The sequence below is a fragment of the Somniosus microcephalus genome, chromosome 1, assembly GCF_052327205.1.
Source record: "Somniosus microcephalus isolate GS21.2 chromosome 1, FLI_Smic_1.0, whole genome shotgun sequence".
Classification (NCBI taxonomy): Eukaryota; Metazoa; Chordata; class Chondrichthyes; order Squaliformes; family Somniosidae; genus Somniosus; species Somniosus microcephalus.
This window is the reverse complement of record NC_140987.1, coordinates 245,673,940-245,746,028: the sequence shown is the minus strand read 5'-3', so window position 1 is coordinate 245,746,028 and position 72,089 is coordinate 245,673,940.

Sequence of the window (72,089 nt, the reverse complement as noted above, 5' to 3'; positions counted from 1 at the left end):
TGCCTGGCTAAGGCTAACACAATTTTTGTCCCCAGAAACAGCTATTAAACTTAAAATGGCTGCATCCCATTAAATGTATCTCTCATGTTTCATCAGATACTCTTTATGGTCACTTCTTACACTCCTCTGGCAAGCTCCAAACATCTGGCCAGTCAGTGGCCATATTAAAATGATGAGGCAGATTCAGGAAATTCCTCTGGGGTCAGCCCTATTCTGATTGGATAGGCACAAATCCCAGTGCATCCACTTCCGAGTGGGTACACACAAACACACCTGAAAATCTACGCTTATATCTATATACCAACTACCCACTATAAAATAAATGAAGCATACTAGTTAATGCAACTACGCAAATTTACTTTGAATAAACCAGTCTCTAAAATACTTTGCTGTAATATAAATGCAGCATTTTAAACAGTCTTATGTTTTATTTTGGTTTCAATTTGTACTTCAAAATTTATTGCAATTATTTTATCACACAAAATAACCTACATCAATTAAACAGAATAACAGATGTCCCAAAAACCATATATTAAAATGCACTCTGCAACCGTGTCAAGCTTACCTTCAGTAGTTACAAATTGAGCGACTCCAGCAGACATAATCAATGCCACAATATCATCTTTTCGAGGTGACGGCTCACCTGACAGTTACCGCCTTCAGGCAGCAGCTGGACTTCATCAGTTCTGATAAATTAAGATCTGAACTCAGGTCACATTCATTAAATGTGATGATTTAACCTCACAAAACCTTGAAGTGCAGAATCCCACTAAAGGGTAGAATTTCCTGTGGAGGCGTAATCGGGCAGTTGCACCTGAAATGTGCGTGAATAATAGTCAGATAGCTTCAAACGTTAATTGTCATACTTTTAAACGGAATATATGGCGTGCATTTGATGCTTTCTCCTGGGCCCCAATTGTTTAGGCTGATTTTTATGTTTGTATGTTAATGAAAATGTCAGGATATTTGGGTGTATATAGAAATCAACAAAATGGGCGCACGAATGGATGTCATTCGGCACCGCATATTTAAGAACATGTAATCGTGGAAGCTTTTCAATTTTTAAAGTGACTTATACTGATGCAATAAAAATGCATTCTAAGAAACAGAACATACGGAGCAGGTCTCAGTGAGGAAAAGACAAAATATCGCTCAAAATACAGCAAATAAAACCCCCAGAAAAACGACTTCGTTTTCTGCTGTCCCTAAAATGCTGGGCTTAATTTTAGGCCCGTTTTGAAAGAGTGTAATTGCAGGAGATTGGCGTGTACTTTAGCCTGGGGGCGGAGTCAGTATACTGAGCCGCGATACATTCGGGGGAATAATTACGCACGGGACACGTCAGGTATTTGCTGTCTCTGGGTGCAAATTCACAGGAATTCCACCCCTCAGCATTGGGCAATGATGGGAAGTGACTTTAGCCACTAGGTAACATTAGATACTTAAGATTATGTACACAAAAGCTGTATGGGTTACATATTTTAAGAAACTTCAATCTGATTGCTTGACTTGGTTAGAGATCAGATTCACCAGCTATCTCTGAGCTAGCTGCTAGGTAGGATGTGAAATCTGCTTAATGGAACCCCCACTCCAATATTCCCTTCCCCGTATTCCGCGCATAAGAACATCTGTCTTCTATTTAGAACATTCTATGCTACCCCTTTAAAACCAGGAACTTGACATTTGGAGAATCACCCACACAGATCAGGGTCCTACCATTTTGTGGCAAACAACATATTTGCGGGTAAGTAACTCCAACAACATATTCATTAGCTGTAGCTCCGGGACCTCATACAGACCAGGAAGGCCACAGGTTTGATCCCCAGCCTTCCAATAGTGGCCGTGGGATGCTTTACTTCACCTGAAAGGGCAGATGGGGCCTTGGTTTAATGTCTCACCCAAAAGATGACACATCTGACAGTGCAGCGCTCCCTCTACTGCCCCTCCGACAGTGCAGCACTCCCTCAGTACTGCCCCTCCGACAGTGCAGCGTTCTCTCAGTACTGCCCCTCCAACAATGCAGCGCTCCCTCAGTACTGCCCCTCCGACAGTGCAGCGCTCGCTCAGTACTGTCCCTCCGACAGTGCAGCGCTCTCTCAGTACTGCCACTCCGACAGTGCAGCGCTCTCTCAGTACTGCCCCTCCGACAGTGCAGCGCTCCCTCAGTACTGCCCCTCCGACAGTGCAGCGCTCCCTCAGTGCTGCCCCTCCGACAGTGCAGCGCTCCCTCAGTATTGACCCTCCGACAGTGCTGCGCTCCCTCAGTACTGCCCCTCCGACAGTGCAGCGCTCCCTCAGTACTGCCCCTCCGACAGTGCAGCGCTCCCTCAGTAATGCCCCTCCGACAGTGCAGTACTCCCTCAGTACTGTCCCTGACAGTGCAGCACCCCCTCAGTACTGCCCATCCGACAGTGCAGCACTCCCTCAGTACTGCCCATCCGACAGTGCAGCACTTCCTCAGTACTGCCTCTCCAACAGTGCAGCCCTCCCTCAGTACTGCCTCTCCCTCAGTACTGCCCCTCCGACAGTGCAGTGCTCCCTCAGTTCTGCCCTGGCATGGACAGGTTGGGCTGAAAGGCCTGTTTCTGTGCCGTATATCCTATGTAGTGCTGCACTCCCTCAGTACAGCCCCTCCGACTACCACTCCCTCAGTTCTGCACTGGGAATGTCAGCCTTGATTTTATGCTCAAGTCTCTGGAGTGGGACTTGAACCCACGACTTCCATGATTCACAGGTGAGAGTGCAACCCACTGAGCCATAAATGGCTCAAACTGCAGTCAGTTGTCGTGCCTTGCTTCCTAGCAGCTGCTTGCACATAGTGGGAACGCCTGGGATACATGGGCTGCTGGCCTGAGCTGGGAGTTCCCAGCGGGCCCTGTAAGCGGCAGAGCCTGCTCCTGTGAAAGCAGGTTCCCCATTCCAGCTGGGATTCCCAGCCTCGTGTGGGGCAGTCAGGCGGCCGAGGGTTGTCCTTTGCGGATCAGGTGCCTGATGGCCCCGTGCAAATATAGCGACCTGCCACTAACCCCACAAACTTCACTGGGGTCAGTGTTAGAGGTTACCGCCTCGCACAGCTCAGCCCTTACAACAGGATGTCAGCCCCAATGTGGCGCTGTAACTCAAAAAAACTAAATGGAGGGAAAAGGGAATGTCTCACGGCATTTTTCTGAAATTGGTTGTGGTGGGGCAGCTGAGATGCTGGGGGAGAAATTCGGTGGGCTGCGCCACCAGTTAGCGCCTAAAGAGGGCACTCAGTGCCTTTAGCGCCACTGGCACGCCTCCCGCGATATTTAGCTGGGGCGCTAATGGCAGCGTTAGCCTGTTGCGCTGCGCCGCCACCGATGACGTCATCGGTGTGCGCAGTGCCCAGCTACCGCCCCAATCATGATATTTGGCAGCGACCGCCTCTGTAGCACCGCTCGCTAATCGCGCCCGGTTCACGGGGCCTACCTGTGGCGGCAGTGGCGCAAAATAAGGTGGAGGTGCGGGGCGGCCATTTATTTCAGCGGCCGCCTGCCAGCACCTCCGTCCCCGGCCTCCTGTTCTCCCCCCGTGGCATTGCCGGCTGTTTTCCGAGAGCCCAGCACTTCTCCTCAGTGCCGGGCTCTTTTGCCGGCACTCGCGATCGCTCATCGCGCTGGTGCAGGCCCCTCCCCCTTAAGAATGGGAGGAAGGCCTGTAGTACCGCAGCGCGCTGTGCCGCAGCGTGTGGCGCTGCGATATTCAGTTTCAGCGCCCTAAGAGGGACGCGGAGCGCCTCGAGCCTCGCCCCGTGTCCCTCTTGGGGCACTCAAGCTGAATTTCCAGCGATCGCTGCTGCTCCGATCGCAGCTCAAAATCTGGCGCCCAGGCGAGCTTGGCGCCCCGTTTGCGGCTCAACCCAATTTCTCCCCCGCTGTGTTCTAGCTGAACTAGAGTGCTTAATGCTGATAGTGGGTAATAAAAGACCAAAATATTCCATTTCCTGATATAGAACATCCTTCATTTTGATGAGCGCAAGGGAAACAGAAACAATTTGGATGAAGTATTGGGCTATAAGTGCATTGGGTTATCAGACTACATACAACAGACACAGTTTGTTGCCCTATTAACTTTTCCATTAGAAACCATTTATATAATTTAAATGAAAAGAAAGAGCAAGCTTGAAGGTTTTCCAGGCAGCAGGGTGTTTCACCAGCCCTGAATGTCAATGGGGGTCAGCTCAGTCCTCTAACATCCTGGGAAGGTACAACAGATTCACATCAGAATAGCTAACAAAATATACTGAAGAAATACTAAAGAAACAAATATTTCTCAGCCAACCCTAGCCCTGCCCAGATAACCCAGTGAGATTGGTGAGACAATCAGAAAGGTCAGACAGCAGGCTCACCAAAGGTCACTGACCACTAGAAGGCATGATGCTGATCCAAGTCACAGAAATAACAAACGCCCTCCCCCCTTTCCTGGAGCTGAACGCTCGGACCAGGTGCTGCTGGTTAATCTGCTACGAATGTGACAAGATTCTCAAAGAAAGCAAATTGGTCTGCCAAACCGGACTGAGGGAAACACGTCACCAAACAAAACAGCAAGAAGCTCACTGGAGACTGGGATTGCATCTCTCCTTCCCTTTACACTCAATGCTTTTTCAACCCATTTATATTCATTAAAAGTCCTTGATATCAAATGGTGCTACCTGTGTGACGGTTTCTCCTACATTGCAACAGTGACTACACTTCAAAAGTACTTCATTGGCTGTAAAGTGCTTTGGGGTGTCCTGAGATCGTGAAAGGTGTGATATAAATGCAAGTCTTTCTTTTTATTTGAGATGTTGGTGGTAGTGGTAGGGAGTCAATGAAAAGGAAAGCCCGAAGAGATTAATATTACAGCCACATAGTGCTTTCAAATCTATTTAGTATGTTATATCACTTTTGTAGTTTATGTACCAATTATATATGTACATATATGTACACATATATAAGAAACATAGGGGGGAATTATCCCAGCCCTGGGGAGGCAGGTATGGAGGCGGGACTGCCGGGAAAATGGCAGAAACTGGGAGCGGGTGCTGACCCCGCTCCCAACCCGCCTTCGTGCCATCTTCCCGGGAGGCGGGTCCCCGAGTCAGGCAGGGACCTGTCTCCTCGAGGCATAGAAACACAGAAGATAGGAGCAGGAGTAGACCATTCAGCCCCTCAAGCCTGCTCCGCCATTCAATGCGATCATGGCTGATCATCCAAATTCAGTACCCGGTACCTGCTTTCTCCCCATACCCCTTGATCCCTTTAGTCTTAAGAAATATATCTAACTCCTTCTTGAATATATTTAATGAATTGGCCTCTACTGCCTTCTGTGGTAGAGAATTCCACAGGTTCACTACTCTCTGGGTGAAGAAATTCCTCCTCATTTCTGTCCAAAATGGCTTACCCCTTATCCTTAGATTGTGACCCCTGGTTCTGGACTCCCCGACCATCGGGAACATCCTTCCTGCATCTAGTCTGTCCAGTCCTGTCAGAATTTTATAAGTTTCAATGAGATCCCCTCTCATTCTTCTAAACTCCAACGAGTACAAGCCCAATCGACCCAATCTCTCCTCATACGTCATTCCTGCCATCCCAGGTATCAGCCTGGTGAATCTTCGCTGAACTCCTTCCATGGCAAGAATATCCTTCCTCAGATAAGGCGACCAAAACTACACACAATACTCAAGATGTGGTCTCACCAAGGCCCTGTACAACTGCAGCAAGACACCCTTGTTCCTGTACTCAAACCCTCTCACTACGAAGGCCAACATGCCATTTGCCTTCTTAACCGCCTGCTGCACCTGCATGCTTACCTTCAGCGACTGGTGCACAAGGACACCCAGGTCTCGTTGCACTTCCCCTTCTCCCAATCTATTGCCATTCAGATAATAATCTGCCTTCCTGTTTTTGCCACCAAAGTGGATAACCTCACATTTATCCACGTTATATTGCATCTGCCATGCTTTTTCCCAATCACCCAACCTGTCCAAATCATCCTGGAGTTTCTTGGCATCCTCCTCACAGCACACATGCCCACCCAGCTTTGTGACGTCTGCAAATTTGGAGTTATTACATCTAGTTCCCTTGTCTAGATCATTAATATATATTGTGAATAGCTGTGGCCCAAGGACCGATCCCTGCGGTACCCCACTAGTCACTGCTTGCCATTCAGAAAAAGACCCGTTTATTCCAACTCTTTGCTTTCTGTCTGCCAACCAGTTCTCTAGCCAAGTCAATACCTTGCCCCCAATCCCATGTGCCTTAACTTTACACGTTAATCTCTTATGCGGGACCTTATCAAAAGCCTTCTGAAAGTCCAAATACAATACACCAGGCAGGAAGGGGATTAGAGCCAATTAACTGCCTGTTAACAGGTAGTTAACCAGCAGTTTTGGGGTTTTTCCCCATTTTACGCCTGCAATTGTGGGCTTCCCAACGGCTGCGAACCTCGCCTGGGTCAGCGAGGCGAGCAGTGGGTCTGTGCGGGTGAGAGGGGTCGAAATGTCAGCTGTAGAGGTGAGTGATGGGTGCAAGTGTGGACAGGCAAGTATGAGAGGTGAGTGTAAAGTGTTGGAAAAAGTTTCCTTACCTTTGCTTCTTTCTGCAGGCTTCAACCTTTGAGGATCCGGAGGTGCCTCATCTCAACGGCAGAGATGACAGAATGGCTGCTGCAATCTCAGATACTGCAGCCATCTGCTTTCTGCTGATGAGAGAGGTCTTGTTGAGCCTCCTGTGCAAGGGCTCACCTTAGAACAGAGATTGTCAGTGTTTGACAGCTTCTCAAAGCTGTCAAACACTGACAATTCATCTGTCAAAATTTTTTCGACAGATGGAGTGTCATACGCTGATGTTATCTGTCACCGGCTTTCCCTTAATTGGCTGGTAAGCCTGCAGGGCTTAACAAGCTCAATCAAGTGAAAATAGAATGGGTTGGTCAGACGTCGCTGGAGGTGGGACTGAAACCCGGAAACCAGAAGTCCCACCTCCAGCACGTCTCCATTGTTAAAAACCAGCCCATAGAATCATAGAAATTTACGGCACAGAAGGACCCCATTCGACCCGTTGTGTCTGTGCTGGCCGTAAAATTGCTATCCAGACTAATCCCACTTTCCAGCACTTGGTCTGTAGACTTGTAGGTTACGGCACTTCAAGTGCATATCCAAGTACTTTTAAAGGTGATGAGCGTTTCTACCTCTACCACCCTTTAAGGCAGTGAGTTCCAAACCCCCACCACCCTCTGGGTGAAAAAAGTTCTCCTCAACTCCCCTCTAATCCTTCTACCAATTACTTTAACTCTATGCCCCCGGTTATTGACCTCTCTGCTAGGGGAAATAGGTTCTTCCTATCCACTCTATCTAGGCCCCTCATAATTTTATACACCTCAATTAGGTCCCCTCTCAGTCTCCTCTGTTCCAAAGAAAACAACCCCAGCCTATCCAATCTTCCCTCATAGCTAAAATTCTCTAGTCTTGGCACCATCCTCGAAAATCTCCTCTGTACCCTCTCTTGTCTAATCACATCTTTCCTGTAATGTAACCAGAACTGTACACCGTACTCTAGCTGTGGCCTAACTAGTGTTTTATACAGTTCAAGCATAACCTCCCTGCTCTTATATTCTATTGCTCTGCTAATAAAGAAAAGTATCCCGTATGCCTTCTTAACCGCCTTATCTACCTGTCCTGCTACCTTCAGGGATCTGTGGACATGCACTCCAAGGTCCCTCTTTTCCTCTACACTTCTCAGTATCCTATCATTTATTGTGTATTCCCTTGCCTTGTTAGCCCTCCCCAAATGCCTTACCTCACACTTCTCTGGAGTGAATTCCACCTGCCACTTTTCTGCCCACCTGACCAGTCCATTAATATCTTCCTGCCGTCTATAGCTTTCTTCCTCACTATCAAACACACGGCCAATTTTTGTATCATCTGCAAACTTCATAATCATGCCCTCTACACTAAAGTCTAAATCATCGATTTATACCACAAAAAGCAAGAGACCTAGTACTGAGCCCTGCGGGACCCCACTGGAAACAGTCACAAAAACATCTGTCAACTATTATCCTTTGCTTCCTGCCACTGAGCCAATTTTGGATCCAACGTGCCACTTTCCCTTGGATCCCATGGGCTTTTACTTTTCTGACCAGTCTGCCATGTGGGACCTTGTCAAAAGCCTTGATAAAATCCATGTAGACTATCAAATGCACTACCCTCATCAACCCTCCTTGTTAGCTCCTCAAAAAATTAAATCAAGTTAGTCAGACACGACCTTCCCTTAACAAATTCCTGCTGACTGTTCTTGATTAATTCATGCCTTTCTAAATGACAATTAATACTGTCCCTCAGAATTTTTTCCAACAATTTGCCAACCACTGAGGTTAGGCTGACTGGCCTGTAATTACTCGGTCTATCCCTTTCTCCGTTTTTAAACAACAGTACAACATTAGCAGTCCTCCGCCACCACATCTGTAGCCAGAGAGGATTGGAAAATGATGATCAGAGCCTCTGCTATTTCCTCCCTTGCTTCTCTTAACAGCCGGGGATACATTTCATCCAGGCGTGGTGATTTATCTACTTTCAAAGATGCTAAACCCGTTAATACTTTCTCTCTCACTATGTTTATCTCATCTAATATTTCACACTCCTCCTCCTCAACTACAATGTTTGCATCGTCTCTCTTTTTTGTGAAGACAGGTGCAAAGTATTCATTAAGAACCATACCCACATCTTCCGCCTGCACACAAAAGCTTCCTTTTTCATCTCTAATAGGCCCTACTCTTTCTTTAGTTATCCTCTTGCTCTTAATGTATTTATAAAACATCTTTGGGTTTTCCTTGATTTTACTTGCCAATATTTTTTCATGCCCTCTCTTTGCTTTCCTTATTTCATTTTTAATTTCATCCCTGCACTTTCTATACTCCTCTAGGCTTTCTGCAGTATTTAGCTCTCGGCATCTGACATAAGCTTCCCTTTTTTGCCTTATCTTACCCTGTATGCTTCTTAACATCCAGGAGGCTCTAGATTTGGGAGTTCTGCCCTTTTCCTTTGTGGGAACATGTTTGCTCTGAACCCTCACTATTTCCCCCCTGAATGCCTCCCACTGCTCTGACACTGATTTACCTTCAAGTAGCTTTTTCCAGTCCACTTTTGCTAAATCACATCTCAACTCAGTAAAATTGCCCTTTCCCCAATTGAGAACTTTTACTCCTGGTCTATCTTTGTCCTTTTCCATAACTACGTTAAATCTAACTGAATTATGTTCACTACCACCAACATCCTCTCCCACTGAAACCCTTTTCACCTGCCCAGCTTCATTCCCTAAAACTAAGTCCAGAACCACCCCATCTTTTGTTGGGCTTGTTACGTACTGGCTAAAAAAAGTTTTCCTGGATGCATTTTAAGAATTCTGTGCCCTCTACACCTTTTACACTGATTCTGCCCCAGTTAGAAACATAGAAACATAGAAGATAGGAGCAGGAGTAGGCCATTCGGCCCCTCGAGCCTGCTCCGCCATTCAATGAGATCATGGCTGATCATCCAAATTCAGTACCCCATTCCTGCCTTCTCCCATATCCCTGGATCCCTTTAGCCTTAAGAAATATATCCAACTCCTTCTTGAATATATTTAATATATCACAATGCACCACCTAACACTTACCTATATGAAAATTAATTTACCATTTACACACCCATTCTGCAAGTTTATTAATGCCTTCTAATATTTTGTTGCAATCTTCCTCAGTATTAACTATAGTCCCCAGATTGGTGTCCTCCATTTATTTAAAATCGTACTTCCGAATCCCAAGTCTAAATCGTTTATGTAAGTGATGAAAAGCAGGAGCCCAGCGCCGATCCCTGTGGAACACCAGTTCTGACTTTCCATCTGTCTGAGTAAGAACCTTTAACCCCAACTCTCAATTTTCTGTTTTTTTAGCCAGCTGGCTATCTATTCTGCTACTTGTCCTCTGACTCCACATCGTCTGACGTCAGTCATTATTCTCCAATGTGCTAACTTATAAGAACATAATAAGAACATAAGCAGTAGGAGCAGGAGTAGGCCATACGGCCCCTCGGGCCTGCTCCGCCATTCAATAGGATCATGGCCGATCCGAATCTAGACTCACGTCCACTTCCCTGCCCTCTCCCCATAACCCCTAATTCCCTTATCTGCTAGGAAACTGTCTATCTCCGTTTTAAATTTATTTAATGTTGCAGCTTCCACAGCTCTCTGAGGTAGCAAATTCCATAGATTTACTACCCTCTGAGTGAAGAAGTTTCTCCTCATCTCAGTTTTGAAAGGGCAGCTCCTTATTCTAAGATTATGCCCCCTAGTTCTAGTCTCACCCATCAGTGGAAACATCCTCCCCGCATCCACCCGATCAAGCCCCCTCACAATCTTATATGTTTCGATAAGATCGCCTCTCATTCTTCTGAACTCCAATGAGTAGAGGCCCAACCTACTCAACCTTTCCTCATACGTCAACTCCCTCATCTCCGGAATCAACCGAGTGAACCTTCTCTGAACCACCTCGAGAGCAAGTATATCTTTTCTTAAAAATGGAAACCAAAACTGCATGCAGTATTCCAGGTGTGGCCTCACCAATACGCTATATAACTGCAGCAAGACTTCCCTGTTTTTATACTCCATCCCCCTTGCAATAAAAGCCAAGATTCCATTGGCCTTCCTGATCACCTGCTGCACCTGCATACTAACTTTTTGAGTTTCATGCACCAGGACCCCCAGATCCCTTTGTACTGTAGCATTTTGCAGTTTCTCTCCATTTAGATAATAACTTGCTCTTTGATTTTTTCCGCCAAAGTGCATAACCTCACACTTTCCAATATTATATTCCATCTGCCAAATCTCTGCCCACTCACTTAGCCTGTCTATGTCCTTTTGCAGGTTTTTTATGTCCTCCTCACTCACTGCTTTCCCTCCCATCTTTGTATCGTCGGCAAACTTGGATATGTTGCACTCGGTCCCTTCCTCCAAATCGTTAATATAGATTGTAAAGAGTTGGGGTCCCAGCACTGACCCCTGCGGAACACCACTAGTTACTGATTGCCAGCCCGAGAACGAACCATTTATCCCAACTCTTTGTTTTCTGTTAGATAGCCAATCTTCCACCCACGCCAGTATATTACCCCCAATCCCGTGATTTTTTATCTTGATCAGTAATCTTTTGTGTGGAACCTTGTCAAATGCCTTTTGGAATTCCAAATACACTACATCCACTGGTTCCCCTTTATCCACCCTGTATGTTACGTCCTCAAAGAATTCGAGCAAATTTGTCAAACATGACTTCCCCTTCATAAAACCATGCTGACTCTGTCCTATTAAATTATGTTTATCCAAATGCTCTGTTACTGTTTCCTTAATAATGGACTCCAACATTTTGCCAACCACAGATGTTAGGCTAATTGGTCTATAGTTTCCAGCTTTTTGTCTACTTCCCTTCTTAAATAAGGGTGTTACATTAGCAGTTTTCCAATCTGCTGGAACCTTTCCTGAGTCCAGGGAGTTTTGGAAAATAATCACCAATACATCCACAATCCCTACCGCCACTTCTCTCAAGACCCTAGGATGGAGGCCATCAGGTCCGGGGGATTTATCCGCCTTAAGTCCCATTATTTTACCGAGTACCATCTCCTTAGTGATTTTAATCGTGTTTAGCTCCTCCACCCGCCCCCCCCCCATTGCCCCCTGTTTGTCCAGTGTTGGGATATTTTTAGTGTCCTCTACTGTAAAGACTGATACAAAATATTTGTTCGGCGTCTTTGCCATCTCCATGTTCCCTACCACTAGTTTCTCAGTCTCATCCTCTGAGGGACCAACGTTCACTTTAGCCACCCTTTTTCTTTTTATATAGCTGTAGAAACTCTTGCTATCTGTTTTTATATTTTTTGCTAGTTTAACATTCATAATCTATCTTCCCTTTCTTAATTAATCTTTTAGTTATTGTTTGCTGGCTTTTAAATGCTTCCCAATCTTCTATCCTCCCACGAGATTTGGCTACTTTATATGCCCTTGTTTTCAGTCGGATCCTATCCTTTATTACTTTACTAAGCCACGGATGGCTGTCTTTTCTTTGACTCCCCTTTTTCCTCAGTGCAATATATTTATCTTGAAAGATGTGAAATATCTCCTTGAATGTAGGCCACTGCTCTAGTTGAAATCCCCTACTATTATTGCCTTATTGTTTTTGCACTTCCCAGAAATTTGCCTACATATTTGCTCTTCTATCTCCCTCTGACTGTTTGGGGGTCTATAGTACACTCCCAGCAGTGTAAAAACATACTTTATTGAGTCCCCTTGACCTATTGCACTTGTTGCTGGCATTGCCAGTGCAGTTTCTGAAGAAAATAACTTGAATTCTGCAACTTTTCACCATCACATTCTTAAATTGTTTTTGATTTTTATAAACCTATCGGTGAAATTCCACTCTTCAGTATCATTTCCTGTTCTTTTCGAACTGAAAACAAAGGTTGAGACTTTAGTTGTGGATTTCAGTAACCATTTTACCTACTTTCTTTAATATTACATTTATATTGTACTAGCTGGAGTGCCCGGTGGTGCCCGTGCAAAGTCTGCCCCTGTGCCTTGTTGATTGACATTGCGGGAAAGGAGAGAGTGAGAGAGAGGTAAGGAGAGAGAGAGGGGGAGGGAAGGAGAGAAACAGAGAGAGAGAGGGAAGGAGAGAGAGAGAGAGAGGGAAGGAGAGAGAGATAGAGGGAAGGAGAGAGAGAGGGGGAAGGAGAGAGAGAGAGAGAGAGAGAGGGTAGGAAAGAGAGACAGAGAGAGAGAGAGAGAGGGAAGGAGAGAGAGAGACAGAGAGGGAAGGAGAGAGAGAGAGAGAGAGAGAGGGAAGGAAAGAGAGACAGAGAGAGAGAGAGGGAAGGAGAGAGAGAGACAGAGAGGGAAGGAGAGAGAGAGAGAGGGAAGGAGAGAGAGAGAGAGAGGGAAGGAGAGAGAGAGAGAGAGGGAAGGAGCGAGAGAGAGAGGGAAGGAGAGAGAGAGAGAGAGAGGGAAGGAGAGAGAGAGAGAGAGAAGGAGAGAGTGAGGGAAGGAGATAGAGGAAGAGGCCCGGCCCGAGTCTCCCCAGCTGAGCTCGCGCTGCGGCCCGCCGCCCCGGAGACCCCGTGGGCGGCGTAGCGCCTGAGGCATGGCCCGAGTCACCCGAGCTGAGCTCCCGCTCCAGCCCGCCGCCCAACGTGAACAACAAACACCCTCCTCACCTGTAAATCAGTCGCACCCAGGCTACTCCGAAAGCAGCCACGGTGCCCCAGGCCTCCGACCTGAAGAGCTCGGCAGTGACATCCTGCAGAGCGGAGAGGCCGGGGTGACAGGAGAGAGGGGAGAAAGCGGAGAGAAGGAGGAGGAGGAGGGTGAGGGTGCGACTGGGGCCTATGGTCGGACAGAGGCAGAGTTAGCAACACGCCCAAAGTAACAATGGCCGCAGCTTGCTTTTCCCGTTCCCACACTAACGGCAGTTTGAAGGATTAGGCCCCGCCCACACACGCTATGTAATGCCCCCCCATGACGCAGCATGCTCCCCCTGTAGGATTGGTCAACCTTCACATCACTCAATGCTAATGAGCGGATTCCCCCGTATGATTGGCCAACCGCTAATGAGCGGATTTTTGAATGTTTTTTGTATACTGTCCGAACTATTTTTGTCTGACCAAAAATTAAATATGCCTATGACACTCCCCTAATCATAAGCTTTCTTTTGACATAACATATGTGTAGGTATGCTCTATAACTTTTGAGTGATGCCCGGACATACATACAGACAGACAGACACACAGATAGACAGACACCACGATCCTTTTATATATATAGATATAAAACTAATATGCAAGCTTTGTAAAACTGTTGATTTATGCAGTATTTAGAAATTGACACTTAAAACAGACATCTGTTCTTTTAAAAGTTATTGCTGTACATCATCAAAATAATCTCTAAAAGCTAACAACAAAATTGATTACTTTGTGTCTGCAAAGCCTTAAAAAGATAATTTTTACATAATCCACAATTTTTAAACACAAGCTTGGCCCCTCTTTAACATTGCTTCTTGAATTATCCTGTTTTCTGTCTTACTCGTTTTTACCTTGGTGAGATTCTGCACCATAAGTCTGGACCCTTCACCATATTCTCAATATATTGGGCCAGATTTTACAGTAGCAGGGCATCTAATGGTGTCTGCCATTAGTTAGACTTGCCACTGCATGTTTTAAAAAAAAATTTGCATGGCAAGTTGCTGAAAGTGCGAGCTGATAACATTGCACCGAGGGAAACAGGGCATCTGGGACCGGAGTGAACAGGCAAAGCAACAGGGCATCTCTGTGACCAATCAGATTGAAGGATTGTGAAATAAACAGCGCCAGGACTGAGAAGAAGGGTGAATTCAATGGGTGAATTCAATGTCAAATCAGGTACAGAAAGAGAGATAGAGAGGGAAAGAAAGATTCGTTTAAGAGAAAGAAAAAAGAGACAGAAAGAAAAAGTAATAAAAAAATTAAATTAAAAATGTTACATTTAAAAAATCTCCAACAACAATTAAAACCTGAAGGAACAAGACTCCACACTCGTAATAGTTAATTTTCAGTGCCAGAGAGGTTGATTGGCAGTAATTAACACTAATCATGTATTAAAAGGGTAGTTAGACTGGAATGGACAAGAGTTAACTTTCTGTGCCGAGTTTAGTTGGTATCTACCGCGGAAATACATAGAAACATAGAAGATAGGAGCAGGAGTAGGCCATTCGGCCCTTCGCGCCTGCTCTGCCATTCAATGAGATCATGGCTGATCATCCAAATTCAGTGCCCTGTCCCTGCCTTCTGCCCATATGCCTTGATCCCTTTAGCCTTAAGAAATATATCCAACTCCTTCTTGAATATATTTAATGAACTGGCCTCCACCGCCCTCTGTGGCAGAGAATTCCACAGGTTCACCACTCTCTGGGTGAAGAAATTCCTCCTCATTTCAGTCCTAAATGGCTTACCCCTTATCCTTAGACTGTGACCCCTGATTCTGGACTCCCCCACCATCAGAAACATACTTCCTGCATCTAGTCTGTCCAGGCCTGACAGAATTTTATAGGTTTCGATGAGATTCCCTCTCAATCTTCTAAACTCCAATGAGTATAAGCCCAATTGACACAATCTCTCCTCATACGTCATTCCTGCCATCCCAGGTATCAGCTTGGTGAATCTTCACTGCACTCCTTCCATGGCAAGAACGTCCTTCCTCAGATAAGGCGACCAAAACTGCACACAATACTCAAGATGTGGTCTCACCAAGGCCCTGTACAACTGAAGCAAGACATCCTTGTTCCTGTACTCGAACCCTCTTGCTACAAAGGCCAACATACCATTTGCCTTCTTAACTGCTTGCTGCACCTGCATGCTTACCTTCAGCGACTGGTGCACAAGAACACCCAGGTCTCTTTGCACTTCCCCTTCTCCCAATCTATTGCCATTCAAAAAATAATCTGCCTTCCTGTTTTTGCCACCAAAGTGGATAACCTCACATTTATCCACCCAACCTGTCCAAACCATACTGGAGTCTCACGACATCCTCCTCACAGCATACCCTACCACCCAGCTTTGTGTCGTCTGCAAATTTGGAAATATTACATCCAATTCCCTCATCCAGATCATTAATACAGTATATTGTGAACAGCTGGGGTCCTAGGACCGATCCTTGCGGTACCCCACTAGTCACTGCCTGCCACTCGGAAAACGACCCATTTATTCCAATTCTTTGCTTTTTGTCTGCCAACCAGTTCTCTATCCAAGTCAATACCTTGCCCCCAATCCCATGTGCCTTAATTTTGCACGCCAATCTCTTATGCGGGACCTTATCGAAAGCCTTCTGAAAGTCCAAATACACCACATCCACTGGTTCTCCCTTATCTATTTTACCAGTTACATCCTCAAAAAATTCCAGTAGATTAGTCAAGCATGATTTACCTTTTGTAAATCCATGTTGACTTTGTCCGATCCTGTCACTGCTTTCTAAGTGCTCTGCTATTACATCTTTTATAATGGACTCTAGCATATTCCCCACTACCGATGTCAGGCTTACCGGTCTATAATTCCCCGCTTTTTCTCTACCACCTTTTTTAAATAGTGGGGTAACATTAGCTACCCTCCAATCCATGGGTACTGTTCCAGAGCCTATCGAGTTCTGGAAGATGACCAGCATCGCATCTACTATTTCTAGGGCCACTTCCTTAAGTACCCTAGGATGTAGATTATCAGGCCCTGGGGATTTATCGGCCATCAGTCCCATCAATTTTCCTAACACCATTTCCCTACAAATACTGATTTCTTTCAGTTCCACCCTTTCATCAGACCCTATGTTCCCCAGCATCTCTGGGAGGTTATTTGTGTCCTCCTTTGTGAAGACAGAACCAAAATATGTATTTAGTTGGTCTGCCATTTCTTTGTTCCCCGTTATAAATTCCCCTGATTCTGACTGCAAGGGACCTATGCTTAACTTCACCAATCTTTTTCTCTTCACATATCTATAAAAGCTTTTACAGTCAGTTTTTATGTTCCCTGCAAGCTTACTCTCATAATCTATTTTCCCTTTCTTAATTAATCCCTTTTGTAATGATCAATAACATGTCATTCTATAGTGGACACTAGGTGGAGCCGTAGAGCTGTATATAGCTGTATGTATATAAGACTACACTACCCAGCTGTATGTATATTAAGACTACATTACCCATGAGGCACTAGGCTACCCACAAGGCAGCAGTCAAGATGAATGCCTCTACAGATACTGTACCTAGTCCACATGTGCTCAATAAAGTAGCTAGCAAAAGCTAGCTGTGTTCATAATAAGAATGTCTATTTATTAATGAACATAAGATCGTACCAGGATGGTGAAGATCTGCTGAAAATTGTGAAAAGCGACATGGAGAATTTGAAGCCACCAGAGCATTTGAAACTCACAGGAAATATCGACTACAATTGGCAGACTCTTAAACAACAATTCGAACTCTACATTGCAGCCATCGGATTCAGTACGAAGCCAGACGCAAGGAAGATAGCGTTGCTGCTTATGGTTGCAGGCCCACAGGCGATAGAGGTATTTAATATATTTGTATTTAATCCAGAGGAGAACAGAGAAAAATTAGAAGATGTGCTAAAAAAATTTGATGCACATTACTCTCCCAAAAAGAATGAGACCTATGAAAGATACATCTTCCGTTCTCAGACACAGCTGCAAAATGAGACTTTTGATAGCTTTATAACTGATCTGAAACTGAAAGCATGTAATTCCTCTGAGCTCAAAGCATCCATGATTCGTGACCAGATTGTGTTTGGTATTCATGATAAAAAAGTCAGGGAACGTCTGTTGAGAGAAACCGAACTAAATTTGGAAAATGCTGTGAAAATATGCCAAGCCAGCGAGCTAGCTCGAAAGCACGCGAAGACTTTCAGTGAAATCAATAATGATGCGATTTTAATGAGTGATAATGCTGCTGTCGGTGCTGTGTCCTACAAGGGGAAGAAACGTGGGCAGAACAGAAATGAAAAGCAATCGGAGGATGAAATTTTTAATTGTAAACGCTGTGGTTACAAACACCAGTTAAGACAATGCCCAGCATTTGGAAAAATGTGCACAAAGTGTAATGGAAAGAATCACTTTGCCAAACAATGCTTTTCAAAAGTAAAAACTAAGAAAGGGCAACGAGTTAATGTAATTGAGGACACTGATTTAAGTGAGACATTTTTTGTAGGAATGGTGTCATGTGACAATATCAAAAAGGATACAGAAAATGTGCAGCCCTCAGAAATGGACAATGCTGAACATAAAGTTAATGCAGTAAAAGAGGACAATGGATGATCCCACTGCAGGTAAATGGAGCATTAGTTACCTTGAAACTAGACACTGGGGCAAAAGCAAACTTAATCAGTATGAGTGACATAAAAAATATGAAAGAAAAGCCCAAAATACAGAAAAAGTCAGTACTACTGAAGGACTATAATGGACAGAAACTAGATAGCTTAGGTGTATGCAGACTTAAAGTGACAGTCAAAGACAAAGTGCATCATCTCATGTTTTCTGTTGTGGCTGAAAGACTTGATTCACTACTGGGTGACAAAGCTTGTGAGGACTTAGAACTGGTCAAGAGAGTCTACCGTATAAACTGTGCCATAAGCAGACCAGATGACTCGGTGGATTCTGTAGTGAATAATTTCCAGGATGTGTTCAAAGGATTTGGAGTTCTACCATTCATTTACAAGATCCAGCTAAAGGAGGATGCTCAGCCAGTGGTACATGCTCCACGAAGAGTTCCAGCACCCCTGCATGACCGGCTCAAGAATGAACTGGACAGAATGACCACACTAGGAGTCATCAGGAAAGTCGAAAAGCCAACAGACTGGGTTAACTCCATGGTATGTGTAAAGAAAAAGAACAATGATCTAAGAATATGCATGGATCCAAAGGACTTAAATGCAAACATAAAATGTGAACACTACCAGATTCCCAAGCGAGAAGAAATCACCAGTGAAATGTCAGGTGCCAGATACTTTACAAAGCTCGATGCCTCACAAGGATTTTGGCAACTAAAACTGGATGAGGAGAGCACCAAATACTGTACCTTCAACACACCATTTGGCAGGTATTGTTTCCTCAGAATGCCTTTTGGGATAATATCTGCATCTGAAATCTTTCATAGAGCGATGGAACACATAATTGAAGGTCTGGAAGGAGTTCGGGTCTATGTTGATGACATCATCATTTGGGGCTCCACACTGAAAGAACACAATGAGAGACTGACTAAAGTGCTACAGAGCATACGCCGGAATGGACTGAAGCTCAACAAAGCCAAGTGTCAGTTTGGCATCCAGGAAGTCACTTTCCTAGGAGACAATCTATCTGGTAAAGGGATAGAGCCAGATGTGGAAAAAGTAAACGCCATACTCAAAATACCCCGACCCACTGACAAAAAAGGAGTGCTACGCATCATGGGGATGATAAACTTCATTGGAAAGTTCATTCCTAACTTGTCAGCCAAGACAGCCTGTCTGTGAGACCTGCTACATAAAACAAATGAGTTAGCATGGACAGAAAGACATGAACAAGAGTGGATAAACCTCAAAACAGTGCTGACAACCACACCTGTACTCACCTTCTTTGACCCAACAAAAAGAATCAAAGTGTCAATGGATGCATCAAAAGATGGCCTAGGTGCAGTCTTGCTACAAGCAGAGGGTGAAGATTGGAAGCCTGTTGCCTATGCCTCCAGGCCTATGACTGATACTGAGTGTCGATATGCCCAGATTGAAAAGGAATGTCTAGGCTTGGTAGTTGGACTAGAAAAGTTTCATGGCTACATATATGGACTTCCCACCTTCACAGTTGAGACAGACCACAGCCCTCTGGTTGCCATCATAAAAAAAAACCTGAATGAGATGTCTCCAAGGATTCAACGACTCATGATGAAGCTGCAAAGATATGACTTTGAACTGATCTACACACCAGGCAAATACATAGTGTTAGCAGATGCACTATCCTGAGCACCCACAGTGAGTCATGTGAGCTCTACTGAAGAAGACGTGGATGTTCATGTGAGTATGGTCACTGCTGCGCTGCCCGTGTCAGACACAAAATCAAAGCAAATAGCAGAAGAAACAGTAAAAGATACAGTATTACAAACAGTAATAGAGAACATTCATCATGGTTGGCCAAAAGGTTCCTGTCCAAAATATTTTCACATAAGGTCAGAATTGAGTGTCGCAAGTGGACTATTACTAAAACAGAACAGAATAGTTATTCCACAGGCTCTACATCAAGGCATGCACAAAAGGATTCATGAGGGACACCTCGGAATTGAAAAATGCAAAAGAAGGGCAAGAGACACTGTTTATTGGCCTGGCATAAATAAGGACATTGAGAACATGATAGGCAAATGTGAGACATGTCAGAAACACCAAAACAAACAAGCAAAGGAACCAATGATAGTAGCTGACATACCAACAGCACCATGGCAAAAGGTTCACAGAAATCACAGAAATCACAGAAACCCCACAGTGCAGATAGAGGCCATTTCGGCCCATCGAGCCTACACCAACACATATCCCACCCTATCCCCGTAACCCCACGTTTTTAATCCCCCTAACACTAAGGGTCAATTTTTTTATCATAGCCAATCAACCTAACCCGCACATCTTTGGACTGTGGGAGGAAACCGGAGCACCCGGAGGAAACCCACGCAAACACGGGGAGAATGTGCAAACTCCACACAGACACACAGGTTGGTATGGACCTTTTTCATTTAAATGGTAAAGACTATCTAATAGTGATTGACTACTATTCTAACTATCCTGAGATGGCGCTGCTCTCAAGCACCACAGCAAGCAGTGTCATAATGCATGTGAAATCCATCTTCGCCAGACATGGAATTCCCAGGATTGCCGTTAGCGACAATGGTCCGTGCTTCAACTGTAAGGAGTGGCAACAGTTTGCAGCACATTATGACTTTCAGCACATCACATCCAGTCCTTTGTATGCTCAGTCAAATGGTAAGGCAGAGAAAGGTGTTCAGGTTCTCAAGCAGCTACTGAAGAAAGCGACAGAAAGCAAGTCTGATCCTTATCTCGCCCTGCTGAGCTACTGAGCCTCACCTTTAGACTGTGGTTCTTCACCTGCTGAACTACTAATGGGTCGCAAGTTGCGCACCACGCTACCCTGCTGTGCAAAAGAACAGCAAAGTGAGGAACTGAGACAGAGATGTTGTCAGGATTGAGGATCCAGATGCATGGAACAGGAAAGCTACAGTTCTTGAGGAAGTAGGACCAAGGTCATACACTGTTAGAACTGAGGAAGGACAGATTCTCAGGAGGAACCACCGTTCCCTCCTAAAAACACAAGAGACTATTCAAGACCAGATTGATGACAATACCGCAACTGCATCTTGTCATTCACCACCAGAACAATCTCATGAAGACACATCAGACTTACCTGTGTTGAGAAGATCCACACGTGAAGTAAAAAAGCCTGATAGACTTAATCTTTGAGTACAATGTAAAGCTTTGAAAATGTGTTGACTGTTTTGAAAATGTTTATGTTTATAGAGCACTAACAAAAGTGTTACTGATATTATCTTTATTGTTTTCTTGAAAGTTGATTGATATTGATTTTGTTAAACCTCAAAGAAAGGGGGATGTAATGATCAATAACATGTCATTCTATAGTGGACACTAGGTGGAGCCGTAGAGCTGTGTAGAGCTGTATATAGCTGTATGTATATAAGACTACACCACCCAGCTGTATGTATATTAAGACTACATTACCCATGAGGCACTAGGCTACCCACAAGGCAGCAGTCAAGATGAATGCCTCTACAGATACTGTACCTAGTCCACATGTGCTCAATAAAGTAGCTAGCAAAAGCTAGCTGTGTTCATAATAAGAATGTCTATTTATTAATGAACATAAGACCTTTGTCCTCCTTTGTTGAATCCTAAACTGCTCCCAATCCTCAGGATTATTGCTTTTTCTGGCCAATTTATATGTCCACTCCTTGGATCTTATGTTATCCCTAATTTCCCTTGTTAGCCATGGTTGAGTCACCTTTTTTGTTTTATTTTTATGCCAAACTGCAACTTCACGCCATTCAATGCATTTCAATGGTGAGGCAGACAGCGAGAAGCCATTCTCGTAAAGCTTATGGTCGAGTGGCGTAACTTGGATACCCGCGTTTAACATCTGCCCCTTGCCTGAAGTTGCTGTACTAGTTACCCATAAATAACAGCAAGTGCCATTAGCCCCACCGTTACTTTGGCAGGAAAATCTGGGCCATTTATTCAATTCATCTAATTTCTTACTTGCAATTTGGATTATTTTATTAAAAACCAAAACAATACTTGCAAAAAGATTATTTGCTGCTGGAAATTATTTCCCTGAAAATCAGAGCCTTAGCTCTAACTTGCACCTCCAGAGCTGTGAAGTCAATCTTATACTGGGTTTGGCAATCTGAGCTCTGGCAGCAGGCCTCTCGTGACACATTCACTGGTGTTTTCCACACAGGCTGAATGTTGTAATTTGTACAATTAACTACTTGTTTAATGTACATCTACGCACAATTTGTGCCACAGTTTTAGATTGTTAATCTTTATACAGTTCCTGGACATTAGTTTGAAGAGAGTGAGATGTGGGAGAAATCCTAACAGTTGTGGAGGTGAAGTCAGTCTTCACCAAACTGAGACATTTTTGTGCCTTGTGTTCCAGCTACAGTGGGCTTCAAACCTGTGAAACTTTTAGATTTTCTGTATGTTTAAATGTGCAAGAATGTTGATATTAATAATCTTGACCAACTGTACTGAGTCTTTACCTCATAGATGAAGAAATCCTACTGTTTAAGCAACACTAGAAGACATTAATAAACTTGCAGAATGGGTGTTTTATTGGCAAATGAACTTCAATTTAAATTAGTGTGAGCTGGTGTATTTTGGTAGGAAGAATAAGGTGGCCACATACTGCTTTGCAAATAAATATCTAAAAGGAGCAGAGGCATCTGGGGGTACAGATACACAAATCACTAAAAGTAGCGACGCAGGTTAATAAGGCCATTAAAAAAGCAAACCAAGCACTGGGGGTCATTTCTAGAGGGATAGAATTGAAAAGCAGCGATGTTATGTTGAACTTGTATAGAACCTTGAGTAGACCACACTTGGAGTATTCTGCACAGGTCTGGTCTCCATATTATAAAAAGAATATACAGGCACTGGAGAAAGTGCAAAAAAGATTCACAAGGAAGATATCAGAACTGAGAAGTTACACCTAGCAGGAAAGATTGAACAGGCTGGAGCTCTTTTCTCTAGAAAAGAGAAGATTGAGGGGTGAGCTGATAGGGGTCTTGAAAATAATGAAATGGTTTGATAGGGTAGACATAGAGTTGGCAATATGGTTCTCTGTAAACTTTCATGCCAATAAAGCATTTGAATTTGAATTTGAATTTGAGAAGATGTTTCCACTTGTGGGGCAGTCCAAAACTAGAGGTCATAAATATAAGATAGTCACTAATAAATCCAAAAAGGAATATATTGGCCCTGTATTGCAAACTGTCCCCGTCATAACACCTTTGAAACTGACCGCAAGTTCGGGATTAAGCGCTTTCAAGTTTTAGTTCTTGTGCAAGCAAGCGCAGGAAGCCTGTTGCACAGCGTAAGGGGACCGGAAGAAAGAACTTCATTCCCAATAAAAACCTAACACACAACAATAGGTACCATCGACTGTATATTGTACATAGCCCTGTTAGGCTGTGTATCCTGCAAGAAAATGGTTTACAGTCAGCAAATGCAAATTTAGAACAATCATTGTAGATTGCCATTTTTGTTTTAATTTAAATCACGAGAACGGAAGCATTTTTATTTTTAGGTGTCCCGTACATATGTCACCAGATGGTATGTTTTGTGTTGTAACTACTGAAAAATTGATCTAGATATTTTGTAGAATATACGCCACCGAGGACAGTGACTGTCTCGCTATCTACAGTAACATAACCACATAACAGAATGATCTCAAGTCAGTCAGTAACTCTGTTGTGCGTATGCGTCATTAAAGCTGGTGAGACCCAAACGAATAGCTTATAGGCGAAGAATCAGGAAATAAAAGAACTACCGCCCCACGTGATCCCAGGTTGATATACGCACAATGGTGTGCTCCTGGGCTCCATGGGGGAGTATGCTACGCAGAAATCTGCAGGGTTTTAAAAGAAGTTCTCGCAGGGGGGATTCATACGAGGTTGGTGCGGACTTACTCGCGATGTACTCCTTAGCTTTTCCGCCGACCGCAAATTCAGGCCCATAATAGATAAGGAAGCAGACACTGAGCTACGGTTGAAATGATGGGTTTTGAGAAGCTTTTCAAAAGGTGTAGAGAAGTAGAGAGATGGAACGGTGTAGAGAAGTAGAGAGATGGAAAGGTGTAGAGAAATGGAAAGGTGTAGAGAAATGGAAAGGTGTAGAGAGGTAGAAAGGTGTAGAAAAGTAGAAAGATGGAAGGGTTTAGGGAGGGACTTCCAGAGAGTAGGACTGAGGATCAGGGTGGGGAAATAAGGGAACAGGATAGGAGGGGTTGGGGACGATGAAACAGATGGGAATGGACAAGTGGTGGGGAAAATAGGAAGGGAGGGAATGTTAGTGAGGGGAAGATATGGGGAAGGGAGAAGCGGGGGCAAAGTGGATGGGGTGAGGCAAAAAAGAATTGGACAATACAGAGTAGGAGATATGGAGATGGGAAGAGAAGTCGGAGGAGAAAAGGGGATAGGAGATGAGCGGCGCTGGAGAGGGAGAAGAAGAAAGCTGGAGGGAGGGGCAGGAGATCAGACATGGGGCGAGGAGGTGGTGTACAGATTGATAGGCCAGAATTTTCCCCTAAAAAAAAACACGAGTGGGTTTGGAGCGTGGGGGCAGTTAAAGTGTTAAAAATGGGATTACCGATCTGATCCCAGCCGTAACCCGCCCACTTCTGGTTTTGCCGGAGGCGGGACGGGGGACAGGCGACCAATCCGCCCCCAGGGGGCGTTACCTCAATTTAAATATTGTAATGAGGCTGGAAGCCTCTTTTTCCCCATCCATTTTGTGTTTAACTGCCTGTGGACAGGTTTCATACAATTCGTGAAACCCAGCAGTTAAATTGAGGCGGGGACTGCTGCATCCAGGAGGTAAGTGGCTTTATACCTTGCTCCTGGATCCAGGGTCCCGACCCTACTCATCCCCCACAATCGGAGACCCCTCCATGAAGCTTCCGATCACCTTCCCAGCTCTACCCACCCTCCACCCCCTCCCCCCCCAGGCTTCCCCCGCAACCATGATAATGAGGCCAACCACGATCCTCCCTGGTCAGCCCCGATCCTCCCTCCCACCACCCGCCCCCACTTCTGATCCCCGGCCGACCACCCTCCCCGCATGATCCCTGGCCAACTCCCCCACCCGAACCAAGATCCCAGCTGATCCTCTCGCCCCCCGCAATCCTCGACTCCTGCCGATCCTCTCCCCCTCCCGATCCCCGACCCCTACTGATCCTCTCACCCACTGCGATCCCTGACTCCTGCTGATCCTCTTCCCCCCACCCCCCCCCGATCCCCAATACCTACTCACCCTCTCCGCTCCCCCCTCTGATCCCCGACCGATCCTCTTTCCCCCCCCCCCGGTCCCCGACCCTGGCCGATTGCCGAACCCCCTCCCGCGATCCCTCCCCTGGACCTGCCCCTCGCTTCTGAGGTATACCCGCCCGCAGCCAGTCAGCCTCTTAAGCTGGCTGGCTGCGGGCGGGAAACCGAGGCCTCGCAATCAAATCAGGCCCTGCCGTTTCCCACCCGCCTCGGAGGCCCCCGCCCCCCACCCGCCTCGGAGGCCCCCGCCCCCAACCCACCTCCCTTGAGAAAATTCCAGTCATAGTCTCTTGTCTTCAACCCAAATCCCCCAAAAAACTGCCAGACCCTGGCTTCTACCCGCTTCCCTCCCAGGGTCGCAACCATTTTGGCTAATTATGGTCCAATGTGTGTTTCTTTCACGAGATGCAAGATAATAGTTTAGCCATTAATTAAACGACAGAACTGAAAACACTCTTATTCACGGAGCAGTGACACTATTCACATCACTTTATGTGGCCAGCACGAGAAAGCACCAGCATTTGCCAAAACCCCACTTATCCCACAAACTAAGATACAAATTTGCGCGCATTTTAACTGAATTGATTACTTTGCCATTCTCTCTTTCTCTTTTGAAAAAACGAACTGTTGTTTTTCGCTGGTAACAAAATAAACCAAAGTAAAACAGATGCACCCGTTGCCTTTTATCTGTGTGTCTTGGCCATGTTTCAATAAAAAGGCACAGACTTTGATGTGTGGTGCTATTGCCGCTTAATCCTTAAGGACCTACAGAAAAAGTGCCGTCCTATGTCAGCCATTTGTCACTTTCAATATCACTACAGGACATTCATTCCCGTCACTGCAGAGAATACTGACATTGTACTCGTGTGCCCTCTGAATATCACTTCATCATTGAAGCTCGCTGCTGGCAGGACAACTTGCGTATATACAGATATAGAGATACTCCCCCCACTGCCATGCTGCTCTTGTTGGGAATGCGGTTGGTTACAGACCAGGACTTGCTGACAACTGATGCCAGGGAGTAACAGCCTTCTGGATTGGCTGGCCTGGTTCATAGAATATATTTATTTAGCACGATTAACCTTCAAATCTGATAATCCTTGGGTTTCACTCAGTTCTCTGGAGCAGTTCTCGATGCATGCTAGTTACAGCTGATCACATTGACAAGTGTGTTTATCCAGCAGTGCCTACTGATTTCAGCTGTTCTCTTTCTTATGAATGAAAAGAATAAAGCGCTTCAAATCTTGGATTTAGGTCATCTTAATTTGTGAGGGTGGGGGGTGGGGTGGAGGAGGGGGAGAGGTGAAGGACATCGCAGAACGGGCAGGAAAAGTTTTGCAAAGGGAGGGAGAGCAACCAAAAGTTGTGGTCCACATTTGAACCAATGAAATAGATAGAAGCACATTTGAGGTCTTACAGAGTTTAAGGAGTTAGGCACTAGATTAAATAAACGAGACCTCAAGTGTGGTGATCTCTGGAAGGTCAGCATATGGCTGCAAACCTGGTGCAGAAGGAAAGGGGTCACATTCTTGGGGCATTACAGCAATTGATGGAAGAGGCTGCAATAGTAGATGTACTGTATATGGAATCTCAGAAGGTATCTCGCAGGAGGCTTATTAGTAAAAATTCAGGCATATGGTATAAAAGGAAATGCAGCAGCATTGATAGAAAGTTAGTTGATGGAGAGGAAGCAAAGAGTTAAGTTAATTGGGTGTTGCTCATACTGGAGAAGGGTTGGAAATGGTGTAGCCTAGGTGTCAGTGGTGGCTTCATTTTTTCTCTGTACAAAGATGATTTGAAATAAAAACAGAAAATGCTGGAAATACTCAGCAGGTCAGGCAGCATCTGTGGAGAGAGAAACAAAGTTAGCATTTCAGATCAGTGACCTTTCATCAGAACTGGAAAAGGTTAGAGTTGTAACAGGTTTTAAGCAAGTACTGTACAGAGGCATGGGAGATGGGGTGGGGGGTGGGGGGGGGGAGGGGAAGGCCTGTGATAGGGTGGAAGGTAGGAGAGACAAATGACAAAAGGGAAGAAGGTACAAGGTGAAAGGAGATGGGAATGGGACAATAAAAGAAACAAAGATGGGTCTAAAGGAGGTGTAAATGGAAATAGCGAATCATTACCAACAGCTCCTGTCCGAAAAAATGGGGGCAGTGGTTATGATCTGAAATTGTTGAACTCAGTGTTGAGTCTAGAAGGCTGTAAAGTGCCTCATAGAAAGATGAGGTGCTGTTCCTCGAGCTTCCGTTGAGCTTCATTAGAACAACTTTGCTTCCTGCGAGTAAATGTGCAATCTGCTTCAGAATCAATTTTACCTAGGGATAATACTACTGGCAGTAAGACCGAAGGTGAAGAATAGGGTCATGAGGGTCAAGGCTATGGAAATGCTTTCCTGCGCCCAATCTTCCATTCATGTTTCATTTCAGTGGCAGTGAAAGGAACCCCACAAACTGCCATTATTTTTCTAAAAGACGCCACTGTGGTAAAGCCATCAAGAGACTCTTGCAGTAATAATGTTTATAATTGTCTTTAACCACAGTTGTTACCTTTAAGTGTTTGCTCTGTTCAAACAGCGCGGGATCGATAAAATCGCGATCTGACGCGATGACGTCATCACGCGGGTCACGTGATGTTCCCAACGGCGGGAAACGTGATGACGTCATGACGTCAGGGGGGTAGGGCGTTTCAGTCAGTCCTCGTGGATCCAGCTAGTGTACAGACCTGTGTGGAGTTTCTCCTGCGTTCTTTTGTTTGTAACTGTTTCAGTACATTAAACCACGTTTGTTTAACTGTCAGTTTCAACTGCAGTATTTTCGTAGTAGTGTGAAGACACCTACATTAGTGACCCCGAAACCTCGCGAACGTTTTTCGCGGTGGACACGGAACGCAGGCCAGTGATGGAAGCCAACGCAGTGGCTTTGAAGCTCCCCCAATTCTGGGAACAACAGGCGGCCTCCTGGTTTGTGCAGGCTGAGGCACAATTTGAGCTCCGCAACATCGTGCAGGACCAGCTCCGATATTTGTACGTGGTCTCCGCCCTCGACAGCTCGACGGCGTCGGGCATCATCAGCCTTCTGGAGAACCCCCCGACTGCTGACAAGTATGTCGCCATCAAGACATGGCTGCTGCAGGTATTTGGCCTTACAAAGGCAGAGCGCGCTCGCCATCTACTTACACTACCTGGGTTAGGCGACTCCAAACCCTCGGAACTAATGAGCCACATGCTAACGCTCCTGGGGTCCGAACCCCAATGTTTCCTGTTTCGCGAGCTGTTTCTTAGTCAGCTTCCCGAACAGGTCCAAGCAGCCCTCGCCAGGTCGGACACCGGGGATTGCATCGCGCTCGCCGAAGAGGCGGATAAAATATACGCGGTCTGACAGCAATACTGCGCCATTGCGCAACGCCCAGCCCCGAAGGGCCCCGCCTTGACACCTCCGACGACCGGTTACTGTTATTACCACGCTCGTTTTGGCCTGAAAGCCCGCTGCTGCCGCCCGCCTTGCAGTTTCGCGCCCAAACCGTCAAACAGACCGCCGTGAGTTAAGAACACCAGAACCGGGGCGTGCCCCGCGGCCATAATGGCGATTGGCGATTCCGGGAATTTAGGAATCGGTCAAACAGGCTTGTCCGACTTCCTCTGCGATTGACGTTCCTCATTAAAGACAATTCTGGGGGGGCGTATGTGGCAAAGCCATCAAGAGACTCTTGCAGTAACGTTTATAATTGTCTTTAACCATAGTTGTTACCTTTAAGTGTTTTCTCTGTTCAAACAGCGCGGGACCGATAAAATTGCGATCTGACGCGGTGATGTCATCACGCAGGTCATGTGATGTTCCCAACGGCGGGAAACGTGATGACGTCATGACGTCAGGGGGGTAGGGCATTTCAGTCAGTCCTCGTGGATCCAACTAGTGTACAGACCTGTGTGGAGTTTCTCCTGCGTTCTTTTGTTTGTAACTGTTTCAGTACATTAAACCACGTTTGTTTAACTGTCAGTTTCAACCGCAGTATTTTCGTAGTAGTGTAAAGACACCTACACCACTTCTCTTTAAAGATGGAGTGCCGCCCTTGGCAAAACAGGACTCCAGCCATCCATTCAAATGGCGTTTGGAGAAGAGAAAGACTGGAACATCTGATGAAGTTGAAATCTGGCATTGTTTACCATTGGTATGAATTTTCTGCCCTCGCTTTACTGAGGAGGATGTAAAGAGGCTTCAAGGTGATCTAGACAGGCTAAGTGAGTGGGCAAGAACATGGCAAATGGAATATAATGTGGAGAAATGTGAAGTTCTCCACTTTGGTAGGAAAAATAGAAAAGCAGAGTCGTTTTTAAATGATGAGAGATTGGGAAATGTTAGTGTTCAGAGGGACTTGGGTGACTTGTACATGAATCACTGAACGTAAACATGCAGGTACAGCAAGCAATTAAGAAAGCAAATGGTATGTTGGCCTTTATTACAAGAGGATTTAAATATAAGAGTAAAGACGTCTTATTTTGCAATTATATAGGGCCCTGGTGAGACAACACCTGGAGCATTGTGTACAGTTTTGGTCGCCTTACCTAAGGAAGGATATACTTGCCATAGAGGGAGTGCAACAAAGGTTCACCAGACTGATTCCTGGGATGGGGGGATTGTCCTATGAGGAGAGGTTGAGTAGACTAGGCCGATATTCTCCAGAGTTTAGAAGAATGAGAGGTGACCTCATTGAAACATACAAAATTCTTACAGGGCTTGACAAGGTAGATGCAGGGAGGATGTTTCCCCTGGCTGGGGAGTCTAGAACCAAGGATCACAGTCTCAGAATAAGGGGACGGCCATTTAGGACTGAGATGAGGAGAAATTTCTTCACTCACAAGGTGGTGAATCTTTGGAATTCTCTACCCCAGAGGGCTGTGGAGGCTCAGTCGTTGAGTATATTCAAGACAGAGATCGATAGATTTTTGGATATTAAGGGAATCAAGGGATATGGGGATAGTATAGGAAAGTGGAGTTAAGGTCGAAGATCAGCCATGATCTTATTGAATGGCGGAGCAGGCTCGAGTGTCCAAATGGCCTACTCCTGCTCCTATTTCTTATGTTCTTATGTTATCAATGGCTGCGATTTCAGCCTCAACATCATTAAAAGGAGAGATTGGGTCGATTGAGCTTATACTCGCTGGAGTTTAGAAGAATGAGAGGGTATCTCATTGAAACTTATAAAATTCTAACAGGACTAGACAGACTAGATGCAGGAAGCATGTTCCCGATGGCCGGGGAGTCCAGAACCAGGGGTCACAGTCTAATGATAAGGGGTAAGCCATTTAGGACAGAGATGAGGAGGAATTTCTTCATCCAGAGAGTGGTGAACCTGTGGAATTCTCTACCACAGAAGGCAGTGGAGGCCAATTCATTAAATATATTCAAGAAGGAGTTAGATATATTTCTTAAGGCTAAAGGGATCAAGGGATATGGGGAGAAGGCAGGGACAGGGTACTGAATTTGGATGACCAGCCATGATCTGATTGAATGGCGGAGCAAGCTCGAGGGGCCGAATGGCGTACTCCTCCTATCTTCTATGTTTCTATATTTCTAAAACACAAACGGGCCATCTCCTGAAGATCACACAATCACAAGAGAAAGCAGAGGCCATATGGAAAGCTAAAGGTTAAATACAATTACACTGTGCTAGGGATAATTTCCTGGCACATGGCCAGCAACCCGACTGAACTGTACATCACACCTCGCTGAAAAGTGTAATATTCTTACGTTTAAACTGGCATTCTAAAAACACTTTAGTGTCCTGCATGGCTTCCAGAGTATGTGTTTCTTGACTTTTACCCAAAACCAACAGTGAAGTTAAAAGTATGCTTACAGTTAAAATAGTTTATGCTTTATTGAAGGTAGAAGCAGAGCAGCTATAGAGCAGACTTGCTGACTTTTCAAGGTGAATTCAGAATTTGGTCTAGTATTTTTAAAATAAAAATGTTTACTTACCCTTATATCATGTGAAGACCAAGTTAGTTAAAAATAATATTTAGAGTAGCACATCCTCAATTAGTGTTAGTCCTGTGGTGATCCATTATCATTCAACCTCTGCTATTGTGCCAAGCATAGCAGTTAGCTCATCACTTTTCACACTGACTGGAGTCCACTTTATACTCCAAATGACCCAGTAGAATCTAAGGGGAGTAACTTACTTCAATCAGATTTTAGAGTCACAAGTCTCACCTCCTCTTAGATTGATGAATGGAATAATCTTAAGAAATAAAAATGAAAATGCTGGAAATTTGAAATCAAAACATTAACACCGAAGGGTAGAAATTCAGAGCAGTAAAGTTCAAATATGGGCAATTGGCACGCTCATACCATACCCCTGTGTGCTATTTTGAAAATAAGTGGCTAATGCCTGTATAAAAATATCGCATGCAGGAAGCTAATACAAGCAATACACCTCGCACTGTGAATTTGCTACTCTCAGGTCTCTGACCAAAATATTAAACAGTCTATTTTTCCTTTCTAGCACTGATGAAACAACTGTGTTTTTCCAGTATTTTCTGCTGTTATTTTGAAATGCTCTTAAGGACAGAGTAGGTGCAAATTAGATAAATATCATAAAGCAATAGAGGGAAAACAGCAAAACCAGGGTATAGGAATAAAAAATGTTGGGTATCAAAGACAAGTCAAACAGTGTCTGAAAGAGAGAAGTGGGTAAATCTTTCAGGTGCAACTTTTTTTTATCGGAACTACAGTTCTTCTGTTTGTACCTAAAACATTAACCTATTCCTTTCCTTCCAAATGCAAACTAACCTACTGTGCATTGTGAGCGTTTTCTGTTTTAAACAAATTTCAGAATTTGCGATCTCTTTGACTTCAAGTCAAAGAAGTAAATAAGGAGTGCAGCGTAAGCATAGAGAAAGAATAAAAGTATTGGGGACTGGCTGCTACAGTAGGTTAGAATGTTTGCTCTTTCATTTCTTGTAACTAGCTGTGGATCCAGCCCACGTGAATAGTAAGCAGTTCTCCTCCTTCTGCTGGTGTAAGGTTCCTACATGGAATGGATTTAGCTAGTCTTAAATCCAGTGTCTAGAGGGTCCGCAACTCATACATTGGAAATTTCATCCAAAGAAGTGACAAGGATGGGCGGTGGAGAAATGGAATATTTAATCTGCAGAATGTGTGCCGCCATGTGCAACTGATTAGAGCAGCACACTAAACCTTAAAACATTATGTTGGGTGACCCAGGGGTATAGTGTGTTATAGAAGGTTTCACCACCTCAGGACGTCCCAAAGCGCTTCACAGCCAATGTAGTAAGTTTGAGGTGCGTGACTTGTTGTAATGTAGGAAACACAGCAGCCTATTTGTGCATTGCAAAGTCCCACAAACAGCAATGTGATAGTGACCAGATAATCTGAGTTAGTGATGTTGGTTGAGGAATAAATGTTGCCCAGGATACCGGGAAGAACTCCCCAGTACTTCTTCAAAATAGTGGCCATGGATCTTTTATGTTCACCTGAGAGGGCAGATGGGGCCTCGGTTTAACATCTCAACTGAAAGACGGCACCTCTGACAGCGCAGCACTCCCTCAGTATTGCCCTTCTAAAGAGTGCAGCACTCCCTCAGTAATGACTCTCCGATAGTGCAGTGCTCCCTCAGTACTGACTCTCCAACAGTGCAGCGCTCCGTCAGTACTGCCCCTCCAGCAGTGCAGCGTCCCTAAGTACTGACCCTCTGACAGTGCAGCACTCCCTCAGTACTGCCCCTCCGACAGTGCAGCACCCCCTCAGTTCTGCCCCTCCGACATTGCAGCGCTCCCTCAGTACTGCCCCTCCGACAGTGCAGCATCCCCTCAGTACTGCCCCTCCGACAGTGCAGCACCCCCTCAGTTCTGCCCCTCCGACATTGCAGCGCTCCCTCAGTACTGCCCCTCCGACAGTGCAGCATCCCCTCAGTACTGCCCCTCCGACAGTGCAGCACCCCCTCAGTACTGCCCCTCTGACAGTGCAGCACTCCCTCAGTACTGCCCCTCCGACAGTGCAGCACCCCCTCAGTTCTGCCCCTCCGACAGTGCAGCACTCCCTCAGTTCTGCCCCTCCAACAGTGCAGCAATTCCTCAGCAATGACCCTCCAACTGTGCAGCACCCCCTCAGTACTGCCCCTCTGACAGGGCAGCGCCCCCTCAGTTCTGCCCCTCCGACAGTGCAGCGCACTCTCAGTACAGGAATCTCTCGTTTAAACGGCACCTAAATATCCGTAATTCTCTATTAACCGGCAAAATTCTCGCTCGGAAAACAACACATCAATAACCGGCAATGTTGCCGAGTCCGAGTCTCCCGCGGTGGCCGAGTTAGTCAGTGGGGGTAGTTCTCCAAACTGCCACTACTCGGCTTCTTGGCGCTATCGGAAGTCGGAGCACTTCAAAAACCCTTGTAACAGGAGTCTGACTCTCCCGCGCTGCCGGTAGTCTCTTCTGATCTGCCATTTTACAGGGGTACTGTGTGTCTCCCATGCTACTGGTAGTCATTGCATTGCATTATGGAAATCCCAAAAGTTGGTCCAAGCAAAAGGAAGAGAGTGGTGTTAACTTTAAAACAGAAAATCGAGATATGCCAACGACTAGAAAGGGGAGAGAAGCGTATCAACATTAGGAATGAATTCAAAATCAGTTCTTCAACAATCTACGACATCAAATCGCAGAAGGATAAGCTGCTCAAGTTTTATTCAAGCTTGGAGACATCTAAGAGTGTAGAGAAACGGCGTACGCTTCGTAAGCCTAAGCTTGAAGAGCTGGATACCATGCTTTATGAGTGGTTTTCTCTTAAGCGTTCAGAGGGTGTTCCGATTTCCGGACCCATGCTAATTGAAAAAGCGAAGGATTTCTACGCAAAGATGGAGCTCACTGACAAGTGTGCTTATCTGAGGGATGGCTAACGTGCTTCAAGGTACGGCACGGGATACGACGGCTCGATGTTTCTGGGGAGAAGAAATCAGCTGATCACGACGCCGCAGAAGAATACTTCGATTATTTCAATCGGATTGTGCAGCAACATGATTTGTCGCCAGCACAGCTATACAATGCCGATGAAACTGGCTTATTTTGGAGGTTTTTACCAGAATCAACGCTTGCTGGGGCTAGTGAGGCTAATGCTTCAGGTTGCAAGAAAAATAAAGATTGTGTAACCGTGCTAACATGTGCGAATGCTGCTGGATCACACCGGGTTAAACTTCTTGTCATTGGGAAATATAAAAATCACCGTGCATTTAAAAATGTGAGGCACTTACCTGTTGAGTACAAAGCTCAAAGAAATGCTTGGATGGATAAGGAAATCTTTTCGAATTGGTTCCATCATGTTTTTGCTCCATCTGTGAGGGAACATTTCCGTAGAATAGGGAAACCTGAAGATAGCAAATGCATTTTATTTCTTGATAATTGTATAGCCCATCCGCATGAATCTGAGTTGGTTTCAGGAAATATTTTCACCATTTATTTGCCACTAAATGTAACTTCTCTCATACAACCCATGGACCAGGGCGTTATCCAAAATCTCAAGTGTCGTTACAAGAAAGACTTCCTACGTAAACTGATGAGCCAAGATGACAATACAGGTATTCACGCATTTCAGAAGGAATACAATCTTAAAGACGCCATCTTTAATGTTGCATGTTCCTGGAACTTGGTGAAAGGTCACATTTTGAGACAAGCCTGGTGCAAATTGTGGCCTTCTGTACTGTTTGCTGAAGATTCTTCTTCAGAGGAGGAATTTCATGGGTTCAATGGTCGTCCCAAGAGGACTACAGTAATGGAAATGGTTGGCATGGTGAAAAATGTAGGACCAGCAAACCCTCTACGTCACCTCAGTGAAAGTGATATTGAGCAGTGGGTTGATGCAGATAGAGAAGTTGCTGTTGTGCATATGCTAATTGACGATGAAATAATGGAGAATGTTTTGAATCCAAAGAAAGAAAAGGAAAGTGAGATGGAAAGTGAAGAGGATGAGATTTCTGAAGAGAACAAGATTTCTTGGGCTAAAGCTGCAGAAGATTTTGTTTCATTACTCAAATTTGCTGAAAACCATTCTTGCTATTCTGCCCAAGAAGTTATGCACCTCCATATTCTGCATTCCACCTTTCTACAAAGAAGGCAAGAGTCCACTAAGCAAGCAGACATCTGGGACATGTTTAAGAAAGCTTCCAAAAGAGTTGAAGCAGTGGAAGTGCCTTTAGAATCTGTTGAAGTGCATGATCCTGATGACCCAGCTGACATGGATATTCCTGATGAACCAGCTGACTTGGAATAAGTGTACAGTCAACCACAGTACTCTATACTGTACTGTATAGTCATTTATAAGTTTTGTTTTACTGTTAAGTAATTAAAGAGTTATGGATTACCCTCAACTGGCAGTACTGTACTTAATCAAGCATCTTCCACCATCCATTTAACACAACATTCTGTAGTTGAGTACCCAATTACTGTATACTGCACATTTCTTGATTTTTTTATTTTTCTTTGTTAAAAATAGCCTCGGTAGATAACCCTCTCCGTCATCCGGAATCTTTGATAAACCGGCAACACGCCGGTCCCGTCGGTGCCGGATACCAACGAGTTTCCTGTACTGCACTGGGAGTGTCAGCCTAGACGGGATATGGAATAGATGGGAGTGACTAGGAGAGGGGCAATTTGGAGAGAACAGAGAAACGCTGCATTCAGAACAATTTTAACATGCAGACTGCAAAAAAAATATTGTTATTGTTATTCGTGGAGCAGTATTGTCGTTGAAGATTAACATTTTCCGTGCAGTGTTGAGAGTGAGCTAAAGATGTTTGAAAAGTTACTAAATCTCTACACATTAGATCAACCTATCTAACACAGTTTACTGTTTCAGAAACACTTCAGAACTGCTGAAGGAACAAATACTGGAACAGATGCAAGAAATTGTTCTCAAAAACGTGGCTATTTATGTTGGCTGTGAGCTGTTCCATTTTCCTCTGTTTTTGTAATTTATGAATACATATGGGTTGACTTCTTGCTTTTTTTAAATAATTAAAGCTGGCTTTCTATGGAGTCCATAAAATAAAAAGGAACGTGCATTTATACGGTACCTTTCATTTCTTCATGATGTCCCAAAGTGCTTCATAGCCAATGAACTATTTTTGAAGTGAAATCACTGCTGCTTTGTAGGCAACCTCAGCAGCCGAATTGCATACAGCAATGAACCATAGAAACATAGAAACTAGGAGCAGAAGTAGGCCATTCGGCCCCTCGAGCCTGCTCCACCATTCAATGCGATCATGGCTGATCATCCAAATTCAGTACCCGGTCCCTGCTTTCTCCCCATACCCCTTGATCCCTTTAGCCTTAAGAAATATATCCAACTCCTTCTTGAATATATTTAATGAATGGCCTCTACTGCCTTCTGTGGTAGAGAATTCCACAGGTTCACCACTCTCTGGGTGAAGAAATTCCTCCTCATCTCTGTCCTAAATGGCCTACCCTTTATCCTTAGACTGTGACCCCTGGTTCTGGGCTCCCTGACCATCGGGAACATCCTTCCTGTATCTAGTCTGTCCAGTCCTGTCAGAATTTTATAAGTTTCAATGAGATCCCCTCTCATTCTTCTAAACTCCAGCGAGTACAAGCCCAATTGACCCAATCTCTCCTCATACGTCATTCCTGCCATCCCAGGTATCAGCCTGGTGAATCTTCGCTGAACTCCTTCCAAGGCAAGAACATCCTTCCTCAGATAAGGCGACCAAAACTGCACACAATACTCAAGATGTAGTCTCACCAAGGACCTGTACAACTGCAGTAAGACATCCTTGTTCCTGTAATCAAACCCTCTCGCTACGAAGGCCAACATACCATTTGCCTTCTTAACCGCCTGCTGCACCTGCATGCTTACCTTCAGCGACTGGTGCACAAGGACACCCAGGTCTCGTTGCACTTCCCCTTCTCCCAATCAATTGCCATTCTGATAATAATCTGCCTTCCTGTTTTTGCTACTAAAGTGGATAACCTCACATTTATCCACATTATATTGCATCTGCCATGCTTCTGCCTAATCACCCAACCTGTCCAAATCATCCTGGAGTTTCTCGGCATCCTCCTCACAGCACACATGCCCACCCAGCTTTGTGTCGTCTGCAAATTTAGAGATATTACATCTAGTTCCATTGTCTAGATCATTAATATATATTGTGAATAGCTGGGGTCCAAGGACCGATCCCTGCGGTACCCCACTAGTCACTGCCTGCCACTCGGAAAAAGACTTGTTTATTCCAACTCTTTGCTTTCTGTCTGCCAACCAGTTCTCTATCCAAGTCAATACCTTGCCCCCAATCCCATGTGCCTTAACTTTACATGCTGATCTCTTATGCGGGACCTTATCGAAAGCCTTCTGAAAGTCCAAATACACCACATCCACTGATTCTCCCTTATCTATTTTACTAGTTACATCCTCAAAAAATTCCAGTAGATTAGTCAAGCACGATTTACCTTTTGTAAATCCATGTTGCCTTTGTCCGATCCTGTCACTGTTTTCCAAGTGCTCTGCTATTACATCTTTTCTAATGGACTCTAGCATTTTCCCCACTACCGATGTCAGGCTTACTGGCCTGTAATTCCCCGTTTTCTCTCTACCACCTTTTTTGAATAGTGGGGTAACATTAGCTACCCTCCAATCCATGGGTACTGTTCCAGATTCCATCGAATGTTGGAAGATGATCAGCAATGCAGCTACTATTTCTAGGGCCATTTCCTTAAGTACCCTAGGATGTAGATTATCAGGCCCTGGGGATTTATCGGCCTTCAATCCCATCAATTTCCTGAACACCATTTCCCTACAAATACTGATTTCTTTCAGTTCCTCCCTTTCATCAGACCCTATGTTCACCGACATCTCTGGGAGGTTATTTGTGTCCTCCTTTGTGAAGACAGACCAAAATATGTATTTAATTGGTCTGCCATTTCTTTGTTCCCCATTATAAATTCCCCTGATTCTGACTGCAAGGGACCTACGCTTGACTTCACCAATCTTTTTCTCTTCACATATCTATAAAAGCTTTTACAGTCAGTTTTTATGTTCCCTGAAAGCTTACTCTCATATTCTATTTCCCCCTTCTTAATTAATCCCTTTGTCCTCCTTTATTGAATCCTAAATTGCTCCCAATCCTCAGGTTTACTGCTTTTTCTGGCCAATTTATATGTCCTCTCCTTGGATCTTATGCTATCCCTAATTTCCCTTGTTAGCCACGGTTGAGTCACCTTTTTTGTTTTACTTTTATGCCAAACTGGTATGAACAAATTCTGCAGTTCATCCATGCGGTCTTTGAATGTTTGCCATTGCCTACCCACCGTCAACCCTTTGAGTGACATTCCCCAATCAATCCTACCCAACTCGTGCCTCAGACCATCGTAGTTTCCTTTATTTAAATTCAGGACCCTAGTCTCTAAGTCAACAACTTCATTCTCAATCTTAATGAAGAATTCTATCATATTATGATCGCTCCGACCCAAGGGGCCTCGTACAACAAGATTGCTAATTAATCCTTTCTCGTTACATAATACCCAGTCTAAGATGGCCTGATCTCTGGTTGGCTCCTCGACATATTGGTCCAGGAAACCATACCGAAAACACTCCAGGAATTCCTCCTCCACAGTATTGTTACTAATTTGGTTAGCCCAATTTATATGTAGATTAAAGTCACGCATGATGACTGCTGTGCCCTTATTGCACGCTTCTTTAATTTCCCTTTTAATGCCATCCCCAACCTCCGCATTACTGTTCGGAGGTCTATATACCACTCCCACTAACGTTTTCTGCCCCTTGGTATTTCTCAGTTCTACCCATACAGATTCCACATCATCAGAGCTAATATCCTTCCTTACAATTGTGTTAATCCCTTCTTTAACCAGCAATGCTACCCCACCTCCCTTTCCTTTTTGCCTACCTTTCCTGAATATTGAATACCCCTGGATGTTGAGTTCCCAGCCTTGGCCACCCTGGAGCCATGTTTCCGTAATCCCAATCAAATCATAATCGTTTACCTCTATTTGCACAGCTAATTCATCCACCTTATTACGAATGCTCCTCGCATTAAGACACAAAGCCTTCAGGCTTGTTTTTTTAATGCTCTTAAACCTATTAGAATTATTATTTACTGTGGCCATGTTTGATTTAAACCGTTGATTTCTCTGTCTGCCACTTTTGTTTTGCTCCTTCCTATCTTTTGCTTTTATCCTTGTTTCCCTTTCCTCTGTCCCCCTGCTCAGGTTCCCAACCCCCTGCCATTTTAGTTTAAACTCTCCCCCAGAGCACTAGCAAACACTCCCCCTAGGACATCGGTCCCGGCCCTGCCCAGGTGCAAACCGTCCAGTTTGAACTGGTCCAACCTCCCCCGGAACCAGTTCCAATGTCCCAGGAATTTGAATCCCTCCCCCTCACATCATTCCTCTAGCCACGTATTCATCTGAAATATCCTTCTATTTCTACTCTGACTAGCACATGGCACTGGTAGCAATCCTGAGTTTACTACTTTTGAGGTATTACTTTTTAATTTACCTCCTAACTCCCTATATTCAGCTTTTAGGACCTCATCCCATTTTTTACCTATATCGTTGGTACCTATATGCACCACGACAACTGGCTGTTCACCCTCCCCCTCCAGAATGCTCTGCAGCCGCTCTGAGACATCCTTGACCCTTGCACCAGGGAGGCAACATACCATCCTGGAGTCTCGTTTGCGGCCGCAGAAACGCCTATCTATTCCCCTTACAACAGAATCCCCTATTACTATAGCTCTACCCCTCTTTTTCGTCCCGTCCTGTGCAGCAGAGCCACCCCTGGTGCCAGGAAGTTGACTGCTGCCGCCTTCCTCTGATAAGCCATCCCCCCCAACAGTACTCAACGCTGAAATAAATGATCAGTTAACCTATTTCTGCATGTTGGTCAGGACACTGGGGGAACTCCCTTGCTCTACTCTGAATAGTGCCATAGGATCTTTTATATACATCTAAGCAGGTAGACGGGGCCTCGGTTTCACATCTCATCCAAAAGACAGCAACTGACAGTGCAGCCCACCCTCAGTACTGCCCTTCCGACAGTGCAGCACTCCCTGGGTACGGCCCTTCCGACAGTGCAGCACTCCTTCGGTACTGCCCGTCCGTCAGTGCAGCACACCCTCAGTACTGCCCTTCCGACAGTGCAGCGCTCCCTCAGTACTGACCCTCAGACAGTGCAGCCCTCCCTCAGTACTGCCCCTCTGGCAGTGCAGCACACCCTCAATACTGTTCTTCCGACAGTGCAGCGCTCCCTCAGTACTGCCCCTCCAACAGTGCAGCGCTCCCTCAGTCCTGCCCCTCCAGCAATGCAGCGCTCCCTCAGTACTGCCCTTCTGACAGTACAGCGCTCCCTCAGTACTGCCCCTCCGACAGTGCAGCGCTCCCTCAGTGCTGCCCCTCCAGCAGTGCAGCGCTCCCTCAGTACTGCCCCTCCGGCAGTGCAGCGCTCCCTCAGTACTGCCCTTCCGACAGTGCGGCGCTCCCTCAGCACTGCCCCTCCAACAGTATAAATCAGGAAATAGTTGGGGCTTGTAATAAGGGAACAGCTATAATCATGGGGGATTTTAACTTTCATATTGACTGGACTAATCAAATTGGGTATGGCAGCCTTGAGGAAGAGTTCATAGAGTGTATTAGGGATGGGTTCCTTGAGCAGTATGTAACTGAACCAACCAGGGGGCAGGCAATCTTAGATCTGGTCCTGTGTAATGAGACAGGATTAATAAAAAATGTCCTAGTAAAGGATCCCCTTGGAATGAGTGACCATAATATGGTTGAATTCCAAATTCAGTTTGAGGGTGAGAGAGTTGGATCTCAAACCAGCGTACTGAGCTTAAATAAAGGAGACTATGAAGGTATGAGAGTAGAATTGACTAAAGTGGAAGTGGACTTGGAAAACAGATTAAAGTGTAAGACGGCACAAGAGCAGTGGTCTACATTCAAGGAGATATTTCACATCTTTCAAGAAAAATATATTCCACTGAGGAAAAAGGGGAGTAAAAGAAAAGACAGCCATCCATGGCTTAGTAAAGTAATAAAGGATAGTATCCGACTGAAAACAAGGGCATATAAAGTAGCCAAATCTAGTGGGAGGATAGAAGATTGGGAAGCATTTAAAAGCCAGCAAAGAATAACTAAAAGATTAATTAAGAAAGGGAAGATAGATTATGAAAGTAAACTAGCAAAAAATATAAAAACAGATAGCAAGAGTTTCTACAGCTATATAAAAAGAAAAAGGGTGGCTAAAGTGAACGTTGGTCCCTTAGATGATGAGACCGGGAAACTAGTGGTGGGGAACATGGAGATGGCAAAGACGCTGAACAAATATTTTGTATCATTCTTTACAGTAGAGGACACTAAAAATATCCCAACACTGGACAAACAGAGGGCAATGGGGGGGAGGAGCTAAACACGATTAAAATCACTAAGGAGGTGGTACTCAGTAAAATAATGGGACTTAAGGCGGATAAATCCCCCGGACCAAATGGCCTACATCCTAGGGTCTTGAGAGAAGTAGCAGTAGGGATTGTGGATGCATTGGTGATTATTTTCCAAAACTCCCTGGACTCAGGAAAGGTCCGGGCAGATTGGAAAACTGCTAATGTAACACCCTTATTTAAGAAGGGAAGTAGACAAAAAGCTGGAAACTATAGACCAATTAGCCTAACATCTGTGATTGGTATAATGTTGGAGTCCATTATTAAGGAAACAGTAACAGAGCATTTGGATAAACATAATTTAATAGGACAGAGTCATTATGGTTTTATGAAGGGGAAGTCATGTTTGACAAATTTGCTTGAATTCTTTGAGGACGTAACATACAGGATGGATAAAGGGGAACCAGTGTATTTGGACTTCCAAAAGGCATTTGAGAAGGTGCCACACAAAAGATTACTGATCAAGATAAGAAATCACGGGATTGGGGGTAATATACTGGCATGGGTGGAAGATTGGCTATCTAACAGAAAACAAAGAGTTGTGATAAATGGTTCGTTCTCGGGCTGGCAATCAGTAACTAGTGGTGTTCCGCAGGGGTCAGTGCTGGGACCCCAACTCTTTACAATCTATATTAACGATTTGGAGGAAGGGACCGAGTGCAACATATCCAAGTTTGCCGACGATACAAAGATGGGAGGGAAAGCACTGAGTGAGGAGGACATAAAAAACCTGCAAAAGGACATAGACAGGCTAAGTGAGTGGGCAGAGATTTGGCAGATGGAATATAATATTGGAAAGTGTGAGGTTATGCACTTTGGCAGAAAAAATCAAAGAGCAAGTTATTATCTAAATGGAGAGAAACTGCAAAGTGCTACAGTACAAAGGGATCTGGGGGTCCTGGTGCATGAAACACAGAAGGTTAGTATGCAGGTACAGTAGGTGATCAGGGAGGCCAATGGAATCTTGGCTTTTATTGCAAGGGGGATGGAGTATGAAAACAGGGAAGTCTTGCTGCAGTTATACAGGGTATTGGTGAGGCCACACCTGGAATACTGCGTGCAGTTTTGGTTTCCATATTTAAGAAAAGATATACTTGCTCTCGAGGCGGTTCAGAGAAGGTTCACTCGGTTGATTCCGGAGATGAGGGGGTTGACGTATGAGGAAAGGTTGAATAGGTTGGGCCTCTAGTCATTGGAGTTCAGAAGAATGAGAGGCGATCTTATCAAAACATATAAGATTGTGAGGGGGTTTGATCGGGTGGATGCGGTGAGGATGTTTCCACTGATGAGTGAGACTAGAACTAGGGGGCATAATCTTAGAATAAGGGGCTGCCCTTTCAAAACTGAGATGAGGAGAAACTTCTTCACTCAGAGGGTGGTAAATCTATGGAATTTGCTACCCCAGAGAGCTGTGGAAGCTGCAACATTAAATAGGTTTAAAACGAAGATAGACAGTTTCCTAGCAGATAAGGGAATTAGGGGTTACAGGGAGAGGGCAGGGAAGTGGACGTGAGTCTAGGTTCGGATCAGCCATGATCCTACTGAATGGCGGAGCAGGCCCGAGGGGCCGTATGGCCTACTCCTGCTCCTACTGCTTATGATCTTATGATCTTATGCAGCGCTCCCTCAGTACTACCCTTCCGACAGTGCAGCACTCCCTCAGTTCTGCCCCTCCGACAGTGCAGCGCTCCCTCAGTACTGCCCCTCCGACAGTGCAGCGCTCCCTCAGTACTGCCCCTCCGACAGTGCAGCGCTCCCTCAGTACTGCCCCTCTGACAGTGCAGCTCTCCCTCAGTACTGCCCTTCCAACAGTGCAGCACTCCCTCAGTACTGCCCCTCTGACAGTGCAGCTCTCTCTCAGTACTGCCCTTCCAACAGTGCAGCGCTCCCTCAGTACTGCCCCTCCGACAGTGCAGCGCTCCCTCAGTATTGCCCCTCTGACAGTGCAGTGATCCCTCAGTACTGCCCTTCCGACAGTGCAGCGCTCCCTCAGTACTGTCCTTCCGACAGTGCAGCGCTCCCTCAGTACTGCCCCTCTGACAGTGTAGCGATCCCTCAGTACTGCCCTTCCAACAGTGCAGCGCTCCTTCAGTACTGTCCTTCCGACAGTGCAGCGCTCCCTCAGTATTGCCCCTCTGACAGTGCAGTGATCCCTCAGTACTGCCCTTCCGACAGTGCAGCGCTCCCTCAGTACTGTCCTTCCGACAGTGCAGCGCTCCCTCAGTACTGCCCCTCTGACAGTGTAGCGATCCCTCAGTACTGCCCTTCCAACAGTGCAGCGCTCCTTCAGTACTGTCCTTCCGACAGTGCAGCGCTCCCTCAGTACTGCCCCTCTGACAGTGCAGCTCTCCCTCAGTACTGTCCTTCCGACAGTGCAGCATTCCCTCAGTACTGTCCTTCCGACAGATAGATGATGGCGATGAAGTAAACAGAGAATTTTAGGAGCAGGGGAAATAAATAAAAATTGCTGAAACGCAAATATAATTTAAAAATGAAATCAGGAAGACCTTCTTTACTAAAACAGTAATGATTAAAATAGGCTTCCAGGCAAGGTAGCAGAGGCAAAAATATTGGGTACATTCATTATGTAGCTGGATGCTATGATGGGCAAGTTAGAACATAACGGGCCAGTAATTCCGGTCCCAACGCGTGAGTATGGACGGGGTACTCACGCGTGGGCCTGTTGGAAGTGCCGGATTTCAGCATGCACAGCGCATGCGCGGGAAACCGGCATTTCCTCCAAGGGGTTCAGAAGTCCAACGCGTGCGCGCAGGACTCTGCGCGCACACGTTGAACTTCCTTCTTTTTGACAGGTTTGCCCGTGTGTAAGGGCCTCAACTTTTTAGAAATGTAAAAAGGAGACGTAAGGACTTGATTCTTTAAGGTAAGTGGTCTATTATTTAAAATTATAACATTTTTTCCACAGCTTTATTGTTTTTAAGGACTTTACAGTAAGGTAAGTTTATGTTTAGACCCGATTTCTTAAAAAATTATTTTTTTCAAAACTTTGATTAATTGTTTAAAATAGTTTTTAAAGTTATTTATAGTTCATTTAATTAGTGGGATGTTTTTTTAAATTTTATTTAAAGTTTAAATAGTGTTTTGGGCACCCGTAGTTTTCATGAGTTTGACAGTTCTTACCATCAAACTCATGAATGAAGTTTCTCCCTCCCCTGATTGGCTGCCCAGTGCTCACCTGATCCCAGCCGGCACATCGAACTAACTACGCCGCTGGATGAGGCAAGCACATCGCGCCGACAGCTGAACCGGGCCAGTGACAGGAATTCCAAGCAGGCCCAGGCTTCAGATGTCGGCGCGCCGGGTAAGTGCACATCGGGGGCTTGCACGCGCGGCAAGCCCCCGAACCTAATTTCTGGGCCAACATAGAAAATAGAAGCAGGAGCAGCCCATACGGCCCCTCGAGCCTGCTCTGCCATTCAATAAGATCATGGGTGATCGACCTGAATTCCACTTTCCTGCCCAATCCCCATATCCCTTGATTTAGTGTTTAAAATTATCATCGACTGACCATCCACAGCGCTCTGAGGTAAAGAATTCCAAAGATTCACAACCCTTTGAGTGAAGACATTTCTCCTCAACTCTGTCCTAAATGGCCGACCCCTTATCCTGAGACTGGATTTTAACTCGGAGGTGGGGAGGGAACGAGGAGGGTTGGACTGAGGTCGGGAAACCCCAAAAATCAGGTTTCCCCCAGACTCTGCCGAATTTAACGACAGGACTTGAATAACATTTTTTTCTCCATTTCCCGGCCTCAGCCAGCCAGATTGAGAGGCTGGCTGGGTATCGGGTGGGTAGGCCTTCGGCACAAGGCCACAGCTGCAGAGCAGAGAGGAGGAGGGAAGGGGGTCGGAGGCCGGGGTGGCAGGTTGCGGAGATTGGAGGCCCGAGGGATTGGAGGCCGGGGAGGGGGCAGAGGGGTTGAGGGCCAAGGAGGGGAGGGTGGGTAGGAGATCGGAGGGCGAGTGAGGGGAGATCGGAGGTCTCGGTGCTGAGATCGAAGGCCTCGAGTGAGGTCGGAGGCCTCTGGGGTGAGGTCGGAGGCCTCGTGGGGGAAGTAAGAGGCCTCGTGGGGGAAGTCGGAGGCCTCGTGGGGGAGGTCGGAGGACTCGTGAGGGAGGTCGGAGGCCTCCTTGGGAAGTCGGAGGCCTCGTGGGGGAGGCCGGAGGCCTCGTGGGGGAAGTCGGAGGCCTCGTGGGGGAGGTCGGAGGCCTATTGGGGAGGTCGGAGGCCTCGTGGGGGAGGTCGGAGGCCTCGTGGGGGAGGTCGGAGGCCTATTGGGGAGGTCGGAGGCCTCGTGGGGGAGGTCGGAGGACTCGTGAGGGAGGTCGGAGGCCTACTTGGGAAGTCGGAGGCCTCGTGGGGGAGGCCGGAGGCCTCGTGGGGGAAGTCGGAGGCCTCGTGGGGGAGGTCGGAGGCCTATTGGGGAGGTCGGAGGCCTCGTGGGGGAGGTCGGAGGACTCGTGAGGGAGGTCGGAGGCCTACTTGGGAAGTCGGAGGCCTCGTGGGGGAGGCCGGAGGCCTCGTGGGGGAAGTCGGAGGCCTCGTGCGGGAGGTCGGAGGCCTATTGGGGAGGTCGGAGGCCTCGTGGGGGAGGTCGGAGGACTCGTGAGGGAGGTCGGAGGCCTACTTGGGAAGTCGGAGGCCTCGTGGGGGAGGTCGGAGGCCTCATGGGGGAAGTCAGAGGCCTCGTGAGGGAGGTCGGAGGCCTATTGGGGAGGTCGGAGGCCTCATGGGGGAGGTCGGAGTCCTCGTGAGGGAGGTCGGAGGCCTATTGGGGAGGTCGGAGGCCTCGTGGGGGAGGTCGGAGTCCTCATGAGGGAGGTCGGAGGCCTATTGGGGAGGCCGGACCTCGTGGGGGAGGTCGGCGGGGAGATCGGAAGGGTCAGGGAGGAGGTGTTTGTTCGTGGGGGGCTGGTGAGGCAGGTATGCTGGATTCAGCAGGTAAGTGGAAAGGCACTTATCTCCTGAATCCAGCAGTCATCGCCTTCCTTTAGTTGTTGGGTGTCCCAAGATCTGGGAAACCCAGCCGGCCAGAGTTAAATTTGAAATTACAATATTGAAATTGCCAACCTGCCTCCTGTGTGTGGGTTGGTTGCCCGCCGCACCACCACCACCCACCCCCCCCCCCCCCCCCGTCCTGCCTCTGTTAAAACCAGAAGTGGGCGGGTTGGAGATGGGTTGGGGTCGGCATTCAGATTTTTAACACTTTAGCTCTCCCACCTGACACAGGGTTTAAGATTAGCCGCTATGACCCATACTTTTTTTTCTTCATTCACGGGAAGAGTGTCGCTGACAAGGCCAGCATTTATTGCCCATTCCTAATTGCCCTCGACAATGTGGTGGTGAGCAGCCTTCTTGAACTGCTGCAGTCCGTGTGGTGAAGGTACTTCCACAGTGCTGTTAGGTCAGAAGTTCCAGGATTTTGACCCAGCGACGATGAATGAACAGCGAACATATTGCCAAGTCAGAATGGTGTGTGACTTGGAGGGGAGCTTGCAGATGGTAGTGTTCCCATGCACCTGCTGCCCTTGTCCTTCTATGTGGTAGAGGTCGCGGGTTTGGGAGGTGCTGTCGAAGAAGCCTTGGGGAGTTGCTGCAGTGCATCTTGTAGATGGTACACATTGCAGCCACGGTGCGCCGATGGTGGAGGGAGTGAATGTTTAAGGTGGTGGATGGGGCGCCAGTCAAGTGGGCTGCTTTGTCCTGGATGGTGTCGAGCTTCTTGAGTTTTCTTGGAGCTGCACTCATCCAGGCAAGTGGAGAGTATTCCATCACACTCCAGACTTGTGCCTCGTAGATGGTGAAAAGGCTTTGGGGAGTCAAGAGGTGAGTCACTCACCACAGAATACCCAGCCTCTGACCTGCTCCTGTTGCCACACTGTTTATGTGGCTGGTCCAGTTAAGTTTCTGGTCAATGGTGACCCCCAGGATGTTGATGGTGGGGGATTCGACGATGGTAATGCTGTTGAATGTCAAGGGACGATGGTTAGACTCTTTCTTGTTGGGGATGGTCATTGCCTGGCACTTTTGTGGCGCGAATGTTACCTGCCACTTATCAGCCCAAGCCTGAATGTTGTCCAGGTCTTGCTTCATGTGGGCACGGACTGCTTCATTATCTGAGGATGGGGATATTCATGGAGCCTCCTCCTCCCGTTAGTTGTTTAATTATCCACCACCATTCATGACGGGATGTGGCAGGACTGCAGAGCTTTGATCTGATCCGTTGGTTGTGGGATCGCTTAGCTCTGTCTAATGCATGCTGCTTCCACTGTTGAGCATGCATGTAGTCCTGTGCTGTAGCTTCACCAGGTTGGCACCTCATTTTTAGGTTCGCCTGGTGCTGCCCCTGGCATTCTCTTCTACACTCCTCATTGAACCAGGGTTGGTCCCCTGGCTAGATTCTCCAGGCAGGGGAAACACACTTTCAGTATCTACCCTGTCAAGCCCACTAAGAATTTTATATGTTTCAATGAAATCACCTCTCATTCTTCTAAACTGCAGAAAATATAAGCCCATTTTACTCAATATTTCCTCACAGGATAACCCTCTCATTTAACAAGAGTTAGGCAAGTTAGAGGGATGAATGAAGTTTTCTCATCCGTGATTTCTCTTATATTAAATCTACTAGTGCACTTTGTTTCTATAGGACAACCTGCTCTTGCTGTTTATTTAGTTTATGACACATAGTTTGACATTCTTTGTCTATCAGTATTCCAGTGACTTTGAACTTGATCAACACTGCAAGTTTCTAGATTTTTTTTTACGTTCTTGACCTTTGAAAACTATTTTTCATTTTTGGCTCATGATATGTTAAATAACCTGAAGGAAAATAGTTGATCTATCTCTAACCAAAGGCCTCAAACTGGGTCTATTACGAGCATGTATTTGGAAAATAATACATTGGGAAATGTTTTTGAAAGATGGTTCTGATTTGCAATTAGGCATTTTAAAATGGGAAGATTCTTGTATTAATTACAACATGTCAGTATTTATTACATCAAACGCATTACAGAGAATTGACTATTTATTAATGACCCTAAAATAGTATGTAAAATGAAAAATCCTTGCCACAAAAATGCCTTGATAAACAACATCTCTTCAAGACTCCCGGATTTAATGTTGGGAATCAAGCGATTTTAATTAAAGATGATTGTAAGTCTGGCATTAATTGCCCTCACATAGTTTCTACCCAAAGCTATCAGTTACAATAAAAAACAGATTAACGGGCAGACTTGATGTAAGTTAAAACTGGGCCACTATTAAAAGCCACAAGAAAGCTGAACCGCATTGTAAAACCATGTTATCCATTACACAGGCACTTTGACAGAAGCATGACATGCCTGAATCACTGAATGTAGAAACTGCTTCAAAAAAAGAGATTGAAGCTGCAAGTGGTTGACACTGGATAAACAGATAGATCGATAGAGAGATAGATTGAGAGAGATAGAGAGATAGATGATAGATAGATCGAGAGAGATAGATAGAGAGATAGATGATAGATAGATCAAGAGAGATAGATAGAGATAGATGATAGATGATAGATAGATCGAGATAGATGTCACAACCTGAGGACTGTTTAAAAGTAAGACTGTTTAAAATTAATATTGAACGTACCAAATGAAGTAGAAAGACTGTTTAAAATTAATATTGTTTAAAAGTAATATTGTATATACCCAACAAATGTCAAATCGATTGACACTTACAGAATGTTGGAAAACTGTACCTTTTTGCTATGTAAGCTTTGGCAATATGGTTCTCTGTAAACTTTCATGCCAATAAAGCATTTGAACTGAACTGAACTGATAGATAGATCGCGAGAGATAGATGATAGATAGATCAAGAGAGATAGATAGAGAGATAGATAGATGATAGATAGATCAAGAGAGATAGATAGATAGATCGAGAGAGATAGATGATAGATAGATCGAGAGAGATAGATAGAGAGATAGATCGAGAGAGATAGATGATAGATCGATAGAGAAATAGATAGATGATAGCTCGATAGAGAGATAAAGAGATAGATAGCGATAGATAGATAATAGCTCGAGAGAGATAGATAGATCGAGATAGATAGATAGATAGATGATAGATAGATCGAGAGAGATAGATAGATGATAGATAATAGGTAGATCGATAGAGATAGATAGATAGATTGATTGATAGATGAGAGATAGATGATAGATCGATAGGGAGATGGATAGTTAGATAGAGAGATAGATAGAGATAGAGAGATAGATCAAGAGATAGATAGATCGATGATAGAATGCTGGGAGGAGGAAGAGTATGCAGGACATCACCATTGTTATGGAAAAGCAAAATACTGCGGATGCTGGTAATCTGAAATAAAAACAGAAAATGCTGGAAACACTCGGCTGGTCAGGCAGCATCTGTGGAGAGACAAACAGAGTTAATGTTTCAGGTCGATGACCTTTTATCAGCTTCATGAGATTCACTGTGGCTCCCTTGAGACATTTTCTGCCAGTGGTATGGGATTCCGGGGTCATTCATTCTACAATCTATGTTTGCTGTCTCCATATTCAGCTTATAATAATATTACAATCGTATAAAGCGGATAAGTTTGATGGCACACAGCACAGAGGAAGAATCCCAACTAATCCAGCAGTTATAGACACCTGAATAAAGTTCACTGCAAACTTCTGACACAATCTCTCTCATATAATCACCCGCAAGTTTGATAAATATTTTAATACTAGACATTACAATGTAAAATCTCCAGCATTTGTTGACTTAAAGAGTTGACCTTATTTTAAAGGTTATTTGGGTTCTATATTCAGATTTGTGAGTGTAAGAGCACATTTGATGGTGACTATGACTGCATTCTGTTACTGTCGAGCTAATGCTATGGAAACGCTGGATCGATTGATATTTGATTCACCACTGGCAGTACATTGACCCTTCCAATTACCGAATATTAGTAATAATCACAGTTAATTCATGATGTGAGTTAGATGTAAGGCCTATGAACACGCAAGTCCCCGAGTGGGGATGGAACTATGGAAGAGCGGTTCTATGATTTGATTTATTCAGTCACTTTTCACAAATTGGCTCCCGGGCTAATGTGGGAGCAATCATGTACAAACTGACATCCAGAGCAGAGTGTTACAACACCAGCACACTGTCGTCCTGGGCTATTATCTGCCACTAAACTGTGATAGCCTGTCCATTTAAAAAAAATATTTGATGGAATAAACCTCTACTATATTTATAGTAAAAAATCTGTTACTTCTGTGAATGAAGTCTGTGTGAACAGAGATTTATTCTACTGACTGGGAAAATTCTTTAACAAAAAAGATCCTTTTGCTCTTCCCCATCAATGTGTATAGGTTCAATCTCACAACAGCAACCTAATCAAACTATATTCGCCCCCTTCCTCTGCCCACTGCCGCTGAAACCCAGCCCATGCCTTCATCACTTTGAAGCTCAGCTTTTCCTAATGCTGTTCCAGCTTCCTGCCTCAGCCCATCCACAAGTTACAATTCATTCAAAATACTGCAGGAAAACCTACGTGCCCATCGCTCCCATCTGTTTCCAGCTCCATGAACTTCCCGTGCCCCACCACATTCACCTCAAAATTCTCTTTCTCGCATTCAAATCCATCCATGGCCTTGCTCCATTCTATCTTAATCATCTCCTCGCCTTATGTCCCCACACACGTCCCCCACTTAATAGCCACCCTGTCCCATACTTCTTGTTCCCAGCTCCTTTGCTCCACCACCTTTGACGACTTCTTCAGACACTGCACACCTGGGGGGGTGATTTCCCACTGACACCCCCACTATATACACTGGAAAAAGGGCTGGGTGCCACTTGGATTGAGAACAAATCAATCGCCTGCCCATTGCTCCCCACTCCGGGGAGGCCCAACAGACACAATGGGTGACCAGCACTCCCATCCTAAACAGGCTCGAGGCACATTGCCTTTGCTAATCTGAGTGCTGCGCCAATTGTAGAGGTCCATTTGCAATGCTCAGTCCCGGCCGGTGGAGTATGTGTCATGCAAGCTGTGCCCAGCGCCATTGGGAGTTAAGCAGCTTAATCAGCTGTCCTCAGAAACAAGTCAACTTCAGGAGTGTGGTGATTATTCTTTATGTTTAGTAAGAAGTATTGTGATTGGTTGTTTGTTTCCTGCCTTGGGATATATGCTGTAATCTCATTGGTAGTTGATGTCATGTGATTTGTGGTGGCCATCTTAAATTCAGTTCTTTCCAGCCCTTAGTTGGGACTGGGTGTTGAAAGATGAGCTACAGGATTTTTAAGTTAATAAAGCCTAGATTAGAAAGGCAAATCTATTCTTTATTTCAATTTATTAACTTAATGTCAGAATGGAGCGATATCTTCAACCAGAACGATTCAATGCTGACCCTAATTCTGCAGGAGTGGATGATAAATGGAAACACTGGTATTGTACATTTAAAAACTTTTTGGGTGTGTTGGATCAAGAGTCTCTAAATAAGCTGAATATGCTGATCAACTACATTGCTCCGGATGTGTATAAGTATATTTTGGACTGTAAAACTTATGAAGTGGCTATTTCTACATTGGAAAAGATTTTTGTTAAACCAAAGAATGAGGTATTTGCACGTCACCTTCTATCTGCCCATAGGCAGCAGGTGGGAGAATCTTTGGATACTTATTTACAAGCACTTCGGTGCCTTAGTGTTAACTGTAATTATAAGGCCGTGACGGCTGAAGAATATAAGGAAGAATCGGTACGGGATGCTTTTATTAATGGATTACTGTCTAGATCAATTCGTCAGCGGTTGTTAGAAAATAAGACTTTGGATCTTAAGAGTGCTTTTGAGCAAGCTTCTACATTGGATGTGGCTCAGAGAAGTTCGGATTCTTATGCTCTTTTTAATCGGCCTGTGACTGTGGTTTCGGCAGTTCCGGATGAAAAGGAATTATGTGGACTTAATAGGAGTGGTTTACTAGATTCTGAAACAGTTTCTACTTCAGCGGCTGTTGCCTCCAGGATTCAGAAGTGTTATTTTTGTGGGAACGTCCGGCACCCTCGTCTGAAGTGTCCTGCTCGGGAGGCTGTGTGTAGTAAATGCGGCAAGAGAGGTCATTACGCACGTGTGTGTAAATCATCAGGTTCAATTACCTCCTCTGTGACTATTCAGCCTTTAGATAGGGCGTTTATTGCATCAATTTCTGCTGCATTTGCTCATGGCCTAAACAAAGCTATAGTTACGGCCCAAGTTAATGGGTTGGAAGTGAAGGCCCTTATAGATACGGGCAGTACCGAGAGTTTTATAAGTCTTCAGTTTGCAAAGGAGAAGCATTTGAAAATTTCGCCTGTTTCCTATCAGGTGTGTATGGCTCAGACGACTCTCACTTCACAAGTAGCTGGTTGTTGCCTTGTGAAATTGATTCTTCTAGGTAATACGTATACTGATATACGCCTATCTGTTTTGCCTAATCTCTGTGCGGATATTTTGATTGGTCATGATGTGCTTCAGTTACACGAGTCTCTCAGTCTTTCATTTGGAGGGACTAAGCCACCTTTATCTATTTGTGGATTAACCTCTTTATCCATTTCTCCATTATCACTTTTTTCCAATTTGATGCCGGATTGTAAGCCAATTGCTACCAAGTCAAGAAGGTATAGCAGTCAGGATAGAGAATTTATTAATTCTGAAGTTCAACGTCTCTTATTGGAAGGAATCATTGAACCTAGTTGTTCGCCTTGGCGGGCACAGGTAGTTGTCACGACTAACGAGAGACATAAGAAACGAATGGTGATAGACTATTCCCAAACTATTAATAGGTATACTCAATTAGATGCGTACCCTTTGCCTAAGATTGATGAGCTTATCAATAAAGTATCTCAGTATAAGGTTTTTAGCACTATTGACCTAAAGAGTGCTTATCATCAGATTCCTATTGTTAAGAAGGATCAACCATATACGGCCTTTGAGGCTGGTGGAAAGCTGTATCAGTTTTGCCGAATACCATTTGGTGTTACTAATGGTGTTGCTTGTTTTCAACGGGCAATGGATGCTTTTATAAGTGATAACTCTCTCTCTGACACCTTTTCATACTTAGATGACATCACGGTGTGTGGCAAATCAAGGGTGGAGCATGATTCTAATTTAGAAAGATTCCTTCAAGCTGCGGAAAAAGTTGGTTTAACTTTCAATAAAGAGAAGTGTACCTTTTCAATCACTGAGGTAAATCTACTGGGGTACATTATCTCAGGAAACAAGATTAAACCAGACCCAGAACGTCTGCGACCATTGATTGATTTACCTTGTCCTACTAATTCTAAGGCTTTGCAACGAGTTGTTGGACTGTTTTCTTACTATTCTAATAGAATTGCAAATTTTTCACAGAAGATCCGGCCTCTTATTTGGGTTACGACATATCCTCTATCATGGGAGGCCAGGACGTGTTTTGATAATTTTAAAAAGGATATCCTTGGAGCAGTTGTGCATTCTATTGATGAGCAGGTTCCTTTTGTGATTGAGACGGACGCTTCTGATTTTGCAATTGGGGCTACTCTGAACCAAAATGGAAGACCTGTGGCCTTTTTTCTCACGTACCTTGAACAATAGTGAAAAAAGGCATTCTTCAATAGAGAAAGAGGCGTATGCAATAGTAGAAGCACTGTGTAAATGGAGACATTATTTATCGGGGCGACATTTTACGTTCGTAACTGATCAAAAGTCTGTGTCCTTTATGTTTGATGTCAAACATTTTGGAAAGATTAAGAATGATAAAATAATGAGGTGGAGGATTGAGTTGGCATGTTACCATTTTGATATAGTTTATCGTCTGGGGAAGGATAATGTTGCTGCTGATGCGCTGTCGAGGGCTTATTGTTCTGTGATTCACGGAGATACGCTTATTAATCTTCACAATGCCTTATGCCATCCTGGGGTTACGAGGATGATACACTTCGTACGCAGTAAGAATTTGCCCTTTTCAGTTGAAGACGTCAAGCGGATGACTTCATCATGTTCTATCTGTGCTCGGTGTAAACCGAATTTCTTTAAGCCTCAACGAGCTCATCTTATAAAGGCTACTTCTCCTTTTGAACGTTTGAGCGTCGATTTTAAGGGGCCTCTTCCTTCAACTACTCAAAACCGATATATATTTACTGTTGTGGATGAGTTTTCAAGGTTCCCTTTTGCTTTTCCTTGCGCAGATGTATCAGCTGCTACAGTTATCAAATGTCTGACTCAACTTTTTGTCATCTTTGGGATGCCTGCGTATATCCATTCGGATCAGGGAAGTTCTTTTATGTCTTCCCAGTTGAAGGAATACCTTCAGAGTCAGGGAATTTCTACTAGCAGAACTACCCCGTATAATCCCCAGGGTAATGGACAGTGCGAACGATACAATGGGGTGATCTGGAAGGCAGTTATGTTGGCTTTGACATCCCAGAACCTTAAGAATACACAGTGGGAAATGGTACTGCCTGATGCCCTGCATTCCATTAGATCATTGCTTTCAACGGCTACTAATGTGACCCCCCATGAAAGGCTCTTTAACTATCCACGGAGATCTACTATGGGATATTCGGTACCTTCATGGCTTACTATGCAGGGACCTGTGCTGCTTCGACGCCATGTTAGATTGTCAAAATATGATCCTTTAGTGGAGGAGGTGGAGCTGTTGGAGGCAAATTCCCAATATGCTCATATTCGATTCCAAGATGGGAAAGAAAGTACCGTTTCAATTAAAGACTTGGCTCCTTGTGGTGGCCAGCCCTCTTCTGAGGATATTAACAATAGTCATGATTCAGATAATGTGGATGCTGTTACAGATACTACGAATATTTCCAATCCGACTGCAGATAATTATACTTCTATTAGTCAGCCCTCGATGGATGTTCATGACCGTCCCAGTTTACCTCCTGATGGGATTTCTAATCCGGAAACCGTTGAAAATCGGGATATGGATAGCCTTCCTGCAGAAGATACTTCTGTGTCTCCTGGTGTGGGAGGGCAAGGAATTTCACCAAGGTTAAGAAGGTCGACACGAACAAGATATCCGGTCAACCGATTGAAAATGGACTTTTAAATTGATAGTAATGTTTTAAAATTGTTGAAATATTATATTATATTGTTTTAGTTGAGAGAGACTTAATACTTATGTGCAATGTTACTATTTGTTGTTGCTCACTTAGTATTGTGTCATGTTGAATAGTTTTATTTTGTCTGTGCATAGTTTTAGTTGTAAATAATTAATTATACATTGTAAAGGTTATTTAGGTTGGAGTATATTTTAAAAGGAGGGGTGAATGTGGTGATTATTCTTTATGTTTAGTAAGAAGTATTGTGATTGGTTGTTTGTTTCCTGCCTTGGGATATATGCTGTAATCTCATTGGTAGTTGATGTCATGTGATTTGTGGTGGCCATCTTAAAATCAGTTCTTTCCAGCCTTTACTTGGGACTGGGTGTTGAAAGATGAGCTACAGGATTTTTAAGTTAATAAAGCCTAGATTAGAAAGGCAAATCTATTCTTTATTTCAAGGAGCCAAAGTGATGTTTGAGAGGCTAGGAGGAGAATTAGACCTCGAGTCCCATGATGCCCAACCTTGCATGGGCCTTCCTGGGACTGTTCTCCATCCCGGGACTACTGCACCCTGACCCCCGGGGCTGCCCCATCTGCCCCCCCCCACAGGATTGCCTCGCTCCCCCCGGGACTGCCCCATCTGCCCCCCCCACAGGATTGCCTCTGTTGTGTATGTACCTTTAAGGGAAGAACTGGTTTTAGACTGCAGTACCGGCAGTGACTTGTGTATGTACCTTTAAGAGAATAACTGGTCTCAGACAGCAGTACCGGCAGTGACCACCCCTGTATAAAAGGCGCTAGTAAGCCTCTGTAGTTTCAGTTTCCCGATTGACTCCTTTCAGTAAAGACTTGTTTTGTTCAACTCCTGCTGTCCGTGTCTCAATCATACACGGACATAATACTGGCGACGAGCAGATACGAACTTACCTACAGTCTGCACCACCTCCTGGGATCCATTCCTGCAGCGAAGTGAGCAGAGGTCAAGGCCAGAAGGAAGAAAGAAGCAGTAGAAACGGGCGTCGACCGTGGGCATCCGCCCCTGTGTTAGCGGAGTTGAAGATTGCTGGAGAAGCTGTCGAAAGCGGGGCCTGGTTCCTGTCGACGGTGCTTCAGCTAATCGGGCTGGTGGCAGGTAGTACACTGATCCTTCCTGGGCTGCGGCGGTCGCGATCTCGAGCGGGTGGCTTGCAATGGGGCCGAGCAGCGTTGTCGGGAAGAGGAGAGAGAGAGGGTGGAGCACACAGGGCACGGCCGGTGCTACGAAGCCGGGCTGCGTATAGACCCGAGAAGAGGGAGGCAAGAGTCCCACAGGGTTGTTCCACGATGGGAAAATAATTTAAAAAAAAGAAATATTAAACGCGCAGGAAACCGCGAGGAGCTGCAGGTTGCAACGGAAACCGCGGAAAGCAGCGCTAGCAACAGCGGGGAAGAAGGCAAAAGTGCGGGAGGCGCCATCTTAATCAGCGGGGGAAGAAGACAAAGCGCGGGAGGCGCCATTTTGTTAAATCGGGGAAGAAGGCAAAGTGCGGGAGGCGCCATTCTAGATTTTCACGATGCCGAAGACTGGCTGTATCACTGCCTTTGATAATACAATAGAGGACTGGACCACGTATGTGGAAAGAGTAGAGGTATATTGCGAGGCAAACGAAATAGCCGTTGAGAAAAAGGCATCGGTATTGCTAAACTTAATGGGCGCTAGAACGTACGGCCTATTGCAGGACCTGATTACTCCAGCCAAACCGAAGGCGAAGAGTTTTAACGAAATTGTTGCTGTCCTACAGGAACACCTAAACCCTGCACCGCTGTTGATAGCCGAAAGATTTAAATTCCACAGGAGAACTCAGCATAAAGATGAGAGCAATGCTGAGTACCTTACGGAATTATGCAAGCTATCAAAGCACTGCCAGTTCGGAGCAGGACTGGCAGATACACTACGAGGTAAATTTGTCTGTGGACTCCTGAGTGAAGGAACACAGAAGAAGTTACTCTCAGAGAAAGAGCTGGCGCTAGATAAGGCTTTCAGCGTGGCAGTATCGTACGAAGCAGCAGCCAGGGGAGCTGCGGAAATTCAACAAAAGCCACAGGAATACGGCACCCACGAAATGACACGGGGATTTGCAAAATGTTATCACTGCGGCAGAACTAACCATGACCAGAAGGACTGCTGGTCCAAGGACAAAATATGCAGGCAATGCGGAAAGATGGGACACATTGCATGAGTTTGCAGGTCTGGGAAGAAGACCAGCGACAACAAAAAGGCTACTAAGGAACCGTACAAGAAAGTACAAAAGATGACGGACAGTAGTTCCGAAGACCAGATGAGCGATAGTGAATCCGGGAACAGGAGACTAAGCTGTCTCAAACTTTACAATGTAATCGCAAAAGAGGATCACCGAACCATTTGTGTCACCCTCACAATAGCAGGGTCCCAAGTTAAAATGGAATTGGATACAGGATCAGCGCTAACCGTCATGAATCGAGGAGACTACAAGCGGCTATTCTCACACATACCCTTGAGAGAGACATCCATCATCTTGACGACGTATACGGGGCAAAAAGTATACCCCAGAGGAAAAATAAGGGTGCCTGTCGAATACAACGGCAAGAAAATATGGAAATTGTATCTCTACATACTGCAAAATGGTGGACCACCGTTATTGGGACGTGAATGGATCAGGAAGATAAGCTTAGATTGGCACTCCATTCATGCAATGATGGTGGATGGTAAAAAAGATGAAGACGTCACTCCTGGACGATTGTCAACAATCTTAGCTAACGCCAAAGAGGTATTTCAACAAGAACTGGGCACTCTTAAAGGCGTAACCGCCTCGATAAAAATAGAAGAGAATGCAATTCCCAAGTTTTTCAAAGCAAGACCGGTACCATATGCAATTCGCCCAGCCGTCGAGGCAGAGCTGGAGAATCTGGAGAAGGCAGGCGTGTTGTCTAAGGTCAACTGGAGCGAGTGGGCGACACCCATCATTCCTGTCATGAAGAAAACGTTAAGCAATAAGTCTGAGGAGCCAAGGAAGGTTCGCATCTGTGGGGATTTCAAGGTGACGGTCAACCCAGTCCTTCACACAGTACAATATCCTCTTCGAAGGATAGAAGACATCTTCGCCTCACTATCTGGAGGGAAGCGTTTTACAAAAATTGACCTGGCGCAAGCATATTTGCAGATGGAGGTTGAAGAATCCTCTAGGAAGTATCTCACGATAAACACTCACAAGGGTCTTTACCAGTATCATCGATTGGTATTCAGAGTAGCATCGGCTCCGGCGATATGGCAAAGAGCGATGGAACAAGTCCTGCAAGGGATTCCGGGGACTCAGTGTTACTTGGACGACATCCTTGTGACAGGTGAAGATGACAGTGAACACCTTAACAACCTAGAACAGGTGCTCACTAGACTACGGGAACATGGGCTACGAGCTAACCGCCCCAAGTGTGAGTTTTTTAAGAAACAGATATCGTATTGTGGCCACGTGATTGATGAAGAGGGGTTACATAAGTCCCCTGACAAAATTGAAGCGGTTGTTAAGGCCCCAGCGCCTGAAAATATGTCGCAACTGAGGTCATTCCTCGGATTGGTGAATTACTACCATAAGTTTTTGCCGAATTTGTCGACAATCCTGCACCCACTGAACGCCCTGCTACGAACGGGAGTAGCATGGAAATGGAGCAATGACTGTAAGCGGGCCTTTCAGAAGAGTAAGGACTTAATCACTTCAAGAGAAGTATTGGCTCACTACAACCCAGCACTGCCAATTAGACTGGCGTATGATGCGTCTCCCTACGGCATTGGGGCGGTACTGTCACATAAATTCCTTGATGGTTTAGAGAGGCCGATAGCTTTTGCGTCACGCTCGTTAACTTCTGCCAAGCGTAACTACGCCCAGATTGACAGAGAGGCCCTCAGCCTAGTGTGGGGGGTGAAGAAGTTCAATCACTACCTGCACGGTCAAAAATTTACTCTACTAACCGATCATCAACCTCTTGTCTCCATTTTCAACCCTCAGAAGGGCGTACCGATAATGACAGCACAACGGCTGCAGAGGTGGTCCCTTTTCCTAGGGGCACAACAATATGACATCGAGTACAAAGGAACTAAACAGCATGGGAATGCTGATGGATTGTCATGCCTACCATTGCCGACAGTGGATGAAGAAGACCTTGCAGTGGATCCAATGGAGTTATTCCACTCGACCATAGTCGAATGTCTCCCTGTGATGAATGCAAACATTGAAAAGGAAACACGGAATGACCCAACACTATCACGGGTCTATGATTTAACGGTGAAGGGATGGCCAGCACATGGCCAACCACTGCTGCCAGCATTCTCGCCGAGAAGAGAACAGCTGTCAGTGTGCAGAGGAACCTTGATGTGTGGATTCAGAGTAGTAATTCCACCTAAGTTGACGGATAGAGTGCTAAATGAGCTTCATGAGGGTCATCTGGGTGGGGTAAAAATGAAGAACTTAGCCAGAGCGTTTGTGTGGTGGCCGGGAATCGATAGAGAAATCGAAGGGATGACCAAGAGCTGTGCAGGATGCCAGAAGGTCCAAAACGCCCCACCACAAGCTCCTCTACATCCATGGGAGTGGCCCTCATCTCCATGGCAAAGGGTGCACATTGATTTTGCTGGTCCCTTCATGGACTCGATGTTTTTAATTGCGGTGGATGCACATTCAAAGTGGCCAGAGGTAATAAAAATGTCCTCAACCACCACGGAAAAAACTATCACAGTTTTACGAACCATATTCGCCAGGAATGGGCTGCCTGAACAGATTTGCTCTGACAATGGACCACAGTTTGTGTCTGAAGAGTTCCGGAGGTTCTTAAAGAACAATGGTGTTAAGCATTACACATCCGCCCCATATCATGCAGCCACTAATGGATTGGCTGAGAGGTTTGTTCAAACATTCAAGAAGGCTATCAAGGCAATGTGTAATGAAGATATACCCCTACAACACAAGGTGGACAACTTCTTGTTTGCCTACCGGAATGCGACACATGCGGTTACCAACCAAACTCCAGCCATGATGTTCTTCAATCGAAGACTACGATGCCGCTTGGATTTGGTTAAGCCAAACGTCCGAAGAGATATGGAGAACAGGCAGTTTCAGAATATGAATGAAAGGCCGACCAGGTGTTTTAAGATAGGTCAACCAGTTTTGGCCCGGGACTACCGCACTGAGAAATGGCAGCCAGGAACGATTTGTACACGGCAAGGACCTCTCATGTATACCGTGGACGTTGGAGAGAGCATTGTAAGATGCCATGCTGATCAGATTCTAGAGTCACTGGAAAACGTCAACTCCACACCATGATCTGATACACCTGGTAATGAAATCAACGTACCAATTGCAGCTACCGCAGAATCGGTGATATTGGAAGCAGATGAACCAAACAACGACATTGATCCCGACTCAACCTTGCCAGAGGAACCTGATACCCCAAAGAGGCGTTATCCAGACAGAATCAGGAAGCCTCCTCAAAGACTGAACTTATAATTGCTTAAACTTAACCAATGTATCTAGCAACCGTACTTGTGATTGTAATTAGTTATCATTTAGTTGTTAAATGAATGTTATGTACTGTTATCTAAAAGGGGAGGAATTGTTGTGTATGTACCTTTAAGAGAATAACTGGTCTCAGACTGCAGTACCGGCAGTGACCACCCCTGTATAAAAGGCGCTAGTAAGCCTCTGTAGTTTCAGTTTCCCGATTGACTCCTTTCAGTAAAGACTTGTTTTGTTCAACTCCTGCTGTCCGTGTCTCAATCATACACGGACATAATAGTGACCACCCCTGTATAAAAGGCCCTAGCAGGCTTCTGTATTTCAGTCTGACATTGCCCTCCTGTTCAGTAAAGTACCTGTTAAACTGTTCTCCCGAAGTCCGTGTATTATTGAGGCGCGGACTTTACAGTGGCGACAAGTAAGTTCGAACTCACCTCCAGTGTGGCATCATCTCACGGGGATCTCGCCCTGAGAGGAGGTTTCTTGGAGGTCGTAGTCTGAGCAACGGGCGTCGACCGCGGGTAACCGCCCAAAGAATTCATCGGTGTTCGGAGAATTGCGGGAGAGACTGTGGAGAGCTGTGCTTGGCTCCCCAGTTAAGGTGTTCCAGCAAATCGTGCTGGTAGCAGGTAGTGCGCTGACCCTTCCGGACTGCGGCGGGCTCAAGCTCGATCAAGCGGCTCTACAAAACGGGCCGCGCAGCATCGCCGGGAAAAGAAAACAAGAGAGAGAGAGGGTGGAGCACACAGGGCGCGGTCGGTGCTCAAGAACCGGGCAGCGGAGAGAAAATAAATGGGGGGGAAGGAAAGCGAGATGCGCCGAAGCCGCGGGTCGCCGCCATTACCCCGTAGCACGCTAGGAGCAGCGCGGCAGCAAGGGGAAGAAGGAAAAGTGCGGGAAGCCCCATTTTATCCCATTGGGGAAGAAGGAAAAGCGCGGGAGGCGCCATTTTATTCCATTGGGGAAGAAGAAAAAGCACGGGAGGCGCCATTTTAAATCACCCAAGATGCCGAAAAGTGGCAGTATCACTGCTTTCGACAACGAGGTAGAAGACTGGACCACGTATGTGGAAAGAATTGAAGTGTACTGCAAGGCAAATGAGGTGGCCGATGGAAAGAGGGCGTCGGTATTATTGAATTTGATGGGCGCGAGTATGTACGGCCTATTGCGGAATTTAATTACCCCAGCTAAACCAATGGAGAAAAGTTTTGAGGAGATTGTTAATAGCTTACAGGAACACCTAAACCCTACACCACTGCTGATAGCAGAAAGATTCAAGTTCCATAAAAGAAACCAGCACAAAGATGAGAGCAATGCTGACTATCTTACAGAACTACGCAAGTTATCGAAGCACTGCCAGTTCGGAGCAGGACTGGCAGACAACTTGCGGGATAAGTTTGTCTGCGGGCTCCAGAGTGAAGGAACCCAGAAACGACTACTTTCAAAAAAGGACCTGACGCTAGAACAGGCTTTCAGCATGGCAGTATCCTACGAAGCAGCAGCACGGGGAGCTGCGGAAATACAACAGAAACCACAAGAATACAGCGCTAACGAAATGGCGTATGGAGCAGAAAAGTGCTATCGCTGCGGCAGAACAACCCATGAGCAGAAGGACTGCTGGTTTAAGGACAAAGTATGCAGGCAATGCGGAAAAATGGGACATATAGCAAGAGTCTGCAGGTCGGGAAGGAAAACCAACACGACAAGAACTACTAAGGAACAGTATAGGAAAGTAAAGAAACTGACAGACAGTAGTTCGGAAGATCAGGAGAGTGATGAGGACTCCGGGAGCAGGAGACTAAGTTGTCTAAAGTTACACAACGTGATCGCAAAGGAAGATCACTGAACCATTTGGGTCACCCTCATGATAGCAGGGTCCCCAGTAAAGATGGAATTGGACACAGGATCAGCCCTAACTGTCATGAATCGACGAGACTATGAGTGGCTATTCTCACACATACCTTTAAAGGACACGTCCATTGTATTGAAGACATACACGGGGCAAAAGGTCTACCCCAGAGGAAAAATAAGGGTGCCAGTTAAATTTAACAGCAAGGAAACACAGAAACTATATATGTATATACTACGAGATGGAGGACCACCATTATTGGGACGTAAATGGATCCGAAAAATACAATTGGATGGGCATTCCATTCTGGCGCTAACTGTGACTGACAAAAAGGATGATGACGTCGCACCTGGAGGTCTGTCACAAATTCTATCTGACGCGGAAGAGGTGTTCCAACAAGGACTTGGGACTCTAAAAGGAGTAAAGGCAACCATAAAGATTGAGGATAACGCAAACCCAAAATTTTTCAAGGCCAGGCCGGTGCCATACGCGATCCGCCCAGCCGTTGAAGCTGAACTGGAGAGTCTGGAGCGTTCGGGTGTGCTGTCCAAGGTGGACTGGAGCGAGTGGGCCACACCCATCGTTCCTGTAATGAAGAAAGCATTGAGTAGCACGCCTGGGGAGCCAAGGAAGGTTCGCATCTGTGGGGACGTCAAGGTGACTGTGAACCCAGTCCTGCACACAGTACAGTATCCACTTCCGCGGATAGAAGATATTTTCGCCTCAATATCTGGAGGGAAACGTTTTACAAAGATTGATCTGGCCCAAGCGTATCTACAAATGGAGGTGGAAGAAGCATCTAGAAAATACCTCACGATAAACACTCACAAAGGCCTTTACCAGTACAATCAACTGGTATTCGGGGTAGCATCGGCCCCGGCTATTTGGCAGAGGGCAATGGAACAAGTCCTGCAAGGGATCCCGGGGACCCAGTGTTATTTGGACGACATCCTGGTTACGGGCGAAAATGACAATGAACACCTTGCCAACCTGGAGCAGGTGCTCACAAGATTACAGGAATATGGGCTACGAGCCAACCGCCCCAAATGCGAGTTCTTCAGGAGACAAATCTCGTATTGTGGCCACATGATTGATGAGGAAGGGTTGCATAAGTCGCCGGACAAGATTGAGACTGTAGTCAAGGCTCCAGCACTGGAAAATGTGTCGCAACTGACGTCGTTCCTCGGGTTGGTGAACTACTACCATAAGTTATTGCCAAATTTATCTACAATTCTGCACCCACTGAACGCCCTGCTGCAAACTGAAGTGACATGGAAATGGAGTGATGAATGTAAGCGTGCCTTTCAGGAATGTAAATGCCTAATCACTTCAAAAGAAGTATTGGCCCACTACAACCCAACACTGCCGATTCGGTTGGCATGTGATGCGTCACCCTATGGCATTGGAGCGGTACTGTCACACAAATTCCGTGACGGTTCAGAGAGGCCAATAGCCTTTGCGTCGCGCTCGCTAACCTCAGCTGAGCGTAACTACGCCCAGATTGACAGGGAGGCCCTCAGCCTGGTGTGGGGGGTGAAGAAGTTCAATCACTATCTGCATGGGCAGAAATTCACCCTACTGACTGATCATCAGCCTCTGGTCACCATTTTTAACCCAAAGAAGGGCGTTCCGGTGATGACGGCGCAACGGCTGCAAAGATGGTCACTTTTTCTAGGGGCACATCAGTATGACATAGAGTACAAGGGTACGAAACAGCATGGAAACGCTGATGGGCTGTCACGCCTACCGTTGCCTACGGTAGAAGAAACACCGGCAGTGGACCCTGTTGAGATATTCCATGCGACCATAGTCGAATGTTTGCCTGTTGCAAACTCGAGTATAGAGAAGGAAACCCGAAATGACCCAACACTCTCTCAGGTCTACGATTTGACGGTGAAGGGATGGCCAGCATATGGCGACTCACTGTTACCATCATTCTCGCCAAGGACAGAACAGCTGTCAGAGTGCCAGGGAACCTTGATGTGTGGATCCCAAGTGGTAATTCCACCCAAGTTGAGAGATAGAGTGCTCAATGAGCTTCATGAGGGTCATCTGGGAGGGGTAAAAATGAAGAGCCTAGCCAGGGCGTTTGTGTGGTGGCCGGGAATCGATAAAGAAATCGAGGATATGACCAAGAGATGCACAGAATGCCAGAAGGTCCAAAACGCTCCACCACAGGCCCCGCTACATCCATGGGAGTGGCCCTCATCTCCATGGCAACGGGTACACATTGATTTTGCTGGTCCATTTATGGACTCAATGTTTCTAATCGCTGTGGACGCCCATTCGAAATGGCCAGAGGTCATTAAAATGTCCTCCACCACCACGGAGAAAACTATTGCAGTCCTAAGGACCATCTTCGCCAGGAATGGGTTGCCAGAACAGATTTGCTCCGACAATGGGCCACAGTTTGTGTCTGAGGATTTCCGGAGGTTCCTGAAGAATAATGGGGTGAAACATTACACATCTGCCCCATATCATCCAGCCACAAATGGATTGGCTGAGAGGTTTGTTCAGACCTTTAAAACGGCCATAAAGGCAATGTATAATGACGACATACCACGACAACACAAGGTGGATAGTTTCTTGTTTGCTTACCGGAATGCGACACATGCAGTAACCAACCAAGCTCCAGCCGTACTGTTCTTCAACCGAAGGCTAAGATGTCGCCTGGATTTGCTCAAACCAAACATAAGACGAGATGTTGAGGATAAGCAATTCCAGCACATAAATGAGAAGCCAACCCGGAGCTTTAAGGTAGGGCAACCAGTCTTGGCCCGTGACTACCGAACAGAAAAATGGCAGCCAGGAACGATATGCACACAGCAGGGACCACTAATGTACACAGTGGACGTTGGAGAGAGCATTGTGAGGCACCATGCTGACCAGATTCTAGAGTCACAGGAACAAGCCAAACCCGTGCTACGAGAAGGTGCACCTGGTAATCAACCTGAAGTACAGATTGCGTCTACCTCAGAAGCAGTGGTACTGGAAGCTGACGAACCAACCAGTGACCATGAACCAGAATCAGCTTTGCCGCAAGAACAGGATACTCGAGAAAGGCGCTATCCAGTCAGGATCAGGAAGCCTCCTCAAAGACTGAACTTATAAATGATTATTTCAGTTGATGTATATAATATCCAGAAAGTTGTAATTAGTTATTATTTAGTTGTTAAATGAATGTTATGTACTGTTTATCTAAAAGGGGAGGAATTGTTGTGTATGTACCTTTAAGGGAAGAACTGGTTTTAGACTGCAGTACCGGCAGTGACCACCCCTGTATAAAAGGCCCTAGCAGGCTTCTGTATTTCAGTCTGACGTTGCCCTCCTGTTCAGTAAAGTAAAGTACCTGTTAAACTGTTCTCCCGAAGTCCGTGTATTATTGAGGCGCGGACTTTACAGCCTCGCTCCCCCCGGGACTGCCCACCCCCCCCCGCCGGGGCTGCCTCACACTCCCTGGAACTGCCTCCCCCTGCCCCTGGGACTGCCCCCCCTTGCCGCCCCGCCCCCCCTCGGGACTGCCTCCCATCCCCCCGGGACTGGCCCTCCCGCCAGGACTGCTTCCGTCCCCCCGGAACTGCACCCCCCCTGAAGAGGCACTGACTTAATGAAAACGTGTTTAGCAAATTCGCTTCAGGCGGGAAATGTCATTTTCATCATGATGATTTTATAATTGATAAACTGACGCATTTCCATGCAAGGTATATTATTGTATTGTGTATTTCTAAACAAGTATGGATTTACCACACACTTTTTCATGAATTCAGAAACTAACTTCTCCATTTTATTGACTATATAGTAGATCTCCTCTGGAATTGCTCGTGGTTAGTCTGGTGCCTGAAGCCATGGTTTCTGGTTTTTCCCATGGCCCTGTCAGGTGGTCCCAGAGATCTTCTGCCAACTCCAAAGCAGCCGCAACTCAGATCCTGCCAATACTCCCCCAATTTATTTTTTGTCATCTTAACCATTAGACCACTTCTAGACATTGAAATAAGACAATTAATGGAAGCTCACAGCAGATACCTGAATCGTGGTGCTAAACCCAAACAGAGTGAGACTGGCAACTGCAGTGCTACATCTGTCAGATCGGGAGCTGTCTCCAGAAATAGAATGACACTTTCACTTCAATCTGGATCTGCAGCTGCTTTTCACTGATGTGACAGCGGCAACATAATCCCAGCTTTATATGCATCACTGTACTGCTCACTATTCTTACTGGCCCTATAAATCCTGCAATGAGGCAGAAGCAGGTGCAACGGTATATGATGTGCCAACAGAATTCTCCACCGTTGATCCTGGTGCAGTTTCCAGTGTCAGGGGACCTTGCCTTATTAGTCTACCTATGTCGGGTACCCATGTATAGGGGGCGGGGGGGGGGGGTGATGCATCTGGGGGGCCTACCCCCTGAAAGGAATGCTGTTCTTTCTCTGGAAAGAAGTTTTTGCTAGCTTGTGGGCCACTTTAAAAATAAAAAATAAATGTTTTTCAAATCTCCAGGGGTCCTGCCTGGAAGCCCAGGTAGCCTCCACATCTACCAATAGTCAGCAAGGTATAAGGACATAACACAAAAAATAGGCTGTATGGCCTACTCCTGCTCCTATTTTAAATAGGAGCAGGAGTAGGCCATACAGTCCCTCGAGCCTGCTCCGCCATTCACTAAGACCATGGCTGATCTTCTACCCCAACTCCACCTTCCCGCATTATTTGCATATCCCTTGATTCCGTTAGTGTCTAAAAATCCATCAATCTCTGTCTTGAATATACTCAACGTATGACTGCTCTCACTCGGCATATCTCCACCGGTACTACACTGAGTGTTAGGAATGCAGGAACTCCAAATGTAGGGAGTTTCCACAGCAAATTCGTAGAAATTTCACTAACCAAGTTTCACCTGCTGGAATTTGCCATACCTCATGTTACAAAATCCCAATTTTAAATGGAGCTGGAGGGGTCAATATCACTATTTTTTCCCAAAAAGAAAACTACTGCAGATGCCAGAAACACTGGAAACACTCAGCAGGTCTGACAGCATCTGTGGAGAGAACAGATGGGCCATTTCCAGTATGGACACTTGCTCACAATTGAGGATGCTCTGCAGAAGGGGCCACACCCACAACATCTAGGGATTGGTTTGTGCTGTTTCAGGCCGCCTTTGCAAAATTCGATTGTGAATGACCACTGCCTGCTACAGGCAATTTCTTCAGGCACTTGGCAACCACATTAGTGGCTGGATGCTGCCACCTGAAATGTAACTTTTAACTTTTAAGAGTTCCCACTCTACTTCTAACTCCCTTGTTCCCTTAGGTCCTAAATTATGAAGGGTCTGGAATCAATCTAAGGCATAGGGGGATAGCAAAATACTGCAGATGCTGGAAATCCGAAATAACAACAGAAAATGCTGGAAAAACTCAGCAGGCCAGGCAACATCTGTGGAGAGAAATTAGAGTCAACGTTTTGGGTCAAAACCCTTTATCAAGACTAAAGAGGCACAGGGAATGAAATAGATTAAGAGGCCGGGCTGGGAGAGAACAAAAGAGACATTAAGAGGTATTCAAAACGAGACGAGATGGTGATAGGACTAGTGGAGACAAAAGACAGCTCTAGACTAGGTGTGAAATGTTCTGGCAGAATGAGAGACAGCTGCCATGTGGGAGAGAGAAAAAAAAAAGGAAAGGTGGGGGTGTGGAGGGAAAGGCCAAAACAAAGGGGTGGATAAAATATATAAATAAAAATGTAATAGGGGCCGAGGTTATGACCTGAAATTGTTGAACTCGATATTGAGTCCGGAAGGCTGTAAAGTGCCTAATCGGAAGATGAGGTGCTGTTCCTCGAGTTTATGTTGAGCTTCCGTGGAACAATGCAAGAGGCCAAGGACGGTGAGGTCCGAGTGGGAATGGGGCGGTGAATTAAAATGACAGGCGACCGGAAGCTCAGGGTCACCCTTACGGACTGAACGGAGGTGTTCTGCAAAGCAGTCACCCAATCTGCGTTTGGTCTCCCCAATGTAGAGGAGACCACATCGTGAGCAGTGAATACAGTATACTAGATTGCAAGAAGTACAAGTAAATCGCTGTTTCACCTGGAAGGGGTGTTTGGGGCCCTGGACAGTGGGAAGGGGGGAGGTATAAGGGCAGATGTTGCATCTCCTACGCTTGCACGGGAAGGTGCTGGGCCAGCCAACCTTACCTTGTGGCTCTTTCATTCTACGAACAAAAGATAATAACCATAAATTTTACAAATAATTTGACTCCTCCATCAACCACGTCGCAGAAACTTCACAGGGAGGATTCTAACTTGAAGCAAATAGCCAGGAAGTCCCACTTCCCCAGGGGAGAATATTACTCCCTTGAGAATTCAGCATCCTACCTAATCTGCTGCTTATCACATTTGACACTGACCTCAGCAACTTTTATGACCTCAGAGTGATCCCGTTTTTATGGACAAGACTCGCAAATTGTCTGGGACAATTCTTTGTAGAAATGTTACTTTAAAACCGTTTTTGGTCAATTTTTCATTTTTCTTAATTATTAGATTAATTCATTACACATTTTGTTCCCATGATAGTTGCAGGTATCTACTGGCACATTATATTTATTGACATATTTCTGCATACTTTAGTGGCATTGATGTTAAGAAGGTCAGGGCACTAGGATCATGGCTCATAGGTCGTAAAAGCACTTTTAAACTTTTTTTTTGGACGTCGAGTTTGGTTGCTGTTCTTTAAAAATGTGGTCAATAATCAAGAATTACTGCTAAACTTGTTTATATTTAGTAGATGTGGTGAATTGTTTTACTTCAATTTTTCTGATCGATCAACACAATGTAAATATGGCCATTTTTAAATTTTCTGTCAAATTTTAAACAGCCTTGGGGTACAAGTCCTCCTCTTGATAATTTTAAGAAAAAAGTCTGCCGTGAGTACAAAATGTGATCAAAGCCACAAGAGTGCGGGATTATCTCATCAACATGGTCTCATCAATGTGGGTGACCTGAGTTACATTGCACCGTTTTTGTCAATGTGAAATTAAACTGCTTTGCAGCAACATAGGATGTGCTGCAAAACATGGCCTATTAAATCATTCAACTTCTATCATATGCATGACAAGACAAAAAAGTGTTTCTGTGCATTTTGTGAGGTAAAGTAAGGCACACACATATTTGTTAGACCGAGTTAGCAATGCTCAACTAAAGGAGAAAGGAGGAAGCAATATTGAGGAACCACCACTGAATGTCTTCTCTGTCATGCCCATGCTAAGGCCCATTACTCCATCATCTCAAAGGGCAGTGCAAGTGAGTCTGTAGTGTATGTGCCTTTAAGAGCCCCATGTGTACTGTAATGCCGGTAATGGCCACTCGGGCTATATAAGCCTGAGTATTGTGTTGTATCTGTTAGTTCCCCTCCAGACTTTGTTTAGTAAACACCTATCAAACAACTCCTGTCTTCAGTGTCTCTATCAACACACAGACACAACAGTGGCGACGAAGTGGAAATGGACTTAGCTACAATTCGGCAGCACCTCAAGGACATCGATTCCTCTGGCGTCCAGAAGAATCAAGAAGTGAAAGAAGCTGTTGTTTCACCAGCTGGCCAAGCTGGTGGCAGGTACTGCGGTAATCCTTCCTGGGCGTCAGGCTGGGGCTCCAGCGGCTGGCTCTACAGCTGGGCCAAGCAGCGAAAGCGGAGGCAAGCAGTAACAGACGGGGAGGGAGCACTCGGGAGACGGCCGCGGCTGCAAGCAGGTCGGCGTTCAGACCTAGAGAGAGAGTCCGGCGGGAACGAGTCTCCAACTGTAAATAAATAAATAAATAAAAAGAACGGAAACCGCGGGAAACAGCGTTGTCATCGGCAGCAGTGGCGGGAAAGCGCGGGAAGCGCCATATCTTTTCTGCAGAAAAGAAAGAAAAGCGCAGGAAGCGCCATATCTTTTCTAAGATGCCTAATTCTGGCAATATTGATGCTTTTGATAACGAGATAGAGGATTGGACCACATATGTGGAAAGAGTGGAGGTATATTGCACCGCAAATGGAATAGAAGATGAAAAAAAACTTCAGTACTTCTAAATCTAATGGGCGCAAAGACATACAAGCTGTTACGAAACTTAATCACTCCAGCCGAACCGATGGACAAGAATTTTAAGGAGATTGTTGATACCCTACACTGCCAATTCGAGGCAGGACTGGCAGATTCTCTACGAGACAAATTCGTCTGCAGTCTCCTAAGTGTAGGAACACAAAAAAGGCTATTTTCTGAGAAAGATTTAACACCTCAATGAAAGTGGAAGATGCAGCAATTCCCAAGTTTTTTAAGGCAAGACCGGTGCCATACGCAATTCGTCCAGCAGTCGAGGCAGAGCTGGAGAATTTGGAAAAGGCAGGCGTATTATCTAAAGTAGATTGGAGCGAGTGGGCAACACCCATCGTCCCAGTCATGAAGAAAGCATTGAAGAATGATAAATCTGAAGAACAGAGAAAAATTCGCATCTGTGGAGACTTCAAAGTGACTGTAAACCCGGTCCTTCACACGGTACAGTATCCTCTTCCGAGGATAGAAGATATTTTCGCCTCACTATCCGGAGGGAAACGTTTCACCAAAATTGACTTGGCACAGGCATATCTACAGATGGAGGTTGAAGAGGCCTCGAAAAAATATCTCACGATAAATACACACAAAGGTCTGTACCAGTACAATCGACTGGTTTTCGGAGTAGCATCCGCTCCAGCTATCTGGCAAAGAGCTATGGAGCAAGTCCTCCAAGGGATTCCGGGGACTCAATGCTACCTAGACGACATCCTTGTAACAGGAGAAAATGACAACGAGCACCTTGCCAATTTGGAGCAGGTGCTCACTAGGCTGAGAGAACGGGGCCTACGAGCAAATCGCCCCAAGTGCGAATTTTTCCAAAATCAAATATCATATTGTGGCCACATAATTAATAAGGAAGGGTTGCATAAGTCACCTGAAAAAATTGAAGCGGTCATAAAAGCCCCAGCACCTGAAAATGTTTCACAATTAAGGTCGTTCCTGGGATTAATAAATTA